Source organism: Pipistrellus kuhlii, unplaced genomic scaffold, assembly GCF_014108245.1.
Source record: "Pipistrellus kuhlii isolate mPipKuh1 unplaced genomic scaffold, mPipKuh1.p scaffold_m20_p_55, whole genome shotgun sequence".
Taxonomy (NCBI): Eukaryota; Metazoa; Chordata; class Mammalia; order Chiroptera; family Vespertilionidae; genus Pipistrellus; species Pipistrellus kuhlii.
In genome coordinates this window covers 1,011,306-1,081,485 of record NW_023425557.1, presented here as the reverse complement: position 1 = coordinate 1,081,485, position 70,180 = coordinate 1,011,306, and the positions used below count along the sequence as shown (strand labels likewise).

At 51.3% G+C, this 70,180-nt stretch overlaps 3 protein-coding genes across 4 annotated transcripts in view; all 3 read left to right on the top strand.

Moving 5' to 3' along the window:
* LOC118706760 (insulin growth factor-like family member 1) overlaps positions 1–252 on the top strand; it is a 1,538-nt gene extending 1,286 nt beyond the window's left edge. The window contains exon 4 of the mRNA XM_036416334.2: positions 25–252. Within this exon, the coding sequence (XP_036272227.1) occupies positions 25–34 (10 nt within the window). The 3' untranslated portion in view covers positions 35–252. The remainder of the gene's footprint in view (positions 1–24) is intronic.
* A 26,222-nt stretch (positions 253–26,474) lies between these two features.
* HIF3A (hypoxia inducible factor 3 subunit alpha) lies at positions 26,475–61,326 on the top strand. Of its 2 annotated transcripts, XM_036416381.2 has the most exons (15): positions 26,475–26,552; positions 33,599–33,789; positions 34,943–35,088; positions 38,170–38,254; positions 38,542–38,654; positions 39,557–39,765; positions 41,814–41,920; positions 42,089–42,236; positions 45,788–45,906; positions 46,852–47,042; positions 48,177–48,281; positions 51,391–51,659; positions 52,839–52,956; positions 54,958–55,036; positions 60,952–61,326. In XM_036416381.2, the coding sequence occupies exons 1-15, from the start codon at positions 26,527–26,529 to the stop codon at positions 61,047–61,049; spliced, it is 2,004 nt and encodes a 667-aa protein (XP_036272274.1). In that variant the 5' UTR covers positions 26,475–26,526; the 3' UTR covers positions 61,050–61,326. The 2 variants fall into 2 exon arrangements, with proteins under 2 accessions (XP_036272274.1, XP_036272273.1); XM_036416380.2 differs by lacking the exon at positions 26,475–26,552 and having other exon boundaries at positions 33,383–33,789.
* A 6,918-nt stretch (positions 61,327–68,244) lies between these two features.
* Positions 68,245–70,180, top strand: part of PPP5C (protein phosphatase 5 catalytic subunit) — a 22,981-nt gene continuing 21,045 nt past the window's right edge. The window contains exon 1 of the mRNA XM_036416382.2: positions 68,245–68,448. Within this exon, the coding sequence (XP_036272275.1) occupies positions 68,328–68,448 (121 nt within the window). The 5' untranslated portion in view covers positions 68,245–68,327. The remainder of the gene's footprint in view (positions 68,449–70,180) is intronic.

Sequence of the window (70,180 nt, the reverse complement as noted above, 5' to 3'; positions counted from 1 at the left end):
ATTTCTGGCCTTCTCTCTCCACAGTGTCAGCTGACCGAGGACAGGTGACCAGATGGCTGTGGTTTCTGCTTCCTCATTGAGTCTGGAGATGGGCCCTGGTGCTGACTGAGCTCCGGGACTGCAGGGATATTTGGGGACAGGAGCCTCTCCCAGTCCATGTGCCCGTCTGATGCTTGCTCCTCTGGCACTCTACTCTGTTCTAAGTGGTGATGGCCCCTTTCTGTGATTCTGGATAATCGAGAGAGATGGTTTCTCTGAGCTCCCCAATACCTACAGCTAACACCATGAGACAGAACCCCATTACCTTCAGTTCTTTTCTCACCTGGCACCAAACACACAGCTCAGAGGAACCCGCCCCTCCATCTATGAGGTTGTAAATAAATAAACTTTAAAAGCACTTAATAAACTTTGCAGTTTGACCTGTTCTGTCCCGGCTCATGAATGGTTGGGAAGGGTCCTAAGTGGTAGACATGGGGTCCTCTCTCTGGCTTCCCCAGTCACCAGGAATGTGCCCGTTTCCCCTATAAGAACAACTGTCAGGTGTTCCCCAGGATCTGCGGGTTTCACGGAATATCAATTGCATCCCAGTCACCGGGATCCAGCTCTTGATTCCACTCTACCAGGGCTTAGGACAGGGAGGGAACTGGGTCCCAGGGAAGGAGGGGCTTTGGCCTGCATCTGTCCCCCACCACCTGCCTAGCTCAATAGAGGAAGGTGAGGCCAGCACGCCCCCTGGCGGGAGGAGGGCGCAGGGAGGGCAGGCGCTAGGACTGAGAAACAGGGAGGAGCCCCCAGTGCTGGGGAAGAACTAGGTGCTTCTCCTGCACCTCAACCCCAGGGCGGGGCTCTCCACGTGTCCCCACCAGCCAGCGGGCTGTGGTTGGAGCTGGCACTCTCATAGGAAGAACTGGCTTTCCTCCAAAAGACGGTCTGGGAGTCATCCCAAGAGGTGTCAGCATTTCCCATTGGGTTTTCCCCAAACCGCGGGTGGAACTCCTCCCGGATCTCCTGGGCTCACCCAGCCACACACATGGGCAGGAACCAAGGTCACAGGGGTTGGGCTCTGTCATGTCTGAGGTCGATCTTCCCTAGAGAGACAGGGGTTCGGGGAGGAGGGGCATCCACTACACGTGGTGAGGATCACAGGGGACCAGGCCACGCCCCTCAGCCTGCAGGGTGGTGACTGGGCCTGGACCAGGCATGTCCAGGACCCTGGACAGAGGGGTCAAATGCCTTGTCCTTTCCAGATTCTTACTTCTGAAAGAAATGAAGACTATTTTCCGTGTACTAATTTTATTTGTAAACAATCACATGCAAATTGGACAGAAAGGGCAGGGACTTCTGATTCATTGAGTGGGGTCTCCCCAAACCGGGCTCAGAGGAACCTGCCCCTCCCTCCATGAGGTTGTAAATATGAGCACCTGGGGAATGGACAGCATGCGAAGCAAAGCTCGTCCCCATCCTCAGCTTTGTCTCCCTCTCCTCTGAAGACTCACTCGCAACAGTGTCAGTGTGACCTTCCAGAAGGTTCTGTGCCTGGAAGATCATGTCTGCAGGGACCTGATGGGACAGCAGGTGCTGGGGGAGGAGGAACTCTGCAGCTGGAGTGCCCAGGGCAGACCCTGCCCCTGTCTCACGTGTGTGATTCTGGGAATGATAAGTGCCTCTGTGCCTCGGTTTCCCCATTTGTAAAAAGACCACAAAAATGGAGATTAAAGGAATACATATTTGTAAAGGATTTCAAAACATGCCTGGAGTATATGAAATGTGTCCATGATTGGTGAAAAGTAAACATTTATTCTCTGTTTTGGCTTACATGTATGTATACATAACTTTATTTTGCCTTTTTAACTTAAAAAAAGTTTAGAAATATTCTTGTGTGAGGACCCATAGATTCTTCTCAAAATTTCTAATGGCAGAAAATTAGTGCAGTGCCTGAATGTCTCAAGTTTATAATCCAATGTCTTTTTAAATAATAATATTTCAAATACTCTACTGACATGGAAAATGTTCACATTATAATGTTAAAGGGGGAAAAATTAGGATACATAATTGCATACACCATTATCTCACTATGGGGCTTTCCCCATTGATTTTAGAGAGAGGATAAGGGAGGGGGAAAATGGGGGAAGGAGACAGAAGATGGAGATTTATTATCCCACCTATTTATGCATTCATTGGCTGATTCTTGTATGTGTGCTGATCCAGGATCAAACAGGAAACCTTGGCTAATCGGGAGCACACTGTAGCCAAGTGAGCACTCAGCCAGCGCAGCCCAGCTCTGAAAAATTCCTGCACAGGAGCTCCTGGTAACTCCAGGTTTTTTTTAGGGCCAGCAAATCAAAGAGGCTCCCTGACTCCTCAATACTTCAATGATAGCCATGTACTTAATAAATCTATGGCTGTTCTCTTTTCCAGTGCATACTTTTAACCTTTTATTCTTAATATTTTAAAGTAAAATTCACATAACAGAATTTCTGATTGAATTACTTTAATCAGTGGATTTTAAATGTCTATTCTGTGTAGTAAAAGCCTAATATGCAAATAGTCCAAAAGGCAGAACAACTCGTCTCTATTACATGCATTGACCATCAGGGGCAGATGCTCAATGCAGGAGCTGCCCCATGGTGGTGAGTGCACTCCCACATGGGGAGCATAGCTCAGCCAGAAGCCAGGCTCATGGCTGATGAGTTCGGTGCCTGTGGCAGGAGCCTCTCCTGACTCTACAGCTGGGGTAAGGAGCAGTCAACAGGTGGGAGGTAAAGAGTGAGGGGTCTGAGACTGCATGAGAGGGACCGCACCCCCAACCCAGTGCAAGAATTCCATGCATCAGTCCTCTAGTGTGTTTATAAAGTTGTGTAACCACCACCACTAATTCCAGAACATTCCCATCAGCCCAAAAAGAAAGCCCAAACCCATTAGAAGTCATCCCCATGACCCTTTCCCCTGCCCCTTCACATCCACTGATCTGCTTCCTGTCTCTATGCATTGGCCTATTCTGGGCATTTCCTTTAAATGGGATCATATGTTGGGTGACCATTGGTGTCTGTCATGCAGTGTAAGGTTCTCAAGGTTCATCCATGTTGTCACATGTATCAGTGTTCCGCTCCTTTTAGGGACAATAATATTCCATTGTGTGGACACACCACATCTTGTTCATTCATTGTGGTGCAAGTGCCTGGCATTAGCATTCTGTTATGTTAATGTTTGTCATTATAAATGTCACCCAAATCACAGACAGTCATCTACAAAGAACAGTTGCCACATGTAGGGTGTAGCTACCAAGCAAAACCAGCAGATAAGCAACCAGGCGGCTCACACCATGAGGATTCCCTTTAGAATGTTCTGGGCAACCAGATAACCGACAGGTTAGTGACCCATGTGCCTCCCTTCCTGCACTCTAACTCCTGCTCTTATTGCTTTAAATTCACCCATAAACAGTGAACCCTCCAAACACCAGCCCTGGACCCTGATAAAGGCAGACCAGCAGGTCCACCCTCCTCCCCTCTCTCCACTTGCTGTGTGACCCTCTGGCCTGCCGTGTGCCCTCCAGCATCTGTGAGTCATAAATCCTGTTCTTAACATTCTCAGTGGCTCATGGGGAGGTGCGTCCTGCAATCACAATAACCCCGAGGGCTGGTCCAGCCTCCACAGGACTGCAGCCCAGGAAATGCCTGTGGGTCTGGCCACAAGGACAAGAGGCCCAGGCAGGGCCCCAGCATTCCTACCCTGTAGCATCGACAGTGGAGACCCACCCTTCACCGTTCACCAGCTCATGGACATCTGGGTCCTTTCCAACTTGAGGCTTTTAAGGATAATTGTGCAATGAACACACACTTGTACCCGTGGGTGTGAAGAGGTTTGTGGTTTTGATTCACTTTCCCTAATGACTCAGCATGTGGATCATCTCTCCATGGGTTCAGTGTCTGTTTCTATGTCATCTTTGGGGAAATGTCTGCAAATCTTTTGCCCACTTTTTCATTCATTGTTTGCCTTTTTATTCTTGACTGGTAAATTTTTACTATATTCTAGATACGATTCCCTTATCAGGCATATGGTTTGCAAATATGTTCTTTCATACTGGGAGTTGTCTTTTCACTTTCTATTTTTATCTATAATCTAGAGGCCTTGTGCACAAAATTTGTGCATGGGGGGAGGGGGATTGTCCCTCAGCATGGCCTGCACCATGTTCAATCTGGGAGCCAAGTGGAGCAGCTGCCTGACCCCTCCTCTTGTGCCTGTGGCCATTTTGTGGTGGACATGTTGAGGGCCACCTAGGATTTTATTAGTTTAGATATTTTTTTATTGATTTCTGACTGGAAAGGAGAAGGACATGGAGATAGAAATATCGATGAGACACACACATCAGTCAGCTGCCTCCTACATGTCCCCTGCTGTGGGTCAAGCCTACAACCCGGCCATGTGGTCTGAATGAGAATCAAACCTGGAACCTCTTGGTCCAGGGGAAGCCGCTCAGTGCACTAAGGTACACCACTGCGCTGGTGCTTCTAGAAGTGAAAGCTTTAACTCTGACGGGCTCCAGTGTATCTGTGTGTCTGTGGCTCCTCCTCCCTGTCCAGGCAGCACCATTCCACTCTCCACACTCACCGACAGGCCTGAGAGGGTGCAGGGACACACTCAAGGCCATCGCCTACCTGTCTTCTCCTGTACCACCGTCACCTCCTCCTTGTATTTCCTTATGTCCCTCTGGGAGGGGGGAGGAGCAATCTCTTTGGACAGAGCTGGTCTTAGTTCAGCTTATGGTGAGGGTGGACTCCATCTGAACTTAATGTGCCACCTCAAAGACCTGTGTCCATGGATGGGATACCAGGACAACTCAGGGCGTCCCCCACACCTTATATCTAATTGTGGGGCCCCATCCACAGGGAAGGGATGGCTCATGCCCTTGGGAACTTCTCTGTGCTTATGCTGCATAGACTCTGGTTTTTGAAGTGAGCCTGCACATCCCCCTGCCAGGGAACCTGTCACCTCCTTCTAGAAGTAAGGAAAGGTCTGGCGGCCCATCCAGTTCGGGGTTCCCCATCACCTGTAGCAGGGAGCAGGGATCAGGCCATGAACCCTGAAGGTAGACTGGGGGCTCCCTGTTGGCTGTGACAGGAGCAGTTTGCCAGTGCAGGCTGGCATGTGGCCCTGGAGTCCCAGCCCCTCCTGCTCAGTGATGTCCTGCTCTTAGGCCTCTTCCCCCTCAGCTGGTACTTCCCCCAACTCCTCTTCCCCTGGGAGAGCCTCCTGGGGACCATGGAGATGACTGCCTCCTGCCGCCAGGAGGGAGGCTCAGCCTATTTGGTCCTGGACAAACGGGGAGCCAGTGAGGAGCTGATGGCAGGAAGAAGGCCCATTTCCTGGTCCTGGGCTACTGGCTCCATTGCCTCCCAGGTGGGTGGGAGTGCAGGAACCAACCAATGGCAGGGTCTCTCTCACATCCATGTCTCTCTTTCTCCCTCTCAACCCCTCCTTGGGGTGAGGATTAAGAAAGAAAAATAAAATGTCCATTGTCTCTTAAATAGGTGTTAGGACATTCAGGCTATGTTTAAATACGTCCCACCAAGAGAATTCCAGATCCCTGGTGTCTTTGGTGAGCTCTTACAGAGGCTTAAGAATAACACTGAGACAGGCAGGCTGCTCACCAAGGCCCTCCCTCCCTCAGGACAATCAGCCAATCAGGGGCTGCACTGAGGGAGCTGCCCTCTCCAAGGTTCCCTTCAGGGGCTTAGCTCCTCATGCCACAAGCCTGTCCTTTTGGTGACCGTCCCTCATTTAACCACTGACACCCCCCCCCCCGTCAGGGATCTAACACGCTAATGGCACATGCTGGGCATGAAGAAGCATGTAGTCACACTGCCAGCACCCACAGCGCCTGCTCTGCATATAGAGCTGGCACTGTTCCCCCTGAGCCTCTTCTCAGATCTCCCCAGGCTCTGGCGGGAAGCGGCTGGCTCTTCTCCCTTTGGAGGCTGGCCTCCTGATGCAGGAGCTTCAATCAATCTTTGTGGGTATCGGTTTCGGGTGACCCCTCCCCCTTGATTTCTGTCCTAGAAGATTGCCAGAACTCAGGGCACCCATAAAAAACAGCCATCTTATACACACTGAAGCAGATCATGGAACATGTTTCCTAAGGCCAGCATAAACCTCATGCCCTCCAACACCCACCTGCCTCCCTGCCAACCCCCACATTCCTCACCCCCATCCGGCAGCCCCGCAGACACCCACTTCCATTGGTGGGCCCACAGACACTCACCGTCACCCTCCACGGCTCTCACGTCCTGCTGCCCCAAGGGTCTCTCTTTCCCGAGACACCAGCCCTTCACTGGGACCCCAGACACTCTCCTGCCCACTCCGTGGCCACCATGTCAGCTGACAATGCTTTCAGAATCCAAAGGGAATGGGGATGCGGGGAACCTTGGTCTTTCAAAAAGCAAGCCAGCTCCTCTGGGGAGGCTGGCAGCAGGTTTGGCACCAGTCTGGGTGTGGGCCAGGAAGAGGGTGAGGTGGAGCAGGGAGCCCGGTGAGAGACAGCCAGTTCCCTGGGGGAGGATTGGAGCTGCAGCTGCTGAGCATGGAGCCTGGTCTCCCAGAACAGCTGAGTCAGACTCGGGTCCGGGCAAGAGGCCAGGGGAGCTCTGAGCCTGGAAGGCAGTGGCCAGTCCTGAGAGGTGTGGGCACTAAGATCCTCTAACTCCACAGCCTGCAGCTGTGCGGTCAGAGGGCCCAGGTTTGAACTCTTCCTCTGTCTCTTCCCAAGCTGTCAAGAAATAATGTGCCTGGTATTTTTCATAGACAACTTGGTGCAAGCACTTTTGCTGCCAATATTTTTGCCCTATAACTAATTGGCCTTAAGGCAATTTTTCTATAAAGAAAAATCACCCACAAAAAGAGGGACATTCAAAAAGGGCATACATGTAAAAGATTATTAGGAAATAAAAAGTATTTAGGCCCTGGCCGATTTGGCTCAATGGATAGAGCGTTGGCCTGAGAACCGAAAGGTGTAAGGTTCGATTTTGGTCATGAGCAGGCACTCCAGTCCCAGATTCTTCCCCGAAGAGGGCTCTGGTCAGTGTACATGCAGGAGGCAATCTATTCATGTCTGTATCTCACATCAATGTTTCTCTCAGTTGTTTCCTCTCCCTTCCATTCTCTCTAAAAATCAATGGAAAAATATCCTGCAGTGAATATTAAACAAAAAATTGTTTGGCCGAAGCCAGTTTGACTCAGTGGTAGAGCATCGGCCTACGGACTGAAAGGTCCCAGGTTCGATTCCGGTCAAGGGCATGTACCTTGGTTGTGGGCACATCCCCGGTAGGGGGTGTGCAAGAGGTAGCTGGTCGATGTTTCTCTCTCATCAACCTTTCTAGCTCTCTATCTCTCTCCCTTCCTCTCTGTAAAAAATCAATAAGATATATTTAAATAATTTATTGAATTCACTTAAAATGAGGGTAGACTCCCATCACCACTGCTCAAATACCTGACTTCATTTTGTGGATTGTACCTAAGCAGTTGTCTTGGTTCCATGGGAACAACTCGGCGCCATCAAATAAAATGTGGGCCCTAGCTGGTTTGGCTCAGTGGATAGAGCCTCGGTTTGATTCCTGTCAGGGGCATGCACCAGGGTTGCAGGCTCGATCCCCTGTGTGGGAGGCAACCAATCCATGGGCCTCTCACACTGATGTTTCCCTCTCGTCTCTTCCCCTCCCTTCCACTCTCTCTAAAAATCAGTGGGAAAATATCGGTGAGAATTAACAAAAACAACAGTGAAAAGAGGACATGGGCTTCTATTTCTCCTCCCAGGGTTGTGTGTTTCAAAATAAGAAATCCGGAACATTTGAGAGGTTTGTTCCCTGGCATAGGTTATCAGTTTGTCTCAGATAAAATCTTATAAAAAGCAAGAAACAGCCTTGACTCATTTCTCTTGGTGGTTATAGAGTCAACCCCCAGATAAAGGGTCTAGGGTTCCATTCCAGGTCTGAGAACCTATCTCGGTTGCAGGCTTAATACACAATCTGGTCAGGGCACATGGAGGAGGCAACCAATCCATGTGTCCTCTCTCACATCCATGTTTATCTCTCTCTCCTCACTCACACACACACACACACACACACACACACACACTCCACCTCCATCGCTCCACTGTCTAAAAATATTCTTAGCTGTGGATTTTAAAAAGAAGAAGAAATCACCTCGTAGGAGACAAATCAGTAGCACCTGGAAGAAATACTGACCATCTAACACCTCCACCCCCAGGCCTACTGGTCACTGTATAAACCATTATGAGGTGAGCTCAGATTGATACAGGGGTATAAACACGGGAGTGAGAGCAGGACCTTCATCCATGGAGACATGAAACCAAGGAAACAAACACCCCTCACAGAGCTCCTTTCACCCCTGGAATCAAGAGGAAGACTCCCTGTTGGATGTTTGATTGACAGCTTTCAGGGCCCATGCCCCCTCCTTCAGCCCCACATCTGGGTCAGCCCTTAGGAAGTCCTCTGGGCTGCCTCCCCTCACCCCAAGGGAAGTTCAAACCACAAAAAGCAGCCAACATGAAGCCCTGGCTCACCACCTGCTCCCCCTACTTCCCTCCAGAGGAAACCTGAGCCCTTCTCCTGGGGAGTAGCTGTTGTTACCTCCTGTGAGCATGACACACCTCACTGCGAATAAATCAGTGCTGTCCTTCCTCCTGCTGTTCACATGAATCCCTGCCTGAGGGGCCCTCCTGCCTCCAGCCAGGGTCACTAGGCACCCAAACCACCACCACCACCACCAACAGAAGTGCCATAGCAGCTTCCTCCCCACTGCCCAGGCTCAGTGGTCCCTGTCGGGGGCCAGTGGGCCACCTCTACTAGACTTAAGCTCTGTGATGTCAGGGACTGGCATTGCCATGGCCACAGCCAAGGGCCCGGTTGCTGGGGACACTGTATCTTCCAAAGACCAGAGGACACTCGGGGTCTCATGGGAAATAAGTGTTAACAGGGGAGAGAAAAAAACATTTAAACCTGTAAAGCATTTTTGTGAGTTTATTTGAGCCAAACTGTCGACATATGCCAGGAAGCAGAACCTCAACGGATTGAGATAATGCTCTGAAGAATGGCGGGTTACATTTCTGTTTACACACTGAAATCAAAGGAGGGACATAGGTGGGTGACATGAAATTCATTGGTGATGGAGTAAGGAGGCGGGAGAAAGCAACAAAGTGGGAAAATGATGGATAAAAGTAAAATGATGGACGTGTACTCAGGTGAGTGCTGGAACAATTAACATGATAACGAAGGAATCTGAGGCATCAGTCCTGGCGCCCACAACATCTGGTTGTGCCCCAGGGGCTCCAGAAAAAGGGAAGTTACAAATTACCCAGACATCTCACAGATATGTTATCTTAGAGGCAGGAAGGCAGATGGACTCAGTGAAGAAGATCTAAGTTGATCTTTGTCAGGTGAAATATCAGCCTAGGACATGACTATCCACTATAACCTGTTTGTAGTTAGATATTTAATTTTCACACCATCTTTTGTGGTTAGTTTAGGTCTCTGAGTTTGCAAAACTGCCACGCAGGCCTCCCCTGAGCTGGTCAGGTTAGCGTGTGGCTCTTTTCCTTCACATAATAGATACTGAGACCCCTCTGCCCGGCTCCCTCTGTGGAAGGAAGACTCAGGCCGAGGCCCCTGAGCAGGCACAGGCTCGGTCTGGGCTGGACTCACACACCCAGCTCAGCCCAGCTCTCCCTCAGCGCCAGGCCCAGCCCCTCGGGAACGGGGAGCCGCCCGCTGTGAGGCTCTGCTGGACACACCCCGGGGGAGCCGGCCCCCCAGCTCCCAGTGCTGCTGGCAGGCTGTGCTTCTGGAAGGGGAGTCAGAGAAGGAAACCGGGGTTCCCGCCTGTCACAGGCTTCCCTGCTGGTTTCCCAGGGCCCAGCAGCTCAGCAGGCAGAGCCTCCTCCTGGCAGCATTGGGGTGTGCTTTCCACCTGGCTTCAGGGCCCCTCCCTGTGGGCAGACAGGAATGTGAGGAATCCATCTCTGCTCCAAGCAGGTCAGGCATGCAGGGGGAAGCCCAGGGCCAGGCTGCCCTGAGCTGCTGGCTGCAGGGCGGTGCCCTGGGCCCCGCCTGTGCTCCTCAGGCTTCAGGCTGCCTGCATCCCTGCAGCGGGGCTTCCTGATCCCTGCCTGCAGGGCTCCCACCTCCTTTCCTGCTCAGAGGCTCCTCAGCAACCAGGAGCCGCTCCGCAGTGTGAGCATGAGGGGCTGTGGGACAGGGGGTGGCGACGGGTCAGCTCTCTGGCGGGAGGAACGTGCTCCGGGGGAGACCCCAGACCTGCCCTGGAACAGCACTGTCCAAAGGAGAAGACTGACATTTTTTATTTAAAAAACTCAGACTGGCCGAAACTGGTTTGGCTCAGTGGATAGAGCGTCGGTCTGCGGACTGAAAGGTCCCGGGTTCGATTCTGGTGAAGGGCATGTACATTGGTTGCGGGCACATCCCTGGTGGGGGGGGGGGGGGGGGTGCAGGAGGCGGCTGGTCAATGTTTCTCTCTCATTGACGTTTCTAGCTCTCTATCTCTCTCCCTTCCTCCCTGTAAAAAATCAATAAAATATATTTTTTTTAAAAATAAAATTCAGCCGAAACCGGTTTGGCTCAATGGATAGAGCGTCGGCTTGGGGACTGAAAGGTCCTGGGTTCGATTCCGGTCGGGGGCATGTGCCTTGGTTGCGGGCATATCCCCAGTAGGGGGTATGCAAGAGGCAGCTGATCGATGACTCTCTCTCATTGATGTTTCTGACTCTCTATCTCTCTCCCTTCCTCTCTGTACAAAATCAATAAAATATATATTTAAAATAAAATAAAATAAAATAAATAAAATAAAATAAAATAAAATCCAGACTGGCCCAGCCCATGGTGTCATTCCCAGTCAGGGCACATCACCGGTTGTGACTCCGTCCAGCATGCAGGGGGCAGCTCATCAATGATTCTCTGTCATCATTGATGTTTCTATCTCTCCCTCTCCCTTCCTCTTTGAACTCAATATGAAAATGTACATTAGAAAAAAAAACCAAAACTGAACCATATCCAGCAAAACCGTAGGGAAGTTCACAAGGAAGTGAGTCATTCCTCCTGCCACGTGGGGCCCAGCAGCTCAGCAGGCGGAGCCTCCTCCTGGCAGCATTGGGGTGTGCTTTCCTCCTGGCTTCAGGGGCCCCTCCCTGTGGAAGACAGGAATGCGAGGAATCCATCTCTGATCCAAGCAGGTCAGGCATGCAGGGTGGGGAGCCTGTGACAGGTGGAAACTCCGGTTTCCTTCTCTGATTCACCTGCCTCATTACCAACCAGGGGAGGTGGGGAGGCCCCAGATGGGGACACTGGGGTGAATGGGTGTACCGACCTTGGGCAAGTGCCTTGGCAGTGGCCACGTTATGATAGGCTCAGCTGATGCCCACTCTCACCACAACCTGAACTCAGCCCCAGGTCTGTTTAAAGAGAGACCCCTCCCTCCTCCTAGAGGGACCCAGGGACATGCACCTGGGAGGTGACAGGGATACACAAGGTCACAGGCTGCCAGTGACCTTGAATGTTTCCCCCGAGACGCGCTCAGGCCTGTAGATGAACTGGGGAAGTGGAGTGATGCAACCTGAACAAGGGGGCGGAGCCAAAGAATAGCCGGGTGGATCATGGGAGAAGAGGGGGCGGGACTTCACACCTCCCTACCCCCAGGTTATTCCACTTAGTCAGGCTGACTTTGCCCAATTGGAAATTTATTCTCTTGCCAAAACCGGTTTGGCTCAGTGGATGGAGAACTGAAAGGTTCCAGGTTCGATTCCAGTCAAGGGCATGTACATTGGTTGCGGGCACATCCCCGGTGGGGGGTGTGCAGGAGGCAGCTGGTCGATGTTTGTCTCTCATCCATGTTTCTAGCTCTCTATCCCTCTCCCTTCTTCTCTGTGAAAAATCAATAAAATATATTTTTTAATTAAAATTAAATTAATAACTAAGATTTGTAAAGTTATTCCATTTATTCTCATTGATTTGAAATTGTATCTTCACCACACAATAAATGCACAAATATAAATGGACCAGCTTTTTATTTTGCTTCAGCTCACCTGATTGGTATCCATGCATCTGTCACATGACCACCCTGCTTTTATTTTAATTTTTAATCTTTGTTGTTGAGAGTATGACAGATGTCCCTCCTTTTGTCCACTCTGCTTTTCATGAACATAGATGTACACAGAGCTTTGATTTAATATTATTAGCATCACAATTTTCCCAACCCTACCTTTTCTGCCTGTCTTTGAAAATATTTTTTCCAGAAAACTCACATTCTGATTTTCAAATTGTATGAACAACTGATTGGAATGACAGTATATATATTTTTATATATTGCAGTATTTTGAAAAATAAGTTCTCCCCATCTCTCTCTCTCTCTCTCTCTCTCTCTTTAAGATAACATCACTGATGCACAACCCTGAGCTATCCTGGAAAATCTTGGTTCTTCAACCCAGTTAGGTCACCTGACCACCTGACCACTGTGACAAAGACACCAGACCAGACGCATCAGGACCTGAGTTAATCAAAGAAAAACCACTGAAGCTGGCACAGAACTAACCCATCAGGTTCTCCCGCGACCCCCAACCCCTAGAATGTGATCGCTGCCTTTCAAAGCCCTTGATGAAAAGCCATGGGGAGGCCTGGGTGGTAGCTCAGTTGCTAGAGCATCATCCAGATAATCCACGGTAGCCTTTATCGGGTCACAGCTCATACAAGAATCAACCAGTGAATATGTTTTTCTCTCTCTCTCTCTGTCACCTTTCCATTATTCCTCTAAAAATCAATTTTTAAAATGTAGATATAAAGAAAAACCATGTGGGAGTTGGATTTTGAGCTCCCAGATCTCTTGGCCTGACACTCTGCACATAAAAGGCTTTCATTCTCCACTGCAAAACTTGGTGTTCAGCCCTCGCTGGTTTGGCTCAGTGGATAGAGTGTCGGCCTGTGGACTGAGGGATCCCTGGTTCAATTCCAGTCCAGGGCACATGCCTGAGTTTCAGGCTCAGATTCCAGTGTGGGGCGTGCAGGAGGCGGCCAGTTGATTCTTTCTCATCATTGATGTTTCTATCTTCCTCTCTGAAATCAATTTTTAAAAATATTTAAAAGAAAACTTGGTGTTCAGTGTTTGTTTGCTGCAGGGCTCCTTGTGGGTAAGCCCTTTGTTTTTGGAACGATTAGGAAACAAACAAGCCAGAGGCTGATAGTGGGGGAGGTTGTACAAGTGTGGGAGCAAGAGACATGTATGAACTCTGCACTTTCTGCTCAGTTCAACTGTGGACATAAAACTGCTCTACAAACTAAAGTCTATTAAAAAATATATTTTATTGATATTTTACAGAGAGGAAGGGAGAGGGATACTGAGTTAGAAACACTGAGAGAGAAACATCAATCAGCTGCCTCCTGCACACCCTCTACTGGGGATGTGCCTGCAACTAAGGTACATGCCCTTGACTGGAATCAAACCTGGGGCCTTTCAGTCCACAGACCGATGCTCTATCCACTGAGCCAAACCGGTTTCGGCTAAAGTCTATTTTTTAAAAACATCACAGGAGCCAGCTAGTAGGGGCTCCCACTCACCAAGTGCTAGACAATTAGAAAATCAAAATAATGATATTAATTATAACCTAATGAATGAAAGAGAATTCTGGAAGCTCATAATGACATAAATAATGAATTAAAACAAATGAGAAGATGAATACCAGTATTATTCTTACAGTGAAATGACAACTAACAAATTTATTAATAGAAGAAAGAACTGGAACTCTGGCCAGTGTAACTAAGTGGTTAGAGTAGGGTGTCGAACTCAATCAGAGAAGGGGCCAAAATCTAAAATCCAGCCTAAATCGTGGGCCGAATGGTTTACTGAACAGTCATAAACTGTCATTGTGATGGAAACGCAGCGGAGTGCAGTGATGACAGCGCGGTGCGGGCCACATTGCAAGGCCTGGCGGGACGGATTTGGCCCGCGGGCCTTGTGTTTGACACATGTGGGTTAGAGCATCAGCCCTCTCACCAAAGGGTGGAGAGTTCGATTCCCAGTCAAGGACTGGTACCAGGGTTGCCAATCTCTGGTCCAGGCGACTGATCCTTCCCCTGTCTCTTCTCTCTCTCTTTTTCCCTTTCCCTACCTTTCTCCCTTCCACTCTCTCTAAAAATCAATGAAAAAATATCCTTTGGAGAGGATTAACAACAGAAAGACAGAATTAGAGAATTATCATGTGACAAGTTTCATACTAATAATTAATTCAGCCAAGTAACATCAATGGAAACTGTATAGGGGTCGAAGTTTAATGAGGAAGAGATATAGAGATATTTGCATACTGTCAAATTTTCTCTCCACCAAATATTTATGAATTGCAAAGAGCCACTTTACAGAGGAGAAACTGGGCAGGCATCACCTTAACCAAGTGATCCACGTAAATTCATGGTGAATGGACAAACCAGAATCCCGTTCACCCAAGAGGATGCAGCGAGGAGAACACGGAGTCACTGCTGTGCTTTCCTACAAGGGATGCAAACCTCCAAGCTCATCCTGAGAAAACATCAGACAAACCTACACTGAGTGACTTCCTGGAAATAACTGACCTGTCATCTCCTTAAGTGTGGGGACCATGCAGGTGAAAGTGATACATGACCATGAAATGCAACGTGTGCTTCTGAGTGTGGGGGCGTTTCTGTTCTAAAGGCAGCTGTGGGAGCATTGGGTGGACCGGGGTGAGCTGTGAGGATGAGGTGGCGGTGACGTGTTATGAGAATTTCCCGATCTTGGGTCTGGCTATGCAGGGAGGTGCCCTTGTTTGCACCAACCAGCAGGTGCAGAGGTGAAGTGATAAGGCAATCTGTTGGCCACTTACTTTCCAAAGGTTTAGGAAACAAGTTAGGCCATAATATTCATCTCAAAGGATAGGTGTGAGGATTAAATGACAGGATGTGAAATCTTATAACAATTCTTGGCACATAATCCTTCAATAAATTGAATGTGTTATGATACAATATCAACACACTAAAAACATGTGGCCAAGGTGATCTTTGTATGTAGCTTTTTCTTCAGGAGAAACACATTTTCAGTTGTGAAAGTTTGTGTGTATAACATCGCACCCATTCTAATTTGTACCAGCAGAGGGCGCATCAGCTTTAGGATAGGGTTTAACTGGTTGTAATTTAAATAGAGCAGTAGTTCTCAAATGTTTTAGTATCAAACTCCTTATGCTCTTAAAAATGATTGAGGACCCCCAACGTGTTTTGGGCTATGTGTGTGATTACAGTAAGCGTCCTGGTAACCAACTCTCTGAGGAGAAGGTTGTATGCTATTGTATTTCTGTGCGGTAAATACTCTCACCATGGCCCCTCTCAAGCTACCAAAGATTTAACAACTGGCTCACATGCCTAAGAATTGAACATGTGGCTCTGCGTCCAGTAGGGGCTGGCACCGGTGCATCATGGGATAGCTATTCATCTTCACCTTAAACAAATTCAAACCGAGACATCTTTTAGAGATTTATGTATTTGTTTAAAAATAGCAACAATAGCCGAAACCGGTTTGGCTCAGCGGATAGAGCATCGGCCTGCAGACTGAAAGGTCCCAGGTTCGATTCTGGTCAAGGGCATGTACGCTGGCTGTGGGCACATCCCCGGTAGGGGGTGTGCAAGAGGCAGCTGGTCGATGATTCTCTCTCATCGATGTTTCTAGCTCTCTATCCCTCTCTCTTCCTCTCTGTAAAAAATCAATAATACACACACACACACACACACACACACACACACATATATTTTTTTAAAAAAATAGCAACAATACATCCATTCCATGTTAGTATCAGAGCAATGACTTCATCTCATATCACGTGGCCTCTGGAACACTCCACCTCACACGGGGGGGAAGAGTGAGGAACAGAACCTCTCACTATTATTATGAGACTGGTTTTGACCTTGGAACCTCATGAAAGGACGTCAGTGACCCCCAGGGGTCAGGGACCAATCTTTGAGAACCTCTGGCCTAGCCTTTCTGTTCTGAAGTCTCTTCAATCCTTTATCCTCCTTTAAAAAATTAACGTTTTACAAAATTTCCTTTATTATTATGGAATGAGATTCATACACAGCATAACTTCCCCATCCCGGTATATAATCACTAGTCTCAAAGTCATAGCGGTATTCTCTGTAAGAGAAAATGCAGCCTACAGCCATTGACCAGACGTGTGTGTGAGCACTGGGGAGGGGTGGGACTGTGGGGAGGTGACCCGTGGGTGGCACAGATGGTATCAGGCCCCGCTGGGCGGCTCCTGGAGTCAAGCACATTCATGTTTCCACGGTGAAACCTGAGCCCTTCACACAGAAGCAGGATGCATGCAGACACCTCACAAGCCTGTGTTAGGCTTGGCCATCAGGCAAGTTAGACGGAGTCTCTCCTGTGCAGCTGCTTGGACCGTGGGTTGTGGCGTTGTGGATGGTGAGCCTGTGGTTTGTAAGACACGAGAGGTGCTCCAGGAGGTCAGAGCTCACGGACACACAGAGCCAGGTGTTCCTGCTTCCGATGGATGGTGAGCTTAGGTTTAAGGTGAATGAGGCAATATTCAGCCAAATGTCCATTCTTCTTTATTTCTGACATTGTGAAGTAAGGGCTAACTGAGAGTACTCATGTGACTGTGTAGATTATGAGAGACGCAAAAGCAGAGGGCCCAGCCAGACAGTGAGGGCTGTGCATACACCCCTGAGACCTGCCATGGCCACAGAGGCTTGCTCACTGAGCTCTGACAGAGGTGTGTGCAGGAGAGTTGGGGTTCAGGGCTCTGGGAAGGAACCCTGGCCTCCCTGCTGTGAGTGAGAGATTCTCCTGTAGGGGGCGCCAGAGCACTGAGGGCCTGAGCAGGGGACCTGGGACACAGTTCCTATCAAACCGCTGTCCAGGGCAGTTATCTGCACCAACACCAACATGTACATCAGCAACCACACAGGTGACCATGACACGTATGAGAATATGACGTGTGTGACTGCATAGATGACTGTGTGCTTTCTCATGTTTTATTGATGTCGGGTGCCCTTATGTACAGAACCCAGATATGCACCTGTGTCACCATTCTTAGTGCGGGCTCCAACATGCAACATCAACAGCATGCTAATTCAGCACAGCATGCCTAAGGCTAAGACATACATCCTGACACTATGTGTGTTGTCAGAGTCCACATGGGTTGATACTGACTTGTGTGTTAACGGCAGCCTGTTGTCTGACACCTATGTGTGTGACAGTGACAATCACATGAACAGGTATGCATTTGGACATGTGGGCAGTGAAAGTGCCTGTCTGAGCCTTGTCTGCCCACCCTCTAGGCTGGAGCCCCTGGTGAGCAGGGACAGTTCTGATGAAGTTCTATTGATATTTGCCCTGCGTTGGGCAGAGAAGAGATGCATCATAAATGCCTGAATGAATGAGCAAGTGAATAGATGCATGAATGAATGAGTGACAAAGGCTAAAATAAGAGGCAAATTTTATATCCAATTTTATATCCAATAGCCAAGATACAGAAGCAATTAAATGTTCATTCATAGACAACTGGATCAAAAAGATGTGGTACATACATACAATGGAATATTGCTCAACCATGAAAAGAATGGAATCTTTCCATTTGCAACAGCATGAATGGACCTAGAGAGTACTATGCTAAGTAAAACAAGGCAGTTAGAAAATGCAAACACCATATTATTTTACATATATATGGAATCTAAAAAACAACAACAGCCCTAACCGGTTTGGCTCAGTGGATAGAGCGTTGGCCTGCAGACTCAAGGATCCCAGGTTCCATTCTGGTCAAGGGCATGTACCTTGGTTGTGGGCACATCCCCAGTGGTGATGAGCATTCCCTCCCCCATCATCATGGATCCACAGCCCTCATATTAGGGAGGATGTGGAGATAGTGCATCCTCATTCACAGCCGTTGCAGCTGCTGTGGAAATAGTTTAGCATTTTCTCAAAGAGTTAGTAATTACTGAACAATCTCGCAATTCCACTCCCAGGCATCTACCCAAAAGAACTGAAAACAAGTGTTACAACAAGTACTTCACCACCATTCACAATAACCCAAAGATGGAAACAACCCAAATGTCTAACAACTGATGAATGGGTTACAAAATGTAGTATAGCCTGGACCGGTTTGGCTCAGTGGATAGAGCGTCGGCCTGCGGATTGAAAGGTCCCAGGTTCGATTCTGGTCAAGGGCATGTACTTTGGTTGCGGGCACATCCCCAGTAGGGGGTGTGCAGGAGGCAGCTGATTGATGATTCTCTCTCATCGATGTTTCTAACTCTCTATCCCTCTCTCTTCCTCTCTGTGAAAAATCAATAAACTATTTTTTTTTAATGTAGTATAATATCCAATGGGATAATGTTCAGCCATAGAAAAAAATGCAGCACCAGCCAAAACCAGTTTGGCTCAATGGTAGAGCTTCGGTCTGCGGACTGAAAGGTCCCAGGATTGATTCCGGTCAGGGGCATGTACATTAGTTGCGGGCACATCCCCAGTAGGGCGTGTGCAAGAGGCAGCTGGTTGATGTTTCTCTCTCATTGACTTTTCTAGCTCTCTAACTCTCTCCCTTCCTCTCTGTAAAAAATCAATAAAATATATACTTTTTAAAATGCAGCACCAATCACTGCTACAAGGTGGGCTACTGCAGGAACCTTGCAAACATGATGCTGACAAACACGAAAGGCCACACATTGCATGATCTCATTTATATAAAACTAGTGGCCCAGTGCACGAAATTTGTGCACATTAAAAGGAAATTAAGTAAAGGAAATATTTTAACATTGCTATTTGCCATTTCTCTATAATAGAAGAATCAGAGATGAAAGAATTAATAAAATGTATGTGAAAATCGCTCTCCTGTCAGAATCTGGAGTGTACCACGGGACCCAGAGTCAAGTCCCTGCCCACCTGCAAGCACCTCAAAATCGCGAGAGACCCAGCTGAAATCAGTTTGGTTCAGAGGAGAGAGCATCGGCCTGCGGACTGAAAGATCCCAGGTTCAATTCCGGTCAAGGGCATGTAGCTTGGTTGTGGGCACATCCCCAGTGGGAGGTGTGCAGGAGGCAGCTGATTGATGTTTCTCTTTCATCAATGTTTCTAACTCTCTATCCCTCTCTCTTCCTCTCTGTAAAAAATTAATAAATTATATCTTAAAAAGAAAAAGAAAAAGAATAAAAATAGTGAGCTACCCCCAAAATTCAGGTCCTCAGTCACACTCAGCACTTGTCAAGTGTTCAGGAGCCACACCTGGCCAGAGGCTACTATTATACATTGGACAGAGCAGAGCACATTTTAATCACCATAGAGCCCTCTAGTGGACAGCACGGGTTAGACTTTCCTGCAGGCTACATCCGGCTGACTGTGTTTTCATGGTGTTGTTTAACCTGTTCCTGTGTTCGTGGTCTTTTCTGTAAACTAGCAGTTACATCTGGAAGCCTAATCAGATTCAGGTGCAATTATTGTGGTAAAAGTATTTCAGAGGTGTTGTGTCCTTCTCCCAGGGGGCACATCCTGCTTGGAGGTGTCTTTGTGTGTGTGTGTGTGTGCGTGTAAGAGAGAGAGAGAGAGAGAGAGAGAGAGAGAGAGAGAGAGAGAGAGAGAGAGAGAGAGAGAGAGACAGAGAGAGAGACAGAGAGAGAGAGAGACAGAGAGAGAGACAGAGAGAGAGAGAGAGAGAGAGAGAGAGAGAGAGAGAGAGAGATGACAACAGCACCTTTCTCATCTCATTGGTCAAAAGAAGTCACATGGCCAAGCCCAACACCAATGGGCCAGAGAATGTGTTTGATAAAGTCATGGATGTACAGTTCTATAACGTGGAGGGGGTGGAGATTTGGAAACAATAACTCAGCATACTACAGAGACCAGCATCTTCCATCCAACGCATTTTCCAGGAGTGACTCTCTGAGTCACGGGGAAGGTAAGGAACTTGCCCAAAGTCACACCACTGACAAGCGATGGAGCCACGATGTGAGCGCCAGCAGGCTGCCTCCAGAGCCCTGGACTGCTACACTCCAGGGAGATGATGGAGCTCAGCCAATGGGGCTGTCCTGCTGTCCCGGTGAGATCAGGCCCGCAAAGGGCTTAGGCTGGCACTTGGCACGGGACCCTTGCGTGCCGCTCGGGACTGGAGCTGTTTATTTCCATCACCTAATTCCAGGTTGGCCTTGGCTTGAGCTTGGAGGGATTTTCTGCCCCTGGCTGTGCTCCAGGAACACCAGCTGGCAGTTACAAACCCACATGATGAGCAGTCAGAGGTCGGGGAAGGGAGAGTAGAGATAAAATTAGATCAGAAAAGGTAGTTGTAGCCTGGCCATCGTGGCTCAGGGGTTGAGCATCAACCTATGAACCAGGAGGTCATGGTTCATTTCCCAGTCACACAGCCGGGTTGCAGGTTCAATCCCCAGTGTGTGGTGTGCAGGAGGCAGTCAGTGGATCAATGTTTCTCTCTCATCATGAATGTTCTATCTCTCTCTCCCGCCCCCTTCCTCTCTGAAATTAATAAAAATGGTTTGTTTGTTTGTTTGTTTTATTTTTTTTTAAAGGTAGTTGTAGAGAGGTTTGGAGCAATTACCCCCAGCCTTGGACAGGAGGGCAGGTGAGTCAGACAGAAGTGAATATCAGCAAGGAAAACGTCTGAGTAGATGCCTAGGCCAGAGGTCGGCAAACTCATTAGTCAACAGAGCCAAATATCCACTGTACAAGGATTGAAATTTCTTCTGAGAGCCAAATTTTTTAAAGTTAAACTATATAGGTAGGTACATTGCTATTAACTTAATTAGGGTACTCCTAAGCTGGCCTTTGCTAAAAACTTAAGGGGCCAAAGAGCTGCATGTGGCTCCAGAGCCGAAGTTTGCCAACCCCTGGCATAGGGGCCGGTAACCAGAGACATTGGCCTGCCAGAACTAGAGTGTGTGCGGGATTGGGTTTCTGTTGCTGAACTCTCTTTCCCTGTTGATAAGTCAGCTGTTTCTTCTCAGTATCCTGAGGCCGAAGATCCCCCTCCACGGTGCTGCTTGTAGGCAGAGCGCCAAGACATTCCTGTTACGAGTGTGGCAGCGCCCTGGCTGGTGTGGCTCAATGGGCTGAGCATCACCCCAGGCAGTGAGAGATCGCCCATACGATTCCCCGTCAGGTCACCTGCATGGGTTTTAGCCTCGATCCCCAGTGGGAGGATTGGGGGAGAGAGGGCAGCTCATGGACGATTCTCTCTCATAGATGGTTCTCTCTCTCTGTGTGTGTCTCTCTCTCCCTCTCTCTTCCTCTCTCTCTCTAAAACCAATTAAAAAAAATAGTACGGCAGATATTTATCCAAAATGGCCACATTAATATATCTGGTCTCACCTATTCTTCCTATGGAAGCTTGCCTCTCCCCATCAAGAAGGTGAGTTTGCCGAAACTGGTTTGGCTCAGTAGATAGAGCGTCGGCCTGCAGACTGAAAGGTCTCAGGTTTGATCCTGGTCAAGGGCATGTACCTTGGTTGCAGGCACATCCCCAGTAAGGGGTGTGCAAGAGGTGGCTGATTGATGATTCTCTCTCATCAATGTTTCTAACTCTCTATCCCTCTCTCTTCCTCGCTGTAAAAAAAAATCAATAAAATATATTTTTAAAAGAAGAAGAAGAAGAAGAAGAAGAAGAAGAAGAAGAAGAAGAAGAAGAAGGAGGAGGTTTTCCTCCCCCTAGAAGCTGGGCAGGACATCATGATTGTCTTTAATGACAAGAAAGAAGTGAGCCTTAGCCAGGGTTGCTCGGTGGTTAGAGCATAGGCCTGCACAGCAAGGGTCAGGAGCATGTACCTGGGTTGTGGGTTTGCTCCCTGCCCCTGGTGGGCTGTGTGTGAGAGGCAACCAGTTGTATAGTTGATCTCTCTCTCTCTCTCTCTCTCTCTCTCTCTCTCTCTCTCTCTCTCTCTTCCCCCTCCCTCCCTCCCTCCCACTCTCTCTGAAAAAGCAATGGAAAAAATATCCTCAGGAGAGGATTAACAACAACAAAAAATAGAAGAAAAAAAGAATGAGTCTGACTAGTGTGTCTCAGTGGTTGAGCATTGATCTTTGAACCAGGAGGTCACGGTTCAATTCCCAGTCAGGGCACATGCCTGGCTGTGGGCTCAATTCCTGGTAGTGGGCATGCAGGAGGGAGCTGATCAATGATTCTCACTCACCATTAATGTTTCTATCTCTCCTGCTCTCTTCCTCTCTCTGAAATCAATCCTATCTAATAAAAGGGTAATATGCAAATTAACTGTCACTCGATCACAAAATATGGCAGCGCCCACAGTGGCCAGGGTGCTGGACGTTGGCAGCATCACCCCAGGGACCAGCCCCAGCAACCCGCGCACCCCAGCCCTCAGAGGGCAGGAAGGTGGGTGACGGGCCTCTGGCCAGAGGCCAGCTGGAGAGCGGGATGCTGAGGTCATTGCAGGCCAGGCTGAGGGAAGCCCCCCACCCCACCCCAGTGCATAAATTTTGTGCACCAGGTCTCTAGTGATATCCATGAAAGAGTGGAAGTAACGCTGCATGATTTCCAAGGCTAAGTCACAAAGGAGACATGGCTTCTGCCTGCCCCCTGCTCCAGTTCCTTGCTCCTTGGGACCCAGCCGCCATGATGTGAGGAAGCCCAAGCAGCCACACAGAAAGGTCCCTTGCAGCTGGGACCGGTTTGGCTCAGTGGATAGAGCGTCAGCCTGCGGACTGAAAGGTCCCGAGTTCGATTCCGGTCAAGGGCATGTACCTTGGTTGCGGGCACATCCCCAGTAGAGGGTGTGCAAGAGGCAGCTGATCGATGATTCTCTCTCATCGATGTTTCTAACTCTCTATCCCTCTCTCTTCCTCTCTGTGAAAAATCAATAAAATATATATTTTTTAAAAAAGAAAAGAAAAAGAAAGGTCACTTGCAGACGTTCCAGCCACAGCCCCTAGGGGAGGTCCCAGCTGGCAGGCAGCATCACACACACACACACACACACACACACACACACACACACACATACACACACACATACACACACATACACACACACACACACACACACACACACTCGGCAGGGGAGTGAGGAACTCCCGATGACCCCAGCTCACAGCCTTTCAGCTGCTCCAGACGATGCCATGCAGAGTGGAGGTGAGCGGTCACCCGGAGCCCTGTCTGGCTTTCGGGGTCACAAGCAAGATGAAGCTTCTCACTGGGCCGGCTTGTTGTGTGAACGAGAGAGCTTCCTGTCCTTTCCCACCCGAGCGGGCAGAGGAGTTCGCACAAATCAAACTCAGATGTCACTTTCTCGCTGGAGCCTCCCACGCCCCCATCTCCCTCAGGGGGCAGTGTCATGCTAACCCAGATCACAGCTGTCAGGTGCATCCACACAAGGGTAATATGCAAATCGACCCAACGGCGGAATGACCGGTCGCTATGATGCACACTGACCACCAGAGGGCAGACACTCAACACAGCTGATGGCTAGCATGCACAGTGGCCTGCCTCCACACTCCCCAGGGGAGCAGGCCTAAGCCATCAGCTGAACATCCCCGAGGGCTCCCAGACTGCTAATGGGCACAGACCGGGCTGAGGGGACCCCCCCCCCACCAGTGCACCAATGTCATGCACCGGGCCTCTAGCATACTAGTATGTATGTTTTACTTCGGCTTTAATGTTTGTAGAGCGGGTGCCAGCTCTCCGTGGGCACTGTAAATCCCTCGGGTTGGCTACCTGCCATGACTGGAGAGCCCCCGCGTCCCAGAATAGCACACGCTTACCCCGCGGCCCTTTCTAATTTGGGCCTCGCGTTTTCTCACACTCCGCATGCCTCCACGCTGAGGCTGGGGAGATGTCTTCTCTGATTATCTCCTGGTTCTTTGCGGTGCCAGCAGATGAAATCAACTCAAACCAACCTAAGCACACAGTGAATAGATAAAGCAATGCTTAAAACAACAGCCACAAACAAACAAAAACGATAAAGGGTCAGCCCTGGCTGGGAAGGCTCCGTGGAAAAGGCGTCGGCCTGCAGACTGAATCATCCCAGGTTCGATTCCGGTCAAGGGCAATGCCTGGGTTGCAGGCTCAAGCCCCAGTAAGGGGGCTTGCAGGAAACAGCCAATCAATGATTCTCTCCATCCTTTTTTTTTTTTTTTTAATACATTTTATTGATTTTTTACAGAGAGGAAGGGAGAGGGATAGAGAGTTAGAAATATTGATTAAAAGAGAAACATCAATCGGATGCCTCCTGCACACCCCCTACTGGGGATGTGCCCACAACCAAGGTACATGCCCTTGACCGGGATCGAACCCGGGACCCTTCAGTCTGCAGGCAGACGCTCTATCCACTGAGCCAAAACAGCTAGGGCAATTCTCTCCATTATTGATGCTTCCAACTCTCCCTCTCTCTCTCTTCCTCTCTGAAATCAATGAAAAACAAACCATAAATGTTGTAAGGATTCATCTGGAGTCCAGGTATGGATGAACCCAGGCACCCGTGTGCTGGTGTCGAGAATGTCCTTCCCCTGCTTTCATTTCTGCCTCCCTCTGTATTGACTTTCATCTCACAAATCCTCTCCTTTCTTGGTGGCAGGCTGAGCCCTCCAGCTCTGGCTCGCTTCCTGCCCGCCGGCTTGGCACCTCCCGCAGAAATGGAAAACCGCTTTCCTGGTGGTTGCATCGAATGTCTCCGCGTTGGTTCTGCCAAAGCGAGGTTAGAGGTCACGCCTTCCCGAACCGGTCACTGTGCCCAGGGAAGCAGAATGAACTGGATGGCTGGGTCTGGGCCCTGTGTCCCTGGGGCTGGTGGGGGTATGGGCCGCCCTGTTCAAATGAATTAGACTGAGAGAGGAGAGCCGTGATTCCCGGAAGAAAGCTGAGTGGGATGCGGGGTGGGCAAAATCCACAGGCTCCTGCTGGAGTGTGCCTTTCCCGGCCCCAATCTGCACCCACAGTGTTGGTCAGCTGCAGATACCCTGTCCCACCCCACCCCACCCCCTCACATCCCCTGATCCCATCCAACTGTAACGCTTTCCCCACTCCTTGGTGACCTTGTACTTCTTCCTCTTTTTTTTTTTTTTAATATATTTTATTGATTTTGTACTGAGAGGAAGGGAGAGAGATAGAGAGTTAGAAACATCGATGAGAGTCATCGATCAGCTGCCTCCTGCACACCCCCCACTGGGGATGTGCCCGCAACCAAGGTACATGCCCTTGACCGGAATCGAACCCGGGACCTTTCAGTCCCCAAGCCGACACTCTATCCATTGAGCCAAACCGGTGTCGGCGTGTACTTCTCCCTCTTTAATTCGAGGGCAGAAATGACCCTTTCTCTGCTCTTTAAAAAAAGTGAGAGTCAGCCCAAAGCGGTTTGGTTCAGTGGATAGAGTGTCGGCCTGGGGACTGAAGGGTCCCAGGTTCGATTCCAGTCAAGGGCATGTACCTTGGTTGCAGGCACATCCCCAGTAGGAGGTGTGCAGGAGGCAGCTGATGGATGTTTCTAACTATCCCTCTCCCTTCCTCTCTGTAAAAAAAATCAATAAAATATATCACTTTAAAAAAAGTGAGAGTGATTGAATTTTACACATTCAGCCGTTCAACCGTGGGAACCTGCAAGGGGGGTGAGAGAGGCACACAGGTGGGGGCTGGGGCCACGGAGGATGCCCAGGTGGAGGAGTGAGGGCGGAATGCAGGGATGAGGGCAGCTCCTGGGGACAGAGGTGATGGTGAGGTCCAGGGGAAGTTTGTAGAACTGAGGCGAGTTGGGGTGGGGTGGGGTGGGGTGGAGTGGGGTGGGGTGGGGTTATCGGGGAGAAGTGGGGACTCCATGGATAAGGAAGAGGCGAGAGATGCTGAAACTGGTTTGGCTCAGCGGATAGAGCGTCGGCCTGCGGACTGAAAGGTCCCAGGTTCGATTCCGGTCAAGGGCATGTACCTTGGTTGTGGGCATTCGATGATTCTCTCTCATCAATGTTTCTGACTCTCTCCCTCTCTCTTCCTCTCTGTGAAAAATCAATAAAAGAAAAAAAAGAAAAAGGAAGAGGCGAGAGGAGGCAGAGCGGGCGACTGGAGGGCCTGGGACTGGAGGGCCTGGGACTGGAGGGGCCCAACAGGGGGAGGGGGGAGGAGGAGGAGGAAATGGAGGGGTGAGCGGGGTGGGGTTAGAGGGTGGGACTCGGGGGTAAGGAACAGAATTAACTGGGTGCATCCTAAGAGCATTGGTGTCGAACGCCAGGGCAGAGGCTGGGCCAGGAGGCCACTCCGCTGAGAAGGGGGCGTGGTCAGGAGGGGGTGTGTTCCCCCCTCCCCCGGTCTTCCAAGACTTCGCCTCTGGTCCCGCCCCTCCCTCGGAAGTGACAGACGGTCCGACCAATCAGAGCAGCGGGCCAAGAGTGGAGCAGCCAATCCCGAGGCGGGGGCGGGTCTGGGGAGGGGGCTCGCCGGGCAGGGGAGGGGGCTGCGGCCTCCGAGGGCGCCCGAGCCGCGACGCGCGAGCCATGGCGCTGGGGCTGCAGCGCGCAAGGTACTGGGATTTCAGGGGCCGGCATGATGAAACTGGGGGGCTCTCCTTGGAGGGACCCCTGGCCCGGGTGGGGGGGGGGGGTGCTTGGGTGTACTCAAGGACACCCCGAAAAGAGCGGTGGGAGGCACGGCTCTGCCTCACCCTCCACCCTAGGGGGTTGCAGGGGTGCAGGAGGCGGGGGGGAGGGGGGGGAGCCGGGGGGGTTTACCCCAAACCCTGGCAGCCCCGCCTCTTGCCACCAGGAGTGACTTCAGAGTCGCGATCCCTGACTTCTTGCTGCTGCGGATTCGTTACCCGTCCTGGTTGGGGATGACACTCGGGGTCTCCATGGAAAGGGGGGTGTTTTGTGTGAGCGGTTCCCGGACTTCCCCAGAAGGCATTCTCGCTCCCCATACTGACTCCTCTGGCCTCTGAACCCACACTGAGGCTGTCCTAAGGGTATAGTATAGGGCACACCCAACTGGAGCCTTCCCAGACCTAGGGAATCCCTGGGAATGGGGGCTCAGCTCCTGGATTCAAGAGAAGAGAGAGGTCCCCTTTAATTGGATCCTTCCTGGCACAGTCTCCCAAACGTGAGCTCCCTAGAAATACTCAGAAGGGGTCACCTTTCAAAAGCTACCTGGAACCCCACCCCCTCCCCCAGGGCCTTTCTGTAGCCTTTTGAAGGGTGGGGTCACTCCCTTTGGTAACCGAGGAACAGCCTGGCCCACTTGCCAAACACCTGCACGTCCCTCCTCCACCCCACTGGCTCCTGCGACCACGGGAAGGGGCGCACCCCGCTTTTTTGGGGGGGAAGACCCAAAGGAGGGCGCTGTGCCTGGTTACGGAGCAGCCTCCTGCATTGCTCAGTGGATCAGAGGGAGGTGTCTGTGTTCAGCTCCAGCAGGTGCAGGGGGGGGGGGGAACCTGTGCTCTGGAGCCTCTGCCAAGAGGCCGACCTGGCTAGGTTTGCACGGAGAGTGCCCCATAGAGTGCCCCAGGCCCTTGGTTTCCCCTCTCCAATCTGAGGCATCGGGAAACCTCACTCCCTCCCTCCTCCTGGATTCCCAGGTTTGATTGGATCCATCCACACCCCCATGTTTTTCACCCTCCCCCTTAAGCAATCTCCCTCCTCCCCCACCCGCCTCCCCCCCAAAAAAAAATCCTTTCCAGTCTCTGGCTCTGGGCCCGTTAGGGAACTCCATCCCATTCCTAAGGAGCCAGCCTGGCCCTCCCCCTCCCAGCGCCCCCTCCTGGCTGGGCAGGGCCCCTCTGGGCTGAGCAGGAGGCTCTCCCCTCCCCACTGAAGGCCAATCCTCTCCCGGGGTGTCATCCCATCGCCGCACACCCCCCACTCATAATTCCCACCCATGTCCCAGCCACACTCCGGCCCCTCCGCACCCCTAGCATGGCTCTTGGGCCAAAAGGGGGCCTGGGCGATGGTGCGTGCCCCCCCCCCAGCCACTCACCCCCCTCCCTTCTTCCAGCTTGGGCGATGCCATCCACCTTGGTCAGGGTTGTTCTTGGGAAGGTTTTTGTTTGTTTTTTTTTAATATATTTTATTGATTTTTCCAGAGAGGAAGGTAGAGGGACAGAGAGTTAGAAACATCGATGAGAGAGAAACATCGATCAGCTGCCTCCTACACGCCCCCCACTGGGGATGTGCCCGCAACCAAGGTACATGCCCTTGACCGGAATCGAACCCGGGACCTTTCAGTCCGCAGACCGACGCTCTATCCACTGAGCCAAACCGGTGTCTGCTGGGAAGTTCCTGATGGGCTCCCTGCCCACAAGCCCTATGTTCTGGTATGGGCACCCCACCGGATTACCGTGTTCCCGGGAATGAACAAGTCGGGGTGCCGGGAGACGCCTCCTGGCCCACACCCCAAATCCCTCCTCAAATCCATCCCCTGACGCTGGCCTCTCGGGCCACCGCTGGGCAGTGCCAAGAGGGCTCTCACCCACAGACAGCCTGAACCTCCCAGATCCTCTACGCTTTTATGCAAGAACCCCACCCCCCACCCCAACCCCATACCCAGCTTGGTGTCAGAGGAGAGGCCCAGGAGCAGCCCTGACTATGGGACACGGTCTCCCCGCTTTCTCTGGGCCTCCGCTCACAGGTGGCCGGTTCCAGCTTCTCCCTCTCCCGGTTGGGGGAGGAGGGGCGGAGGACTGGGCTTCAGTCCCCATTTTGGGGCCTCACCCTGGGGCCTCCCGGCCCGGGCCCCGCCCCCTGTTCTCTGCTGGAACAGAGGAAGGGTGGCAGGGTGCCAGCTGCACGTCCCGAGCTGGGCAGGCTGCCAGGGGGCTGGAGCAGGGCGGGCGCCGGGCCAGCAGGGGAGACTGTCCAGCTGGGGAAATCCGGAGGCAGTGGGACAGGACAGCGGGGGAAGGGACGGAGGCCCCTGGGCAAAGGAGGGACAGGGCAGGGACCCCTCGGGTGGGCACACCTGCCAAAGCATTTAAAGAGCTCAGGCCCCTAAAGCCAGGGTTCAAATCCCAGTCCCCCCGCGTCCTGGCTGGGTGGCCCGTGCCAGCGACGGTCTCTCTGAGCCCCAGTTTTGTGTCCTGGAAAAATATCAGCCATGCGTCCCCTCCCCCAGCCCTCGTCAAGTTGAAGAGCGCAGTGAGGGAACAGATCCTGGGACCGGGACACCCCCCTGGTAGGCGGTAAACCGTGTTCAATTCAGACAGAGCTCTGGGTGGAAACAGGCAGCCTGGATGTTAAGGCGGCGGCTGCTGCTGCGTGGCCTCAGGCACCTGCCATCACCTCCTGCTTTCTTCTCAGGGAAAATACCAGGAGCTTCAGGGTCCCACTAACTGAGCCGCCTAGAGCAGGGCTGGCCGCTGGTGGGGGACCTGGGATTGGCCGCTGGGTCCCCCGGGCCTGTGATGTCCCTGCTGCAGGAAGGTCACTCGCCTGTTGAAGGGGACTTACTGAGGTCTCCGGCTCCATGAGTGCTCCGTACACCAACACTATCGATAGTGTTACCATCGCTATGTTTTAGTCTTTCCCCGAAGTGCTCGTGTGCAAGTCCTGTAGGTGACTGTGCACACACCTCGCCTGGAAATGAGCACCGAGGCTCCCAGTGCCTCCTGCGCCCCAGCCTTCCATCTCTGGTGTGGACAAAGGGGAGGGGGGTGATAATAATAATAATAATAATTATATATATAACCTTTCTGGAACACCCACCAGTTGCCAGGCCCTCTTTTAAGCCCTTGAAATATATTAACTCGTTTCATGTTTAAAAGAACTGAGTGGCCGAAACCGGTTTGGCTCAGTGGATAGAGCGTCGGACTGCGGACTGAAAGGTCCCAGGTTCGATTCCGGTCAAGGGCATGTATCGATACCTTGGTTGTGGGCACATCCCCAGTAGGGGGTGTGCAGGAGGCAGCTGGTCGATGTTTCTCTCTCATCGATGTTTCTAACTCTCTATCTCTCTCCCTTCCTCTCTGTGAAAAATCAATAAAATATATTAAAAAAAAAAAAAAAAAGAACCATGTGAGGCCCTGGCCAATGTGGCTCAGTGGGTTGAGCATCATCCCACGCACCCAAAGGTTGTTGGTTTGATTCCCAGTCAGGGCATATGCCTGGGTTGATCCCCAGTCGGAGGCAGGCAGTAGGCAGCATCCATGTCCTCTCTCTCTCTCTCTCTCTCTCTCTCTCTCTCTCTCTCTCTCTCTCTTTCTCTCTCCCCTCCCTCCCTCTCTCTCTTAAATCAATAAAAACATTTAAAAATAAATAAAGACAAGAACCCTGTGAGGTAGGTGTCATTAGGCTCGGGGAGGCTGTGCCGTTTGTCCGAGGCCACACAGCTCATTAATGATGTGTCCGAGCGGGAACCCTGAGCCGGAGGAGCGAGCCCGCTCTGCTCTGCGCAGTGGGAGAGGCCGGGGACGCAGGCGTCTGCGAAGCCGCAGAGGGGCCCACACTTCCTGTTGGAGAGCCGGCTGGGAGCTGGGAGGAGGGTCTGCGGCAGCACCAGCTGGTTCCCTCTGCGGAGGGAGAAGCCGGCCGTAGAGAAGGACACAGAGCCCAGCTGCCTGGGCGGTGGGGGCCGGCCTCACCCCGGTCCCCCCCTCCTCCCCACTCCCAGTTCCTCCAACTCCGGGAGGCCCGCCCACCCCCACCCCCGGGCAGGATGACAAACAGGGCTGGAACCGAACCAGCACGGGACAGGACGGAATGTCCTCCGGGCAGAGCAGGACTGGAGGCCCTGCTCCCCCCACCAGCTGGGAGGGGAGGGATGGGGGCCGTCGCTGGCTCCCTCCACCCGCCTCCCGGCCAGCGAAGTCTTTGCCCTCCGCAGTCCGCAGGACAGATCCTCCCCGCTCCTCCGCTGGTGTCTGTGGGTGCGGCTGCAGGTCTCCCCCTGGGGAGTGAGGTTGATGCCACCCCCAGAAGCGGCCTCTGGTTCCTAGGGAGGGTCAGCCGCCCCTCTCAGAGGCCCGCTCCCCTGGGGTGGGTCCCACGGCAGGAATTACTGGTAGAAGCACGAAGGCTTTGGAACCTACCTCCCTGCCAGAGTTCGAATCCCAGCTCTGCCAGTTTCTGGCTCTGTGACTTCTGGAGCACAGGAGCTCACCTTTCAGAGCCTCAGTTTCCCCATTGCGAAGTGGAGGCTTAAGCTGCCTCCTGCCTAGAGCTCTTCTAGGCGTGAATATGTACAGACAGGCAGAGTACTTAGTACAGTGCCGGACACAGAAACGCTTAGCAAATCATAGCTGCTTATATCATTCACCAGAGGCCTGATGCTCGAAATTTGTGCAAGAGAAGGCCTTTCTTCCCTGGGCTGCCTACAGGGGCTCCCGATGGCACCCAGGACCTGGCTTCCCTTGCAGAAGGAGGCCCCGCCCACCCGCTGCAGCCCACCGCCCCAACCAATCACATCACACCTACCTTGGCTCGCCTGGCGCCAGTGGGCGTCATAGTGTGGTCCCGGATGGTCGCCTGACGGTGGCCCACTGTTCAGCCTTCTCGTCTAATTAGTATATTATGCTTTTATTATTATAAAATATTTATAATAATATTTATAATTTATTATTGTCGCTATTATATTGATTTTTTTACAGAGAGGAAGGGAGATGGAGAGAGAGTCAGAAACATCGATGGGAGAGAAACATCCATCAGAGCTGCCCTTGCACGCCCCCTACTGGGGATGTGCCTGCAACCAAGGTACATGCCCTTGACCGGAATTGAACCTGGGACCTTTCAGTCCGCAGGCGGACGCTCTATCCACTGAGCCAAACCGGATAGGGCTATTATCGCTATTATAAATATAGGTACGATTATAGATGCTATGTGTAATGTACTCTACAACCTAAAAAAATAACAACTATAGCCGAAACCGGTTTGACTCAGTGGTAGAGCGTTGGTCTGCAGACTGAAAGGTCCCAGGTTCGATTCCAGTCAGGGGCATGTACATTGGTTGCGGGCACATCCCCAGTAGGGGGCGTGCAAGAGGCAGCTGGTCGGTGTTTCTCTCTCATCCACGTTTCTAGCTCTCTATCTCTCTCCCTTCCTCTCTGTATAAAAAAAAATCAATAAAAATATATTTTTAAAAATTTTTTTAAATAACAACTATAGAGTTTGGCCTGGCCAGTGTGGCTCAGTGGTTGAGCATCGACCTATGAACCAGAAGGTCATGTTTGACTCCCGAAGCACATGCCCAGGTTCCATGTAGGGGGCGTGCTGGAGGGCACTGATCCATGATTATCTCTCATCATTGATGTTTCTACCTCTCTTCCTCTTCCTTCCTTTCTGAAATCAATATATATACATATATATGTATATGTATATGTATATATATATATATATATATGTGTGTGTGTGTGTGTGTGTGTGTGTGTGTGTGTGTGTGTATATATATATATATAAAACTATAGAGTTTGGATTCAGATAGACCTGGAGTTTGACTTTTAAGACAGCGGTAGACACCAAGAGAAGCACTAAAACCTGGAGATAAACCCGGAGCCAGAGAGACAGAGAAAATGAAGTGTTAATGCCCCTGCTTCACTCCTTATGGGCAAACGCGGCCCTCCTCTGTGCCTCGGTTTCCTCGCTTGTTCGATGGGGATGTGACTTTCCTTCTAGGGTTGTCTGAGCTCTAAATGGGTTACTATAAGTCACCCACGTGGCGTGTGGACTGACATAATAGTAGAAGCGGAATAAGGGACATATATTTCTTTTTTAAAATATATTTTATTGATTTTTTACAGAGAGGAAGAGAGAGGAATAGAGAGTTAGAAACATCAATGAGAGAGAATCATTGATCAGCTGCCTCCTGCACACCACCCACTGGGGATGTGCCCACAACCAAGGTACATGCCCTTGACTGGAATCGAACCTGGGACCTTTCAGTCCTCAGGCCGATGCTCTATCCACTGACCCAAACCGGTTTCGGCAAGTGACATATATTTCTAGCAGAAACATGCTCATCCTTCTACCCCGCACGCGACTCCCGGAATCCAGGCATTAGAAGCGGGGGCAAGGGCAGGGGGAGCGGTTAGCTGCCGGCTGCTGGGAGGTTGGTTTGCAGCATCGCCCGCCCTGCAGGGCCCCTGCTGGTGGTGGGTTCTTGGACTTTGAGCTCTGTCCTCCCAGTTTCTGAGGACTCAGCTCAGCTGAGGAGGGGAAGGTCAGGAGAGGTGGTTCTGGGAGGCTGGAGGGCAGGGGGTCTGGCTAGCTGCGGGCAGCTTCTCCCCGCTCCTTCCCTTCCCTGGCTCCGGGCCAGCTCGGCCACCTCCCTCCCCGCAGGAGGCCTTCCTGTCCCCCAGGCGGCCTCCCTGTCCCCCAGGCGTCCCCAGCCCCAAGCAGGGTGGGGGGTGGGGTGGGGGGAATAAACAGCAGATAAGTCTGGGAGGGGACCAAACGGGCCTGTGGGGCACCGGAGGGCAGATAAAGCGCGACGCCAGGAGCAGCCCCTCTGCAGAGCCCTTCCAGGCCCCGAGCGCTTCGCTTCGGGAGCTGCGAGCCCGCGCCCCATGTGGCAGCGCCCCGCGAGCCCGTCCCGTCCGCCCCCTTCCCTCCCCGCGGGGCCGCCCCTGAACGCCGCCCCTGCCCGCAGGTCCAGCGCGGAGCTGCGCAGGGAGAAGTCGCGGGACGCAGCCCGCAGCCGGCGCAGCCAGGAGACCGAGGTGCTGTACCAGCTGGCGCGCACGCTGCCCTTCGCGCGCGGGGTCAGCGCGCACCTGGACAAGGCGTCCATCATGCGCCTCACCGTCAGCTACCTGCGCATGCGCCGCCTCTGCGCCGCAGGTGAGCCCATCCCCGGGAGTCCCACTGCGTGAGGCCCCGCCCCCAGGAGGCCCACCGCGGGAGGCCCCGCCCCCGGGAGGCCAGGACCCGCCCCCACGAGGCCCCGTCCGCGGGAATTCCCCCGCGTCTAGGCCCCGCCCCCCGGGAGGCCAGGTTTCCCCGCTCCCCCCCTCCGCATCGAAGCCCCGCTCCCTGACGTCTTCCCTGCGGATCCCCAGCCGCCCTGGAATCCACTTCCCTGGCTCCCTTAGGGTGTTCATCACTAGTGAGGCCCCACCCCCTGGAATGCACCCTTGGGAAGCTTTGCCCCCTTAGAAATCTGCGGGATAGGAGGCGGGCTAACTCCCTAACGCTCCTCAGCCCTTAGGATTTGGGCTGCAGGTAGACTTCCTAGGCAGGGCCTCGTCCCCCTATAATAAATATCCCTGGGAGCTTCTCTGCACAGTTTTTAAATACTTGGGAAAGTCCCCCTTCCCCTCCCAGATCCCTGGTTCTATTGCTTGTCCCCAGAATTCCACTCTGCAGGAGTCTCTCTCTCTCTCTCTCTCTCTCTCTCTCTCTCTCTCTCTCTCTCTCTCTCTCTCTCTCACACACACACACACACACACACACACACACACACACACCCCTAGGGACTCCAGGGCCCTTGAAAAGATCCCTTATATGGAAAGCAGAGTCATCCTCTCAGGCTCCGCCCACTACATTTCTGTGCCCCCCCAGAGCTTTAAGTGTCTGGGAGGCTCCGCCCCCTTAGAATGCTGTCACTGGGCCTCTCGGCTCCTTTAGAACTCTGCCCACCGGAAAGGCCCTGCCCCAAGAATCCGGGGCCCCTTAAAATTCTGACTCCCCCTAAGCCCTGGCCCCTCAGCGTTTTGACCACTTGGAATATCATGCCCTTGGAATCCTGTCCCCCTGAGAGTTCCAGTCCCTTGGGACACCCCACCGCCTTAGAATCTGTCCCCCTGAGAGGCCCCACTCCCTGAGGATTCCAGTCTTCGGTGGCCCTGCCCTCGGGGTTCCAAGCTGCTGGGGGGTGTCCCCCTCCCCTGGGGTGCCTGTAATGTCCTCTGAGTGAGGGAAGGCCAAAGGCAGCTGGCCCGTGGGCCCCATGGCTGACGGGAGATGCCCCCACCCATGCTGGCCTGGACGCCAGGGGAGTGGAACCAGGTGGGAGCAGGGCTGGAGCCCCTGGACGCCTGCTACCTGAAGGCCCTGGAGGGCTTCGTCATGGTGCTCACCGCCGAGGGCGACATGGCCTACCTGTCGGAGAATGTCAGCAAACACCTGGGCCTCAGTCAGGTGAGAGGCGCTGCCCGCTCTGTGCCTGGTCCGAGCAGGGGCTGCTGGGATACAGAGGTGACCTGGACCGCCTCAGCCCTGCCTTGGTGGGGTCCACAGTACAAAAGGAGCCTCAGAATGCTCAGGGCTGGGACTGCGCAGCCAAGGGGTCTGGGCAGGCCCGGGGAGGGTGTGTACCTGACCCCACCTGGAGGGATGGGGAATCAGATTTCTATTTTATTTATTTTTTAATATATTTTATTGATTTTTTTACAGAGAGGAAGAGAGAGGGATAGAGAGTTAGAAACATCGATGAGAGAGTCACCGATCAGCTGCCTCTTGCACACCCCCTACTGGGGATGTGCCCGCAACCAAGGTACATGCCCTTGACTGGAATCGAACCTGGGACCTTTCAGTCTGCAGGCCAACGCTCTATCCACTGAGCCAAACCGGTCTCGGCTCTATTTTGTTTTTTAAAATATATCCTGGAGGGAAGCTAGGGTTTCCAGGAGAAAACATCTGAGCTGAAACCTGTAGGACTTAAGCCAGTCAAAAGGTCTGGAGAATGGATGGGGCCAACAAAGTCTAGAAATATAGATAACCAAGGGAACAGAATATCCAATGACTTAGAGGTGAGGTAAAACTGAGCATTTTGGCCCTGGCCGGTGTGGCTCAGTGGGTAGAGTGTCGGCCTGTGGACTCAAGGGTCCCGGGTTGGATTCCAGTCCAGGGCACATGCCCAGGTTGTGGGCTTGATCCCCAGTGGGAGGCGTGCAGGAGGCAGCTGATCCATGATCCTCTCTCATCATGGATGTTTCAATCTCTCTCTCCCGCTCCCTTCCTCTCTAAAATCAGTAAAAATATTTTTTTTTAAAAAAGAGCATTTTGGGAAATAAAGACATTTAACCTGGTTAGGTGCAGAGTACAATGGGAGAAGATGAGAGAAAATAGGCTAGAGGGGCCAGGAGGGGCAGTGAATTAGGGTCGTGAGGTTTAGTTTCAGGCCACTGGTGAGCCCTGGGAGGATTTTAAGCAAGAGAGGTTGTGTTAAAGAGGGAGAACCATATTTCTATTTTATTTTTTGAAATATATCTTTATTGATTTCAGAGCAGAAGGGAGCAGGGGGAGAGAGGGATAGAAACACCAATAATGAGAGAGAATCATTGATCGCTGCCTCCTGAGGATCGAGCCGGAAAACCAAGGCATGTGCCCTTAATTGGAATTGAACCTGGGACCCTTCAGTCCACAGGCCGATGCTCTAGCCACTGAGCCAAACCGGCTAGGGCCAGATTTCTATTTTAGAGAGGCCCCTCTAAGTGCTGCACAGAGATAGAATGGGAGCAAGTGGAACTAGAGGCTGGGAGAGCCTCAGGGAGGTGGGTGGGAGAAGAAGAGTCAGAGCCTGAGGATGGGAAGACAGACAAAAGACACTTAGGGAGTAGAAGGGATTTCAGCGAATCCCTAGAGCCCGCTGCATGAGAGGGCTGCCATTATGTCTCCTAGGTCACAGAACAGGGCTTCATGCTGCTCCTTTTCCCTGCCTGTTACCCACTCTGGGTGCCAGTTTGTCCTTCAGCCTAACCTCTTGGGCTCAGAGAGATGGAAGTCCCCAGGTCTCAAAGCTAGAAAGTGGCAGAGTCAAGACTCAAATCCAGCAACAAGAGGTGCTGTCAGCCCTAGCCGGTTTGGCTCCATGGATAGAGGGTCGGCCTGTGGACTGAAGGGTCCCTGGTTCGATTCTGGTCAAGGGCATGTGTCTTGGTTGCAGTCTCGATCCCCAGCAGGGGGTGTGCAAGGCAGCTGATCCATGTTTCTAGCTATCCCTCTCCCTCTCTGTAAAATCAATAAAATATATATTAAATCAATAAATAAAAGTAAGTTATTTTTTAAAAAATGAGGTGCTGGCCAAAACCGGTTTGGCTCAGTGGATAGAGCGTCGGCCTGCAGACTGAAAGGCCCAGGTTCGATTCCGGTCAAGGGCATGTACCTTGGTTGCGGGCACATCCCCAGTAGGGGGTGTGCAAGAGGCGGCTGATTGATGATTCTCTCTCATTGATGTTTCTAACACTCTAACCCTCTCTCTTCCTCTCTGTAAAAAATCAATAAAATGTATTTTTTTTGAGGTGCTGTCAGAGGAGGGAGGTCTCACCCACCCCTGTTCCCCATCGCCGCTGGGCTATGAGCTATGTGGTTCCCTTTCCATCTGTGCCCACCGCCCCCCCAAACTCCCATCCCCTTACCTCCTCATCCCTGACCTCCCCCAACCCCACCCCCGGCACTAGGCTCATTGCCTGAACTGGGAAAAGGAGCTGGGTCTTTGGCTGGCCGAACAGGTGGGATGTGGGTGGGGTCTCACCTCAGGGCCTTTGCACTTGCCGTTCTGCTTCCCAGAGCACTCTGCTCCCCGGAGCCACGAGACCACCTCGCTGGCTTTGTTCGGCCACATGACCTCCTCAGAGAAACCGTCCCTGACTCACTGTGTCTGAAACAGCATCGCCCCAAAATAAATAAATACAATAGCATCCCTTCGGTCCATCGCCTTACCCTGCTTTATTTTTCCTTCGTGTTTCTTAGTATATTATTTTGTAAATATGTGTTTTGTTTTGTCTACTGGGCCATCTTCCCTCACTAGCAGCAAGCTCTGAGAGGCAGGGACTTGCTTTGTGGTCACTGCAATGAGGCCACACCTAGACCAGGGCCTGGGAAGTACAATAATATGCTGGAGGGAGGGGAGAGGAGGGGAGGGAGTGAGGGAGGGAAGAAGGGAGGAAGGGAGGGAAGAGGGAGGGAGGGAGGAAGGAGGTGAGGGAAGAGGGGTAGTAAGGGAGTAAGAAAGGAAGGAAGGGGATGAAGTGTAGGAGTAGTGTGTATTTCATTTATGGAGGTAGGTATGTCTGTCGTTCTTTAGTTACTCACGTACTTCATTCGTCACTCCTCCAAGAAAGAAAGAAAGAAGAAAGAAGAAAGAAAGAAAGAAAGAAAAAAGAAAGAAAGAAAGAAGAAAAAAAAGAAAGAAAGAAAGAAAAAGAAAACGAGAATACACATATCCACAGTGGCCTTGGAGAAATGCTTCCTCCATGACGCCCTGCTTCCCGCCCTCAGCTGGAGCTCATCGGACACAGCGTCTTTGACTTCATCCACCCCTGCGACCAGGAGGAGCTCCAGGACGCCCTGACGCCGCGGCTCAGTGAGTGCCCGGAGGCCTCCTCCCCCTCAGACTGCAGGAGCGAGGCTTCCCCCGCCCCCCGCCCGGCCCCTCTGCCACTGGGATGCTGGGTTGAAAAACATGGGAAGCAGCCACAGCCCTGCCCTGGGGTGGGCTGGAGCAGGCCCCACCTCGCAGGGTGCAGCTCTGAGTGTGGGGAAGAGGCTGGGAGACGTTGGCGCCCAGGACGCCGGAGGGAGCTGGGTGGGCCCTGTCCGGAGCTGCCCTGACCTGCCTCTCCCCCCACCCGCCCCCACGGCCCCCCCCAGGCCTGTCCAAAAGGAAGCCGGAGCCCCCCACGGAGCGGAGCTTCTCGCTGCGCATGAAGAGCACCCTCACCAGCCGCGGGCGCACCCTCAACCTCAAGGCGGCCACCTGGAAGGTGCTCAGGGCCTGGCTGGCGGGGGGCCTGCTGGGGGGTGAGGCTGACCCCAGAGTCTTGCGGGGGTTGGAGTCCAGGGGTCTCCCAGGCCGAGGGAGGTTGGGTGTCCATGGCATTGGGGCGGTGGGGATCTCTGGATCCCTTCTTAGCACAAATCTCTGTGGGCCGGGGGTGTCCCAGGCGGATGGGTCTAGAGCAGTGGTTCCCAGCCTTTTTTTGGCCACGCCCCACCTAAGCACCCCTAAAATCTAGATTCCCCCTGTGACATGTACTTCTTACTCTTCAAAAGGTGAGCTTCTGTTCACGCGGAGGAAGCCTAAAAGGCCATGAACTTGGTCTCCACAAGCCTCCAAAGAACGAGGCATCCAAGAAAAGAGAAAAATAAAGAACGAAAGGGCAGTTGAAGGACTGAGGAAGAAATCACTAAGAAATTGTTAAAAAATAATAATAATAATAAAATAATATGAAGTGATATGAAAAAATAATAAATGAAGTTTCAAAACATATCATAGAGAACCGGAATGCATAAACATGTCATAATAATACATATTTATATACTTACTGTACACGAGGCCCCTCGAGCCATAAGAAATGCAAAAAATTTCACTGTGAATAACTCGTTCTCGAATTGCCCCCCTTAAACATCAAATTGCCCCCCTGTGGGGCGTGGGGCCCACGCTGGGAACCACTGGCCTAGAGTCTCCCTGGGATTGGTATCTGGGCCCTCGGACCTCCCTGTGTCTTAAAACCTGGAGTTCTTCAGAAGCCCCTGTGGGGTTGGGGCTGGGGTCTCCCAGTCCTCAGGGGCTTCTTCTCTGCTCCCCGTGGGGCCCACAGAGGCATGCCCCCCGCCCCGCGGCTTCCCCGGCCCCGCGCCTCACGCCTCGCCCCTCCGCCTCCAGGTGCTGCACTGCTCTGGACACCTGAGGGTCTACAAGCCCCCTGCACAGACCTCCTCGGCCGGGAGCCCCAACCTGGAGGCCCCCCTGCAATGCCTGGTGCTCATCTGTGAAGCCATCCCCCACCCGGACAGCCTGGAGCCCCCTCTGGGCTGGGGGGCCTTCCTCAGCCGCCACAGCCTGGACATGAAGTTCACCTACTGCGATGAGAGGTGGGCGGAGCCCTCCGCCCCCACCCCCACCCCCTCACCCCCCACCCTCACCCTTTCACACCCCCCACCCCGCCGCCCAGCTCCCCCTCTTCCTGTCTGCCCAAGTCACCGAGGTTTCTGTGGGTCTTTTTATCTTTGATTCTCTCTCTACCTCTCTCTCTTGGTTTCTCCTTCCCTGTCTGTTGCTCTCCTGAAATGCTTCAATTCATGTGAAAAAGTTAGGACTGGCCCTAACTGGTTTGGCTCAGTGGATAGAGCATCGGCCTGCAGACTCAAGGGTCCCCCCAGGTTCGATTCCAGTCAAGGGCATGTACCTTGGTTGCGGGCACATCCCCAATGGGGGGTGTGCAGGATGCAGCTGATGGATGTCTCTCTCTCATCGATGTTTCTAACTCTCTATCCCTCTCCCTTCCTCTCTGTAAAAACTCAGTAAAATATATTTTAAGAAAAAGTTAGGACCGTGCCCAACAGGCAGTAAGCACTCAACAAACTGTCCTGTTCATTCTCACTCTCTCTCTCTCTCTCTGTTTTCCTCTCTTCCTTCGGCTCTTCATTCCCTCCCTTCACTTTGCTGCGTCTTCCCTCTTTCCCTCACCCTGGCGTTGTACTCAGGAATGGTGACTCGGGGTTTGCACTGCTTGGGTTTGAATCCTGGCTGTGTGTCCCTGGCCCAGTGGTTTCACCGTCTGCGCCACACTTGTGTCACTGCCCCACAGAATGCTAACAAAACCTACTGTGCGCAGCTGTTCTGAGCGCTCAATGAGTTGCCTGGTACAAAGCATGACAAAAGTGTCTATTTTTTTTAAGCCATGAACATCATTATTACTTTCTATTTCTATTCATTCTCTCAGATCTTTCTCTTTTTTTATTATTGATTTTTTTACACAGGGGAAGGGAGAGGGAGAGAGAATTAGAAACACTGATGAGAGAGAAACATCAGACAGCTGCCTCCTGCACACCCTCCACTGGGGATGTGCCCACAACCAAGATACATGCCTTTGACCTGAATCGAACCTGGGACCCTTCAGCCCAAAGGCCAACGCTCTATCCACTGAGCCAAACCGGTTAGGGTTGATCTTCATGTTTGTGACTTTCTTCCATCCTCTCTCGGTCCCCTCTCCTATTTCTTTCACACTCTTTTTTCCCCCCTTTTCTTTGCTCTGCTGTCCCATTCCCACCCTGCCTCCCCCCCCCCCCAATCCCCCATCCTAGTTTCCTGTTGCTGCTGTAACAGTACCACAAACACAGCTTCTCCAAACAACTCAAAGGCCTTATCGTGAGTTCTGGAGGCGAGGAGTCTCCAGTGAGCCTCGTGGGGCTAAAATCCAGGGCCCTGTTCCCACTGGACCTCCAGAGAGGAGTCGGCCTCCTCGCCGTTTCCAGCCTCTGAGGAGGCCCTGCGTTCCTTGGCTTGTGGCCCCGTTCTCCGTCCTCAATGCGCATCACGCCAACCTCTCCCTCCACCATCACGTCCGTGCTCACTCTGGTCTCCCGCATCCCTCTTACAGGAGCCCCTGGGACCACATCGGGTCCCCCCAGATAACCCCTGGCAACCTCTGCACCCACACCCCTGAACTTCATCGCCCCTGCCAGTCCCCTGTGCCAGGGGAGCTCACCTAGTCCCGGGTTCAGGAGTGAGGACGGGCAGCCTCCTGCACTCCTCTTTTTCTTTTCTTTCTTTTTTTTTTTTAATATATATTTTATTGATTTCTTACAGAGAGGAAGAGAGAGGGATAGAGTTAGAAACATGGATGAGAGAGAGTCATCGATCAGCTGCCTCCAGCACACCCCCTACTGGGAATGTGCCCACAACCAAGGTACATGCCCTTGACCGGAATCAAACACGGGACCCTTCAGTCCGCAGGCTGAGGCTCTATCCACTGAGCCAAACCGGTTTCTGCCACACTCTCCTCTTTTCCTATTCCTCTCTCTCTCCCTTTCTCTACATGACAAGCCTGGCTCTGTCTGTCTCGCTGGCTTGGTCCCTGGATCCCCTGCCCCTTCCCTCAGCGAGTTGAACTGACCAGGCTCCGCTGTACCCGCCCCAGGATTGCCGACGTCGCTGGCTACCGCCCCGATGACCTGATCGGCTGCTCCGCCTACGAGTACATCCACGCGCTGGACTCCGACGCCGTGGGCCAGAGCATCCACACTTGTATGTGTGCGGGTTCTGTTTCCCCGGGCCTGAGCCTGCCAATACCAGCTAGCTCCCCGCTCCCCGGTCCCCCCTGGCCCCTCACAACAAACCCCCTCCCCCCAGAGCCTTCTCTCCCCAGTGGCCCCTTCGATGGCCTGAGTCCTCCCCGTCCCCTCCCCTCCCCAGTGCTGAGCAAGGGCCAGGCAGTAACCGGGCGGTACCGCTTCCTGGCACGGAGTGGTGGCTACCTGTGGACCCAGACCCAGGCCACGGTGGTGTTGGGGGGCCGGGGCCCCCAGTCTGAGAGTATCGTCTGCGTCCACTTCCTCATCAGGTAAGCACTCCTGGGTCTGGGCTGTGTGTGTGAACAGGTGTGTGTGTGTGTGTGCGTGTGTGTGTGTGCACGCGCGCACAAGTGTGGCTGCATAGTGTGCACACATGTGTGAGAGTATACACACATACCTGTGTATGGAACATGTGTGACAACACACAGGTGTCTGTGTGTGCATATGAATGTCATAATAAGTACATATGCTATTCTTTTAAATTAAAAGGACTATATTCATTTTAAAATAAGAAATCTAGTAGGTTCATGGGGACTTGTTTTGTTTTTTTTAAAAAAAAATTGAGGTGTTGCCCTAGCTGGTTTGGCTTCTGAGTTCGATTCCAGTCAAGGGCATGTCCGTTGGTTGCAGTGGGGGGTGTGCAGGAGGCAGCTGGTGGATGTTCTCTCTCATCCATGTTTGGGCTGTTTCCTATTTTGAGTGATTATTTAAAAAGCTACTGTAAGCATTCTCACACAAGACTTTGTGAAACCATATGTTTTCAGTTCTCTTCGGCTAACTCTGAGGAGTGGAATGAACGGGTCATGTGGTCAGTGTATATTTAACTTTGTAAGAAACTACCCAACTGTTTTTCCAGAGCGGCTTACCATTTTGCATCCCATCAGCCATGTAAGAGGCTTCCGGTTGTATCCTTGCAGCTGCACAGCATTTTGTATCTGCTCTTTTTGTCTTGGTTGGTTTTATCAATTTTCTTTTAAAGCATGAAAATATGGTTGTTGTTTTTTTGTTGGTTTTTTTTAATATATTTTATTGTCTTTTTACAGAGGAAGGGAGAGGGACAGAGAGTTAGAAACATCGATGAGAGAGAACATGATCAGCTGCCTCCTGCACAGCCCCCACTGGAGATGTGCCCACAACCAAGGTACATGCCCTTGACCAGAATCAAACCTGGGACCTCTCAGTCTGCAGGCCGACGCTCTTTCCACTGAGCCAAACCATTTTCAGCTGAAAATATGTTTTTATTCATTTGAGAGAAAGAGGGAGGGAGAGGGAGAGAGAGAGATAGAAACATTAATGATGACAATGAATCATTGATCGGCTGCCTCTTACATGTCCCCTATTGGGGATCGAGCCAGAAACCTAGGCATGTACCCTGACCGGAATCGAACCTGGGACCCTTCAGTCCATAGGCTGATGCTCTATCCACTGAACCAAACCAGCCAGGGCTTTCCCAGGTCTTTTTGATGAAGGAGAGATTCTATTAGAAAATAGTAGTTGGTAACAGGAGTATTCGTATATGTCTTTATATTGCACACGAAAACAAGCCGATCCTCTTTCAAATGTTCTCGCTTCAACACCTCTTCGAATCAGGATCTTTGAATAACTTATGGACAATGAAAGAGGAGAGACCTACCTCCATCTTTCCCAGAAACTCCTTTGATTCTTTATGGCCGGGCCCTGGGCTTTCAGTTTTGCACTCTAAGCAAAGAGCAGGCCTGGAGATTTCGGTTTTACTGGCAGAAAATGGGTGAGGAAGGATAGGCATTTCAGTAGTAACAGTGAATTGAGGAGCCTGAGGTGTAAATCATCCTCAGAACTGTGTACCTATTGTACAGCGCGCGGCTGTGTGAGTATTGTTGCTTATACATTGTAAAGTCTACGGCCCTCCCCTTGTACATATATTAGCTCATTTAAGCCCCATAGCAACCTGGGGAGAAGGTACTGTTATTATTCCTTCTTTTTTTTTTAATATTTTATTGATTTCTTACAGAGAGGAAGGAAGAGGAGAGAGATAGAGAGCTAGAAACATCGATGAGAGAGAGACATCGATCAGCTGCCTCCCGCACATCCCACACCAGGGATGTGCCCGCAACCAATGTACATGCCCCCAACCAGAATCGAACCCGGGACCCCTCAGTCCGCAGACCGACGCTCCATCCACCGAGCCAAACCGGCCTCGGCATTATTCCTTCTTTCTGGAGGAGGAAACAGAGGCCCAGAAAGGTTCAGCCACATGCTCAAGGTCACACAGCTCCTAAGTGGCAGAGCTGGGATTTGAACCCAGGCCATACTGGCTGCAGAGCCCTCGCTCTTAACTCCTAAGTGGTACTGATTGTCTAGGAAATGTTTGTGGAAAGAATGAACGAGTGAACTCCATGTGCCAGCCTGAGTGTATGGAACATGTGCATCTATCTGTCCTTGTACACGCATGGGCATATGTGAGTGTTGTTGTTTGTGCCTGTATGTTCACAGTGTGTGTGCGTGTGTACTGTGTGTGCCTGTGCTTTTCAAATGGGGTGGGTGGCTTTGGTGCAGCCTACAGGGGGATGTTTTCAGCCCGGAAAGGGTTGGGGGGGCGGGGGGAGAAGGATCATAGCTTCTCTAAGAGCTGGCAAGAGGACCACCCACATTGTGTCCTGGAGAATATCATGCAGATGAGATGCAAATGAGGGCCTGGTCCTCAGCCAGTTTGCTCAGGGACATTTGGATTGTCTCTGCAGCTTGAGACTTTGGGGAGGGGAGGCACAGGGGACGTAAGAAACATGTATTAGCTGAAACAGGTTTGGCTCAGTGGATAGAGCATCTGCCTGCCAACTGAAGGGTCCCAGGTTCAACTCCGGTCAAGGGCATGTACCTTGGTTGCAGGCACATCCCTGGCAGCGGGTGTGCAAGAGGCAGCTGATCGATGATTCTTTCTCATTGATGTTTCTAACTCTCTATCCCTCTCTCTTCCTCTCTGTAAAAAAATCAATAAAATATACTTTTTTAAAAAGAAAAAAAAAGGAATGTATTAATAAGGCCATTCCCTTGAATATCTATGAATAGAATCTTCATAAATAAAATCTTATTCATTAAAATATATCCCTATCAAAAAGTAATATTCAGAAAAAAAAAGAAAAATTAGAAAAAAAAAAAATATATATATATCCCTATCAAGTCTTCATATTTGGTAACATAGGGATGTTACATATATAGTCTTCATTAATACATTTTAATAAATGTTTATGAATAAATATCTATAAAGAGGATATTTCATTTTTATGCCTTTTACTTTCCCCGTCTCTGCCCCTCAGTTCCCCACCCTCCTCAGCCTCCTCTCTCTACCCAAGTGGTACTAAGTGCCAACTCTTTCTGTCTTTCCTTCCACAGAGGGAGCTTGGAAAGACATACATAACTTTTTTTAAAATGCTATTATAATATAAAGCATTAGAGCCGAAACCTGTTTGGCTCAGTGGATAGAGTGTTGGCCTGCGGACTGAAAAGTCCCAGGTTCGATTCTGCATGTACCTTGGTTGCGGGCACCTCCACAGTAGGGAGTGTGCAAGAGGCAGCTGATCAATGTTTCTAAGTCTCTACCCCTCCTTTCCTCTCTGTAAAAAATCAATAAAATATATATTTTTTTAAATGTTAAAAAAAAAGCATTAACAGACAAATCAAAAATCCTTACATTCAGAAACAAGTAAATGTGGCAAATTATTTTCTGCGCGATGCCCTCCTGCCTCTGATGGGATTGTCTCCTGAGACAGGACATCATCTGAGGGGGCTGCCTGGGCCGGGCACGGACCCCCCTGACGCCCCTCCCCTTTCTGCCCTGACCCAGCCGGGTGGAAGAGACCGGAGTGGTGCTGTCCCTGGAGCAAACGGAGCGACGCCCTCGCAGACCCATGCAGCGGGCCACCCCCTCTCAGAAGGATACCCCTAATCCTCGGGGCAGCCTTGGTATGGGGCCGGGCTGGGGCTGGGAGGGCGGGCGTTCCCAGGATGCTTAGAAGAAAGCCTATATGCCTTAACATGGTTCACCCTGCATGGCCTGCCTCCTGCCTCCTTCCTTTTCTTACCTCAAGACACACCAGCTCCCATGGTGCTCTAGGGCCATGCCAGCCCCTTTCATGCCTCAGGACCTTTGCACATGCCGGTTCCTCTGCCCAGAAAGCTCTGCTCCCTCCTCCCCTCCCTCCTTTCCTGTGACCCTGGGGTGGTTGCTTCAGTCTTGTGCTCTCTGCTCTGAAACCCGCTGGCTCCCCACTGCGCCCGCCCTTCCCTCCCCGCCTTCCGTTTCACTGCTCTTTGGCTTCCAGGCATCTTGGCCCTCCCTGATCTGGTTCCCTCCTCCCTCTTCCTTCTCCCGGCCCACGTCCCCCAGCCCGGGATGAGCTTCCCCTCTCTGCTTATTCTTAAAGGCCTCACCTGCTCCGAGCTGCTGCTGGCAGACCAGGCTCCTGGGTGTGGTGTGCGGTCGGCAGCATCCTTTCCATTTCCGGCTCAGAACTGGCTCGGGTGGTGCCTTGGCCTGCAGGGACGTTAGGACCGCTCTGAGGGCCTCTGGCCAGTCTTTTCCCTCCAGAGCCAAGTGGCCGAAGGCTGTTCTGTGCCACTGGGGAACGGGATCCAGCCACGTCGAGTTTAAATAGTGGAGTATTGCCCCACCAATGGGCAGTCGTTACTCTGTCAGGCCTACTTACTGTGTGCCCTCCCCACCCCACGTTGCCCCCTGACAGCCGAAGGGAAGGCACCCAGGACCCAGCTCCCCAGCGCTGGGAATGGTGTCCGCCCTGATTGGGTGCTGAAGATGTCAACTAAGCTCCCTGGGGATGAGGAGGGAGGACTCTGCCCCTCAGCCCTGGGTACCATCCTGTGTCCTCCCCATCTCCATGTGCCCTGCAGACACGTCTGGTCCCCGGATCCTGGCCTTCCTACACCCCCCTGCCCTGAGCGAGGCCGCCCTGGCCGCCGACCCCCGCCGCTTCTGCAGCCCCGACCTCCGTCGCCTCCTGGCACCGATCCTCGACGGGACTTCAGTAGCTGCCACCCCCAGCGCCCCCCCAGCCACACGGCGCCCCCCGAGCCCCCTTCCGGTAAGCGATCCCTCACACCAGAGCCCTGAGGGTCCAGGCTGCTTTGTTCTTTGACGTGAACCTTGCTGTTCTCTGGGCCTCAGTTTCTCCGTCTCTGTAGTGGGAAGGTTGGGGATGACATGGATCCCGGGGTCTCCTTAAGACCTAGATTCCAGATTGTTCAACTGCAATCTGGAACCAAACCTGGGACGCGCTTGGATTGGTGAGGGGGTGACCCCCTCCTAGGTCAGTGGTTGTAACAAAGCACCAAGCTCTCTGAACTTGGACTTCAAAGACGCAAGAACATCTAATGTCTTAAATTACACAACTCTGCATTCAGACCCTGAATCTGCCACTCACCAGCTGTGTTACCCCGGACAAGGGCCTCGGTTTCTTCACCTGTAAAGTTTGGACAAAGGCAAACAGCCACCTCATTGGCTATTGTGAGGGTTCACGGGAAGACCTTAGTAGGAACCTGACACCTCGTAGGTGCTCAATAGACCACAGCATAAGAGTCCAGACAGGCTGACCTTTGGCTCAGGGGTCCATATTGACTTTCCTCATCCCGACCCTATGCCCCCAAATATCTTCTCTCCACCACAAAACTAGGTTGTGACCTTGGACTTCCCTCTTCGCCCTTGAGATAGCAGTACTCTGCATCGTGTTCCCCCGGAATCCAAGACCTTTAACCCCAGAGGGCCTGCCGATCTTGGCCTCGGGCTCTGGTCTCTCAAACCTTTGATGTTTTTCCTGTTGACCTATTCCCAACACTTTGAACACCCAGGTTCCGACATCATTTGCATTTGCTGTTTGACCCTCTAGGAGTCCACTCTTTGCGATTTGGCCCTCCCTTCTACTCCTAAGCTCAAATGTCTAGACCAGTGGTCGGCAAACTGCGGCTCGTGAGCCACACATCTGTTGACTAATGAGCTTGCTGACCAATGGGATAGGGGCTTAATCACAAGGAACAACAACAGCCTGTAATTATTGGAATGGAGAGTCTAGGTCAGTGGTTGGCAAACTCATTCATCAACAGAGCATGGCTCGCGAGCTGCATGTGGCTCGAGAGCCGCAGTTTGCCGACCACTGGTCTAGATTGTCTTACTATGGACATCTCCCAGGCTCAAAAGCTGTCTCTCCTCTGTCTCCTCACAGGCCGATCTCCCGGACGAGCCTCTTGTGGACGTGGAGAAGGCACACAAGGTCTTGGCCTCTGGGAAAGACCTTGAAGCAGTGGAGACAGACCTAGCTGTAGCTCAGGTAAGGGCAGGCGTGGGGGCCGGCATTTCTGGGCTTTAAGGAAAGGTAGTGGGATGGTGGAAGGGATGAGTGGGTGGAGAGATGGACAGACCATTGTATCCATTAGGTGGGTGCTGGTGGATAGATGGATGGGTGGTGCTTAGACCGATATTTGGATGGATGGACGGAATGTTTGGATGGGTAGTTGGATAGTAAGACCTTTGGTTCATTGGATGAATGATGGGTGGATAAATGATAGTGGCAGGATGTATTAATTCTCGATTTCTGTATAACAAATTGCCCCCAAAGTCAGCACCTTAAAACAGCTCACGTTTATTATGTCACACAGTCTGAGAATCAGGAATCTGGCAGCTGCTTAGATGGGTGGTTTTGCTCCTGAGGCTGGAGTCAAGCTCTCGGTCAAGGCTGCAGTCACATGGATCCACTTCCAAACTCATGCCCGTGGTTGTTGGCATGGTTTGCTGGTGGTTGTTTTTTTTTGGTGGGGGGGGAGTTGTGTGCTTTTTTTAATATATATATTTTATTGATTTTTTACAGAGAGGAAAGGAGAGAGATAGAAAGCTAGAAACATCGATGAGAGAGAAACTGCCTCCTGCACAACCCCTACTGGGGATGTGCCCACAACCAAGGTACATGCCCTTGACCAGAATCAAACCTGGGACCCTTCAGTCCGCAGGCCAATGCTCTATCCACTGAGCCAAACCGGTTTTGGCATGGTTTGTTGGTTGACCTTCCTGGCATAGCCAGCCCTCCTCACCCTGAATCACTTTGTTAGCATAAACCATCAGGCGTAGTCCTGGTCCAAGGGTCCCACCATGAACAGCAAAGAAACACCTATCACTCAGGGAATTCCACTGTTTTCTGTGTTACCTGCCAGCTGTCAGGTCAAAGGCCAAACCTTTTTTGGGGTAAAGTTAATTCTGTAGTATGCAGAGAGATTGAGAATTCTCAAGATTTTCAAGTCCCAGCTTCTTCATGTCTAACATTTCTTTCTTTTTTAAATCTGTTCTTATTGATTTCAGAGAGGAAAGGAGAGGGAGAGAGAGATAGAAACATCAATGATGTGAGAGAATCGTTGATCGGCTGCCTCCTGCATGCCCCCTACTGGAGATCAAGCCCAAAACCGGGAAATGTGCCCTTGACCAGAATCAAACCCAGGTCCTTTCAGACCGCAGGTCAACGTTCTATCCAGTGAGCCAGACTGGCTAGGGCAGTGGTCGGCAAACCACGGCTCTCGAGCCACATGCGGCTCTTTGGCCCCTTGAGTGTTCTAACGCCACTTCTTCAAAATAGACTCGTCCAGGCCGAAAACCGACTTCTGCGCATGGGCCACAAAGTTTCAATCGCACGTGCTATTTTGTGGAAGAGCCACACTCAAGGGGCCAAAGAGCCGCATGTGGCTTGAGAGCCACAGTTTGCCGATCACTGGGGTAGGGCAACATTTCTTTCTTTAACTTCTCTCTCCTCTTGCCTTATACACCAACTAGCAAGAAGAAATTGGACAGATCCTTCGACAGTCTGGCTAGAAATCACTCAGGTCACTTGCTGCATTTCTTTTGCTTTCCACACAACTGCAGGTGGCAGTGTTGCTAAACTTTCAGCCACTGCACATCAAAAATCCCCTCTCGTCTGTTTTCAAAGAACACGTTCCTCACTTCCCTTGAAGCCATTCCTGGCAAGTTCCTCCTGGCTTAGCTTTTTACTAACATTTTTTCAAGGTAACCTAGGTCTGTTCTACCGGGCTTCGGGGCAGTGGGCAGTACTTCACTCTTGGTACCAAAATCTTACCTGTAATCTACTTCTGGATCACAAGTTGCCTTACACGTTAGAATTTTTTTTTTTTTAAAGAAGATTCCTAGTACTTTTTTTTTTTATATTTTATTGATTTTGTACAGAGAGGAAGGGAGAGAGATAGAGAGTTAGAAACATCGATGAGAGAGAGTCATCGATCAGTTGCCTCTTGCACACCCCCTACTGGGGATGTGCCCGCAACCAAGGTACATGCCCTTGACTGGAATCGAACCCGGGTTCCGTCAGTCCCCAAGCCGACGCTCTATCCATTGAGCTAAACCGGTCTCGGCGAAATTTTAAAACAGCAATTATGTGCCTGGCCAGTGTGAATCAGGGTTTGAACCAGGAGGTCACGGTTCAATTCCTGGTCAGGGCACATGCCCAGGTTATGGGCTCAATCCTCAGTGCGGGGCACGCAGGAGGCAGCTGATTGATGATTCTCTCTTGTCATTCATGTTTTTCTCTCTCTCTTTCCTTCTCCGTCCCTCTCTGAAACCAATAAAAATATATTTAAAAAACACAGCAATCATGCATTACCTCACATAATGTCTGAGGGTCAGGAGTCTGGAAGGCACTTAGCTGGGTGGCTTTGGCTCAGGGTTTCTCACGAGATTGCAGTCAGGAGGTCAGCCAGGGTTGCAGTCATTTGAAGGCTTGACTAGACTAGACGATTCACTTCCACGGTCACTTGCTGGCTGTTGGCAAAGTATCCTTTTTGCCATGTGGGCCTCTCCAGTGGGCTGCTCACGACATGACATGGTTTTCCCCAGAGCAGTGGTCGGCAACTGCGGCTCCCGAGCCACATGCGGCTCTTTGGCCCCTTGAGTGTGGCTCTTCCACAAAATACCAGGGCCTGGGCGAGTCTATTTTGAAGAAGTGGCGTTGGAAGAAGTTTAAGTTAAAAAAAAAAAAAATTTTGGCTCTCCAAAGAAATGTCAACCGTTGTACTGTTGACACTTGGCTCTGTTGGCTAATGAGTTTGCCGACCACTGCTCCAGGGCAAGTGATCCGAGAAAGAGAGGGCAACAAAAGCCATGGCGTCTTTATAACGAATGTTGGAAGTCACACACCATCATCTCGCCAATAACCTTTTGTTCCCAGGGCAACCCCAGTCACTGTGCTCGGGACTCCCCTAGGGCGTGAGCACCGAGAGCAGAGGATCCTCGGGGGCCGTGTTGGTTACCACAGCGCCCTCATACCCATTTTACAGACGAGAACCCTGACGCTCAGAATTCAGGCACACAGCTCCGAGCTGGGACACTGGCCCAGGCCCGTCCGAGGCCACGGCTCATGCTCTAACCCCCTCCTGCCCCCGCAGGACGTCGACGCCCTGGATTTGGAGATGCTGGCCCCCTACATCTCCATGGACGACGACTTCCAGCTCAGCTCCAGCGACCACCTGCCCAGGCTCTCCCACAGGCCCCTGGGGGTGGCCCCCCGGCCTCGCGCTCGGAGCTTCCACGGCCTGTCTCCCCCGACCCCTGAGCCCTCCCTGCTGCCCCGCTGGGGGAGTGACCCCCGGCTGAGCTGCTCCAGCCCTTCCAGAAGGAACACCACCGCCCCACCCAGGGCTGGGGCTCGGAAGAGGTGAGCCACAGGGGAGGAGGGATCTCAAGGGGTCCCTGACCCCCCCCCCCCCCCCCCGTCTTTGCTCCTGCCTCCTACTCCAGCCTCATTCTCAGCAGCCCTCCGTCACTGGCCTGCCCAGGCCGTACCCACAGTGAGCCCCGTGTGGCATGCTTGTCCCCACCTCTATGCCTTTGCCTAGGCCGTGCCCTCCTCCTGGAGTGCACCCCACTGTGCTCACTGTCTAATCCAAGCCCACCCGTCCACCAGGCCCCCTCCTTGGGGACATATTTGTCTCTGGCCTACAGACGGTTTTTGTCACAGTCAAGAGGACTCGCCACCATGTCAGAGACACTGTCTAGAACTAAGTTTCTAACTCCGTTGAGAATCTGTTGAAAGCTATGGACTCTTTCCCAAGAAAATGGACGTCCACATGGAGACACACACTTTGCATGTAATGTCAGAGGGTCCGTGTCCCTCTTCCAAAGATGTTAAGATTCCTAATACTCAAGCTTTGGATCTCCAAGTTTGGGGCACATGCCCAGTTAGCCTCCAGAGTGGCCTCTTCTGTCCATGTGAGGCTGTGATGCATACATCTCAGCATTCCCCAGGGCTCCCAGCTTGACACTGGCTATACAGCAGGTGCCTAATAAAGACTTGTTAAGCCCAGCTGGTGTGGCTCAGTGGTTGAGCATCAACCTGTGAATTGGGGGGGAGGGGGGATGTCACAGTTCGATTCCCAGTCGGGACATATGCCCATGAGTGTGAGGCGTGCAGGAGGCAGCTGATCAATGATTCTCTCTCATCATTGATGTTTCTCTCTCACACACATTCTCCCTTCCTCTCTGAAATCAATGAAAATATATATATATTTTAAAATTTGTTAAAATGAGGGGGGGAGGAAATTAATGGAGGGATAGATGATGGATAGATGGTTAACGGGTGAGTGGATGCATAGATATGTGAATGAATGGAAGAACAGACAGATGGAGGTTGTATGGGTGGGTGATAGATCATTGGCTAGATGAATGGAAATATAGATTGGTGGATGGATGGATGAATCAATGGATGGATGGGTGGATGGATGAGTAGATAAACAGATGCTTGGGGGAGTGAATGAATACTCATCATCTACTCACACCAGGGCCCACACCTGCCCATGTTTGCTGTGTTCTAAGATTCTTGCCTGCTTTCCTTCAGGACCCTGGCCCAGAGCTCGGAGGATGAGGCCGAGGGGGCAGAGCTGCTGGGGGTGAGACCCCCTAAACGGTGCCCTAGCCTAAGACCCGAAAACTTCCTACTGCCTCCTCTCAGCCTGGTATGTGTGGGGATTCGTGGGGTTCTCTGGCCCTCAGAACCCAGCAGGCTCAAGCTTGCTCTTCTAGGACGGGAGAGCCAGAGGGGACAGGACTGATAGTCAGAGAGAAGGTCGGTCACCCAGCTGAAGCTGGAGCTAGGACCTTGATATTTTAGCTCAGGGAAGGGGTCTGAAAGGGTTTGGGAAATTTATGTAAGTTGGTAGGAAGGGGGAAATGACAAGAGTTAGTATCTGCTCCTGTGGGGCCCCCTTTCAAACCTAGAACAGGTCTTGGCCTTGGATGGTTCGTGCAGTGTGAAAAGTACAGACACTAGAGCCTGACTGTCAGCCACCTAGTGACTGAGACCTTGGGCCGGTGATGTCCCCAATCTGAGCCTCCGTTTTCTCATCTGGAAAGTGGGAGAGTTACATCTCACAGGACTGCCAAGAGAAGCAAACGAAACCAGGCCCTTCACTGACCCTCGGCGGGCCATGGAAAACTGGGACATAAAAGCAAAGCAAACAAGACAGCACCCCTCCCCCTGCACTCTCCCTGCCTCGTCTGGCCCTGGTTAATTCTGCACAACAGCAACCCTTCCTATGCACCAGCCTAGACTGTGTGACTTCCACAAGCCCCGCCCCCCCAGGACCGTCCATGTTCTCTACTGCCCACAGTAGGGCTCTCTGGCTCCTCGCCCAGCAGGGCGGGGTGTGACGGGTACTATCAATAGCTTATATTTGTGAGTGCCTACCACAGGCCAGACACTGACTGCACTAACTCCTGGAATGATTAAATGATTCAATCCCCATTACCATTCTTGAAATATCACCACCGTCACCCACACTTACAATGGAGAATTCAGGTAACTGCATCCGTTACCGGCTGGGCAAGAACGGGCACGGCTCACCGGGGGTGTTGAGGAGAATCTAACAGGACTGTTGGCAATGGTGTGGGCAACAAGGGCTGGTGCAGTGCCCCGGGGCCTTCAGTGTGGGGAGCTGGCACCACCCTTCGCCTGAAGGCACAGAGCAGGGGATGGTCTTTGTGTAACAGACAATCAATGGATCCAACCTGCCTGTCACTGCTGGAGCCAATTCAGCAGGGACAGGGTTGAACAAAGATGAGTGTTTAATTCCAATCCTGCCGGCAGTATGGGGAGCGGCAGGTTGATGCATAGATATTCATTCACTCCCCCAAGCATCTGTTTATCTACTCATCCATCCACCCATCCATCCATTGATTCATCCATCCATCCACCAATCTATATTTCCATTCATCTAGCCAATGATCCATCACCCACCCATACAACCTCCATCTGTCTGTTCTTCCATTCATTCACATACCTATGCTTTGCAGCCCCCCATAAGCCAGCTGCTCCCATTGGGTAGGACAGGATTACGTGGGGAAGCTGGGATTGCAGGCATGGGGAAATAGGCAGAACAGGCTGGGGTGGGACTCCATTGTTTGGGCAACAAGGGTGTTAATCTTTCCACGAGAATGGACCACATTCCAAGGTTGACTCCCAAGTCCCGGGGCGGCTACGTACAACTCCCAACCAGGTCAGAACGTCCTTTCTTTAACCAACACAAGGCAGTCAAGGTTAACAGAGCATGATTAATACCCATGGCAAGTCCCCAGTATCCTATTCCTGCCCCCTAACAACGGGATCTTGGAGAAGGGGGCTCTGCCTCATAAGAGCGGAAACCTTCTGTGGAGGGACCTAGCCAGCCCACGACGACCCAGCAGCTAGAACCTCAAACACCCTCCTCTGCCTCCTCCCGCCTGCCGGCCTCTCCCAGTGCAGAAGCCAACAGGAGCATTCAGAGTGCGGTTGTGCATGGATGGAGTGCACACCCACAGCCCGCTGGGCACAGAGGGGCCACGAGGACGGAGGCACTTGCGGAGGGTGGTCTGGGACGGGGACTTCACAAAGTCACACAGCTGATGAACAGCCACTGAACCCTACAGTGCCCTTGACCTCGGCACTGCCCTATGTGATGATGCTGGTTTTGTCTCTGCAGAATTTCCTCCTGACAGGACCGGCCCCAGGGAGGCAGCAGGATCCCAGCACCCACCTCCAGGAGCTGAAGGAGCCCCGGGGTGAGTAGCAGCCTAGCTATGCATTCGCCCTGGGCCCCCGCTTGGAGGGGAGGTGCCTGGGGGCCCGAGAAAGGGGTGAGGCAAGCCTGAGGGTGGTGGGCAGCTGTCGGGGCCCAGAGGTGACTTTGCTGGAAATATGCAGCCCCTCCCTCTTCTCTCAGGGACTGGGGGGAGAGGGGGTGCTGTGGGAGGCATGTAATCTAGGCCCAGCCCCCCACGCCTAGACCTCCTGAGGCCTGTGTCTGATTACTCCGTGGGGCTGAGTCACGCCTCAGTCATTACCAGCCATCACCAGTCATTACCAGTGTGGTTAGGGGAAGTAATTTTTGCTTCTGGAGTCTCTGTTCCACCCTCCCCCCCCCCCCCCCCCCCCCGCACACCCCATCAATTATGATCTATCATAATCGTTCTTTCCTTATGGAGATGCTTGAGGACCGGTGACACAAGACAAGCTTAGCAAGAGACCTGTTTATAGTAAACATCTTAAGAAACACCTGTCCCACCCTAACTGGTTTGGCTGAAGGGTCCCAGGTTCAATTCCGGTCAAGAGCATGTACCTTGGTTGCGGGCACATCCCCGGTGGGGAGTGTGCAGGAGGCAGCTGATCGATGTTCCTCTCTCATCAATCTTTCTAACTTTATAACGCTCTCCTTTCCTCTCTGTAAAAATCAATAAAATATATTGAAAGGAAGGAAGGAAGGAAGGAAGGAAGGAAGGAAGGAAGGAAGGAAGGAAGGAAGACGTGCTTCAGGGCCACACTGCTTCCACCGCACCTCCGCAGAGTGCAGCGTGCGGGGCGAGCTGCTTTCTGGCCTGTGATGTTATCACACCATCTTCCCCCACAGCTGCCAGCTCCACTTGAAACCTCCCCGGGTCTGACTGTTGCCGGCATCTCAGACCACACGCTGCTTCACACACTCCGTTTCGGCCACAGTCACTGTCTTTTGAGTCATTCTGTCCTTTTAACACATGGACATATATAGGGAACACACAGGAAATGCCGGACGCTGTCCTAGGAGCTGGAGACACGCTGTGAACAAAACACCGAAAATTCTGCCCTTTGCAGAGCTGACATGCTAATGAGGGATACAGTTCGGAATTGTTCATCTAAAAACATTCTAACCTGTCAAAAGTTTTTTTTAAATATGTTTTTTATTGATTTCAGAGAGGAAGGGGGAGGGAGAGAGATAGAAACACCAATGATGAGAGAAAGTCATTGATCAGCTGCCTCCTGCAAGTCCCCCTCCAGAGATCAAGCACACAACCTGGGCATGTGCCCTTGACCGGAATCGAACCTGGGACCCTTCAGTCCACAGGCTGGAGCTCTATCCACCGAGCCAAACTGGCTAGAGCAAACCTGTCAAGAATTTTTGTGAGTTTGAGCCAAACTATTGACAATTGCCAGGAAGCAAAATCTTAAGGTATTGGGATAATGCTCCGGAGAATGGTGGTTTTTCCACCTTTTTTTATTGATATATATTATATTCAAAGGAAGAGTGTAAGTGGGTTACATGAAATCCATGGTGATAGATTAGAGAGGCAGGAGAAAGCAAAGGGGGGTGGGGGTGAGACACCTCTGGGATTGGATAAAAAGTAAAATGATAGGCATACTTCTTTTACTTAGGTGGGGTGCAGGATAGTTAACCGTCAATAATTAACATGATAACAATAATAGGAAGGAATCTGTGATCTCTGTTCTGGCACCCAAGGCATTTGATTGTGCCCTGAAGACTCTGGAGAAAAGGACAGTTACCAGCTACCCTGACATTTCTTTATATGTTATCACAGATGCAAAAACACAATAGTCTCTGCTAAGGTAAAGGTTGACCTTGTCAGGGAAGATACATGACCAGCCACCATCACCGCATTTAGTTTTCATTTCAGACCATCCTTTGTGGTTCCATCAGGTCTCTGAGTTTGCAAGGCTGCCAAGCAGGCCTCCCCTGAGCTTGTCAGGTCAGCATGTGGCCTTTTTCCATCCACAGAACGAAGAAACAAATACAGTAAAGAGGGCAGGAGAGCCGAAACCCATTTGGCTCAGTGGATAGAGTGTCAGCCTGTGGACTGAGGGGTCCCAGGTCCAATTCCAGTCAAGGGCATGTACCTGGGTTGCGGGCATATCCCCAGTGGGAAGTGTGCAGGAGGCAACTGGTCAATGTTTCTCTCTCATCGGTGTTTCTAGCTCTCTATCCCTCTCCCTTGCTCTCTGTAAAAAATCAATAAAATATATATTTTTTAAAAGAGTGCAAGAGACAGGAAGTGCCACTGGAGAAAACAATGCATGCAGAGGGAAAGGGAGCCAGGGGATTTTAATTTTATGATCAGACATAGTCTCCTTGAGAAGGTGATGTTTGAACAAAAACCTGACGGAGGGGAGGGGGGGAGCCGTGACAGTTTCCGGGGTAGTGCATTCCAGAGGGAGGGAACAGTGAATATAGAGGTCTGGAGTGGGGGTGTATCTGTCTTATTTGAGGGAAATAAGACCGGTGTGTGGGAGCAGAGAGGAGGGGAGGGAGGTGTAAGGCAGACGACGTAGAGCCTCTGTAAGGCATGGCAATGACTTTGAAATCATCTTGCTTTTGGAGGCTGCCTCAGGGCCTTTGCATGTGCTGATCTGGGTACCTGAAATGGTTTTCCAACTATTCTTTGCCTAATGAATTCATCCTTTATTTTTTAGTCTTTAAAAATTTATTTTTTTTTAAACCTCACTTAAGGATATTTTTCCTTTTCTCCCCCCATTTATTTTTTTTTAAATGGTAGATTTTTTTTTATTTTTTTTTGTATTAAATTACTATCTGTGTACATATCGTACCATTGCCCTCCCCTCCCATACATGCCCTCCCTCCCCAGAGTTTTATGTCCATTGGTTTTGCTTATATACATGTATACAAGCCCTTCGGTTGATCTAATATCTCCCCCAGATCTCCCTCCCCTCCCCGCTGTAATTTGACAGTCTGCTTGTTGCTTAACTGTCTCTATATCTATCTTTTGGTTCATCAGTTTATAATGTTCTTTATTATCCATAAATGAGTGAGGTCATATGGTGTTTCTCTTTCATTGACTGGCTTATTTCACTCAGCATGATGTTCTCCAATTCTATCCAGGTTGCTACAAATGATGAGAATTCCTTCTTTTTTATGGCAGCATAGTCTTCCATTGTGTAGATGTACCATAGTTTTTGGATCCAATCAGCTGCTGACGGGCACCTAGGCTGTTTCCAAATTCTAGCTATTGTAGATTGTGCTACTATGAACATAGGGGTGTATATATCCTTTCTGACTGGTGTTTCTAGCTTCTTGGGATATATTCCTAGGAGTGGGATTACTGGGTCAAATGGGAGTTCCATTTTCAGTTTTTTTGAGGAAACTCCATGCTGTTCTCCACAGTGCTTGCACCAGTCTGCATTCCCACCAGCAGTGCACGAGGGTTCCTTTTTCTCCACAACCTCGCCAACACTTGTCGTTTGTTGATTTGTTGGTGTTGGCTCCATTGATTTTTAGAGAGTGGAAGAGAGAAAGGGAAAGACAGAGAGAAATATCAATGTGAGAGAAACACATCGATGGGTTGCCTTCTGCGTGCACACCAACCAGGGAGGAGCCTGCAACCGAGGTACATGCCCTTGACTGGGATGGAACCTAGGACCCTGAGGTCTGAAGGCCAATGCTCTATCCACTGAGCCAAACAGGCTAGGACTGACTGCATCCTTCAAATCTCTAATTAAATACTACTCCTTCCATGAAACTCCGCCCTCTTCTCCCCCCAACTTCCTAAGCTCAGGGCTCATAGCACTCATCACAGACCATATTTACATAGGTGCTTGTGTAGCTGTTGGGTAATCGGCTGCCTTCTCCCAGTGAGTGTGAGTCCTGGGAAAGCAAGGGCCAGGCTGGCCAGCGGCTGGGCACAGAGCAGATCTTCAGTATATATTTGTAAAGGAAGAGCTAACGTTTATCTAACACTCACCCTGCCAACATTTGTGCTAAATTTACATACATGACCTAATCGACTCCCCGAACTGGAATGCCGGCCTCACAAGGTTAGAGAGTTTCATCCGTCCTGTTGGCTGCTGTGTCCCCGGTGCCTGGCACACAGGTGTTGCGAGAAAATGCTCACCTGTCCGAATTCAGACGACAGACTCGAGTGGGTGTCCCCCCTCGAGAGCTGTCCATTGTGGCAGGCACACTGGAATTCGCTAGCACAGGCAATATTTATCATATTGCGGGATAATGTCCCTCTTCCAGTTTCTCATTAGCTGAGTCCTGTGGAGTTTACAGCCTATTCCGAATGTCGCCGAGGTCTTATGGTGTCCTATTGGATTATTTAAAAAAAAAAAAAATGGGCTGAAGTCTTTTCTAGCCGCACCACCTCCCTTTGTCTAGGGCAGTGGTCGGCAAACTCATTAGTCAACAGAGCCTAATATCAACAGTACAAAGACTGAAATTTCTTTGGAGAGCCAATTTTTTTATTTTATTTTATTTTATATATTTTATTGATTTTTTTACAGAGAGAAAGAGAGGGATAGAGAGCTAGAAACATCAATGAGAGAGAATCATCAACCAGCTGCCTCTTGCACACCCCCTACCGGGGATGTGGCCGCAACCAAGGTACATGCCCTTGACCAGAATTGAACCCAGGACCTTTCAGTCCGCAGGTTGACACTATCCACTGAGCCAAACCGGTTTTGGCTGGAGAGCCAAATTTTTTAAACTTAAACTTCTTCTAGCGCCACTTCTTCAAAATAGACTCACCCAGGCCGTGGTATTTTGTGGAAGAGCCACACTCAAGGGGCCAAAGAGCCGCATGTGGCTCGAGAGCCGCAGTTTGCCGATCATGGGTCTCGGGGGATCTTCCTGGAACAGGTGCTACGGGCCACGTGCACAGCTCTCACACCCTCCCCCACTCCCCACATCCTGTTTGCTCTGGGGAAATTCAGTGACTGGCCGCATGCTGTTTCTCTTCTCTGAAGATGAATCAGAGAGTCATGACTCCTACAGTGTTCAATGCATGAGGCAGAGAGAAGTATCTCGGTTTTCCAGGTAGCAGCGGCACTAGTTACTGGTCCGAGCACTTCACGTGGATTCACTCATTCACTCCTCACGATAGTCTTGGGGGAGACGCACTGTGATTGGCCCATTTTACAGATGAGGTCATTGAGACACCGAGAGGTCAAGTCCCTTGGCCCAGGTCACACATCAAGTAAATAGCAGAGCCTGGATTCAAACTTGGGTAGAGTCTGGCTCCTTACCGACTGTCCTAAATGTTCTGGACACCTCACAAGCAGAACTGGCCCAAGACTTAATTGCCATTTGAATCCAGAAATGCCTGCCTCACCACCCACTTTTTTTTTTTTTTAATATTTTATTGATTTTTTGCAGAGAGGAAGGGAGAGAGATAGAGTTAGAAACATCGATGAGAGAGGATCATCGATCAGCTGCCTCTTGCACAACCCCTACTGGGGATGTGCCCACAACCAAGATACATGCCCTTGACCGGAATTGAACCTAGGACCTTTCAGTCCGCAGGCCGACGCTCTATCCACTGAGCCAAATCGGTTTCTGCATCCACCCACTTTTTAAAAGATATATATATATATATATATATATATATATATATATATATATATATATATATATATTTTATTGATTTTTTACAGAGAGGAAGGGAGAGGGATAGAGAGTTAGAAACATGGATGAGAAACATCCACCAGCTGCCTCCTGCACACTCCCCACCATGGATGTGCCCTCAACCAAGGTACATGCCCCTGACCGGAATCGAATCTGGAACCCTTCAGTACGCAGGCTGACGCTCTATCCACTGAGCCACACAGGTTAGGGCTCACCACCCACTTTTAACTGAAGGGCTGACGGGTGGGGGTGGTAATTCCCCACTGGTTTACCGTCTACCTTCCCCCACAGGCCTGGGCCCTTCACTGCTCTGTCTCTACCCAGATGAGGACGCCACCCAACCCAAAAGCCACTTCCAGCCGATGACGAACTTGACCCAGGCCCACTGAGCCGGCTCCTCTTCCCATCTCTCTTCTTCCCAGAAAGGACCTCAACCACTCTCCAAGCTGGCAGCCAATGAACAGGGCCCCTGCCCACCGCGGGCCTACCTCAGTTGTCACCTCTGTCCCCCTCCCCCGGCCGGGGGCTCTCCGGGGTGGTCTCAGCTCAGTGACCTCTGGGACGGGGGTCTCTGGCCCCGTCCTCCTCTGTCTCTCAGGACTTCCTTGGGGTTCTTCATACTGGTTACCTCATTTCTTCCTCCAACTCTCATTTTGGGTAATTAGGGGTGGGGTCTGTGTTTCTAGGCCCTGGGGTGCATAGATTACCATCATCCATCACATTTCTTCCCATCTATCTTTCTGTTACTGTTGTTCTTATTTTGGTTTTTCATGCTATGTTTTCAATTGCTATGAATTGCCTGGAGTCCATAAGAACGTGGGACTCTGATCTTCACACCCCCACTCAGGTGTTAATGGGGGGGGGGAGCCTCTGGGCCAACCTCCCCACCGCCCACCCCCCGCCCCCCTCCCCCCACCCCCTGTCACCCAGTGACTTCTCACTGAGCCCTCAGCCTCCCAAGCAGCCACTCAGCTCTGCCTACCTGGCTACCTCCTTCTCTCTGGACTTCTGTTGCCCACAGACTTGCCTGGACACTGACTTTATTATTTTATTCTTTTTAAAAATATATATATTTTATTGATTTTTTTTTTTTACAGAGAGGAATAGAGTTGAGAGAAACATCGATCAGCTGCCTCCTGTACACCCCCTACTGGGGATGTGCCGGCAACCAAGGTAAATGCCCTTGACCGGAATCGAACCTGGGACCCTTCAGTCGGCAGGCCAAAGTTCTATCCACTGAGCCAAACTGGCCAGGGCCTGACTTTATTCTTTTCTTATTTTATTTTATTTTATTGATTTTTTACAGAGAGGAAGGGAGAGGGATAGAGAGTTAGAAACATCGATGAAAGAGAATCATTGATCAGCTGCCTCTTGCACACCCCCCACTGGGGATGTGCCCGCAACCAAGGTACATGCCCTTGACTGGAGTCGAACCTGGGACCCTTCAGTCCGCAGGCCGACGCTCTATCTACTGAGCCAAACCGGTTTCGACCTGACTTTATTCTTGAATCTTCTATTCCAGGTGTAGCCTCCAACTTCCTCTGCTTCCAGACAATACAACCTCCAGCCTTCTCCAGTTCTAGACCACACTTTAGACTCTTTGGTTCCACACCGCACAAGCTCAGACCTTTCTGGTTCTGGAATGCACAACTCCCTACCTTCTCTTTTCAGACTGCACAACCTCCAACATGGTCTAGTGTAGGCCTAGCACCCTCCAAACCCCTCTGATTCTAGATCTCACTGCGTTCTGCTCTTTCTCACTCTGCACTTCATTACCTTCAATTCTATTTTCATACCCATGGTCTCCAAAGTTGTCCGATTCTAGACCTCACAGCCTCTAACTCCCTCTGGCTCTAGAGCCTCTGACCATCAGAATCCCCTGGTTCCAGAACTCTCTCTCTTTCTCTGGTTCTAGACCGCTCCCTGTGAACTCCTTTGTTCTAGATGTCACACTCTCGAATTCCTGCTGGTTCCAGATCTTACAACTGTGTTTTCTCTGATTCTGGACCTCATAACCTCATGCTTCCTATTAGCTCTACTCTTCCTAATCTGTAACACATTTGGTTCCAAATCCAGACTTTCTAATTTCTAAATCCCATGATTCCCAGCTCATTCCTTTAAACTTTCTACACTCAAGATTTGCTTTTTTCATCAAAAAGAAGAAAATTGAGTTGTATGTCTTTTTAAAAATATATATTTTTATTGATTTCAGAGAGGGAGAGATAGAAACATCAATAATGAGTCATTGCTTGATCAAACCCCCAACCCGGGCATATGCCTTGATTGGGAATCGAACCATGACCTCCCGGCTCATAGATGGATATTCAACCACTGAGCCATGCCTGCTGGGATCTATGTCTTGATCTTATAACCAATACTTCTAAAACCAGACACCATGCTCTAGTTCTTTTTTTTAAAAAAAAAATATTTTATTGATTTTTTTAAAGAGAGTAGGGGAGAAGGATAGTCAGAAATATTGGCACATCCCCAGTGGGGGGTGTGCAAGAGGCAGCTGATCGATGATTCTCTCTCATCGATGTTTCTAACTCTCTATCCCTCTCCTTCCTCTCTGTAAAAAAATCAATAAAATAAAAAAAGAATAAAGTCAGGCCCTGACCAGTTTGGCTGCCTCCTGCACACTTCCCACTGGGGATGTGCCCATAACCACGGTATATGCCCTTGACCAGAATCGAACCTGAGACCTCTCAGTCCGCAGGCCGACGCTCTATCCACTGAGCCAAACCGGTTAGGGCTCTAGTTCTTTTTTATTCTAGATCTTATGACCTCTACCATTCACTGGTTCTAGACTACACCACCTCTAGACCTTGCAAGTTCCAGGGCCCTCTGATTCTAGATCTGATTATCTCCCTTTTCTCTGGTTCTAGAACTTGGCCTCAAACATATCTGATTCCAGACCTCTACTATAAAATCCCTTGATCCTAGTCCAGTGGTTGGCAAACTCATTAGTCAAAAGAGCCAAATATCAACAGTACAACGATTAAGATTTCTTTTGAGAGCCAAATTTTTTAAACTTCTTCTAACGCCACTTCTTCAAAATAGACTTGTACAGGCCGTGGTATTTTGTGGAAGAGCCACACTCAAGGGGCCAAAGAGCTGCATGTGGCTCATGAGCCACGGTTTGCCAACCACTGTCCTAGACAGTCTCTAATTTCCTCTCACTCCATATCTTATTCCAAATTACCCTGAGTTTAGAACCCAGACTTCAAACATCTTCTGACTATAGAACTTGCCTTATAAATTTCTCTGATTCTAGACCTTACAACTCCCAACTCTTTATTCTAGATCATATGACTCCAAAACCCCTCTAGAACTTGGTCTTCAGGCTTTCTCTAATTCTAGTCCTTACACTATTAGCATACATTCTTCTGGTGCTAGGTCTCACAGCTGCCAGCTGCCTGATTTCAGACCCAAATTCTAATTATAGAACTCAGCCTCCAAATGCTTATGATTCTAGAATCTGAACCTATAGATTTCTCTAGTTCCAAATCTTACAATTCTTGCCTCCCTGATTCCAAACTCCAGCCACCTAACTTTATTTTGGTCTTCTCACTCCACTCAACTTGCCCCATTCCTACTCTCTTGTTTTTAATCCTCACCTGAGGATATTTTTTTCCCATGGCTTTTCAGAGAGAGTGGAAGGGCGGGAGGAGAGGGGAGAAAAAGGGAAAGAGAATCAATGTGAGAGAGACACATTGACTGGTTACCTCCTGCACGTGCCCTGACCAGGGAGCAGGGAGCAAACCTGCATCCCAGGTAACTTGCCTTTGACCAGGAATCAAACTGAACTCCAGTCTGGATGGTGTGGCTCACTGGTTGAGGGTCAATCTATAAACTAGATCACAGTTCAGTTCCCTATCAGGGCACATGCCCAGGTTTCAGGCTCGATCCCCAGTGTGGGGTGTGCAGGAGGCAACCCATCTTTCTCCCTCTCCCTTCCACTCTGAAATCAATTATAATAATAAAAGCACACTATCCTTATTAGGTTGGAGGTCCTTCCCAAGAAGGCCAGGGCTGCGAGGGAAACCCAGGTCCTGGGTGTCAGAGGGAAGCCAGTGCCAGCAGCCTGGGGGAGACCTACTCTTTCACAAATTTCATGCCCTAGTCCTCTAGGACAGTGTTTTTCAACCTTTTTTGGGCAAAGGCACACTTGTTTCATGAAAAAAATCACGAGGCACACCACCATTAGAAAATGTTAAAAAATTTAACTCTGTGCCTATATTGACTATATATAAAGTAATTCTCTTGACTAGGAATCAAATAAACACAAAGAAAGTATTTTATAATTACTTTATTATGAAATATTAAGTAAACAAAATAGTGAAAAATTATAAAATTCTTTTCTTGTCTGCACCTACGGCACACCAGGCAACATCTCTCGGCACACTAGTGTGCCGCGGAACAGCGGTTGAAAAACGCTGCTCTAGGATATAATTTGCTTTAAAAAACAAAAACAAAAAAAACAGAACCCCTTAGATGCCCGGCTGATGCCCTTACCACTGAGCCACCAGTTAGAACCCTACTCTCAAGTCTTCTCACTTCAAGATCCCTATCCTCCAGGTTTCTCTTCTTGCGGACTTCATGCTCAGACCTTTCCATTCTCAATCTCAAAATCCTTAACTTTTCTCGACTCCCCACCTCAGCCCTCCAGATAATGCATTTACTTTTATTTTACCCCAGGAATGTGGGGAACGAAGGACACCCTCACCCTCTTTGGGGGGTTCACAATCCAGACCTCCCCAGCTGCCCAGGCACACGCATAGCCCTATCCACGTATCTAGAGGTGGGGAGAGAGGCGAAGACTCCTCAGTTCTCTGCCGCCACTCGTGTATCCCTAGACCCCCTCTACAATGGTGCTACTCTTGGTCTTTCACAGGAAAAGGCCTTCCTCCCTCCGCCCAATTCACCCCCTGTCTGAAGGGCACTTTTCACTTTGTTTTTCAGGGAATTGCCTGTCCAGATTGGTGCCCTAGGGGGAGAAGGGTCTCCCTCGCCCCTCCCTCCCACAGGGCCCTCCGTAAATAAAACTGTGCTAGACTGGGGGACGGGAAGGGACTGGGCCAGCCACCCTGGCTCTGAACCCCACTGATCTCTGTACCACCACCATAAAGACCTCGCCTTGGTAGGCACCAGAACTCTGTGTGTGGGCTCATCTGTGGAGTTTATTTTAGGGTGTGTGGTTGCCCTGGGTGACAGGTGTCCACATCACTTTGTGATTTTTATATACACGAATGTGCCTCTGTTCCTATGTGGGTCTATGTAACGTGTCTGGTGATGTTGTCGTACCATATGTGTCTTTGTGACATAGTTCTATGAACCTGTGTGAGGAGGGCATTGTCATTCCTTCTACATGTATGTATTAGTATGAGTGAAATACTTTTGTATGAAATACTTTGCCTAATGTATTTCTAGTTACTTCGGGCTTCTGTGTTTCTGAGTGTGTCTTGTGATTAGTTTGGTTTTTTGTTGTTGTTTTTTTGGTTTGTGTGGTAATAGTCTGTGTACATGCATAGAACTGTTTGACACTATAATTCTATGTACTGATGTCTGACATGATTTTCTGTACGTGTGTGTGATTGCATGTCTGTAGATTCACGTGCAGATGGCTGTGCCTCTTCTGACATGTCTCTGTGTATCACCCTCATAATCCCTTTCCGGCGTTCCACATGGGAATATTTTAAAGGGATAAAAACCACATTCAAGACTTGGCATTTGCTGCTCCCTCTGCCCTAAATAGCTTTCACCCTGCCCCTCTCTTCCCTTGTTCATCTCCTCATACTTCAGATGCAGGCTCAGACATCCCCTCCTGCAGAAAGCCTTCCTGCTTGTCCCAGCTGGGCAAGATCCCTCCACAGCCTCCAGTGCCCCAGTCCCCATCACAGCTCCAAGCACTCTGTCCACTCAGAATGTTTACGATGGAGTGAATGTAAAAAGCTCTGACTCTGTGACAGGCCCTCTGCCACACATGACTCACACGATGACTCCTCTAAACCTACACAATAGGCATGATGATTATCTCCACTTTACAGAGGATAAAACAGGTTTAGAGAAGGTGATTTTGCCCAAGGTCATAGAGCTGGGAAGGGCTGAGCTGAACTTGAATCCAGAATTTATATCCATAATGGCAGCCTACCCACACAGACACCAAAAGATTCTCAAAAACTGCTCTGGCTGGTGGTATAAGCGGTTAGAGTAGGGGTGTCGAACTCAATCAGAGAAGGGGCCAAAATCTAAAATCCAGCCTAAATCGCGGGCCGAATGGTTTACTGAACAGTCATAAACTGTCATTGTGATGGAAACGCAGCGGAGTGTAGTGATGACAGCGCGGTGCGGGCCACATTGCAAGGCCTGGCGGGACGGATTTGGCCCGCGGGCCTTGACACATGTGGGTTAGAGCATCAGTCCACACACCGAAGGGTTGTGGGTTCGATTCCCTGTCAAGTGTAGGTACATGGGTTGCTAGTTTGCTCCCCACCCCGGGTCAGGGCCCATGCAGCCATTCCATGTGTCTCACATGGATGTTTCTCTCTCCCTCTACCTTCCTTCCACTCTCTTCTCTGAAAAGCAATAGAAAAAAATATCCTCCTGTGAAGACTGATAAAACACAACAAAATGTATCCCACAAGGTGGGCTCTTGAGCAGCACAGCAGGAATTCAGAGCCTAGGAATCAGGTGGGACAGGTTCAAGTCCTGGCTCTGCCACTTTTTGTTGTTGTATGATCTTGGGTAAGTGCACTGACCTCTGCAAATCTGTGTCCTCACTTGTAAAATGGAGAGGAGACTAGTATCTTCTGGGGTGATCTTTAACTGTCGGCCACAATTAGATGTGGGGGTGGGATACCGTGTGCTTCTGGGAGGGAGCCAGGGCCGCGCCCTAAAGGATTCAAGTACAGTTTGGCACGGGGAGCGGTCGAGGGCGGGAAGGATGGTCTGGAAGTGTGTACCATGTATGCGGATGGCATCTGGACATGTTGCATGCGGTTAGACTATACAAGGCCTCTTAGGCCATCAGAAAGTCCTCAAATTTCCTCCTAGTGGTATAAGGGCCTATGGGAGGGAGTGCGAGGAGAAAGAAGGGAGACAGAGCCTTGCTCAGGATTAGGGGGCCTCCGGTTAATAACTTAGAGGTTTTAGGAACATTGACCCTCGGGGTTGGAACTTTAGTCTGAGAAACCACCCATTTTTCAGGGAGGGGGAACAAGCCCCAGAGAGGAGAGGAGCCGGTGTTCAAGGTCACGAAGGTAACTGACCGCGGGGCTGGATTCCCGGCTCGGGTTCCGCGTGGGGCTCGGCACAGCCCGGCCTGAGCCGCACGCACCAGCGGCCTGACCCTCCGACCCCGGACAAATCCGCTTCCCGCCCCCGGGTCTTCCGTCTCGGAACGTGGGGGGGGCCTCTTCCCCCCGCGCGCCCCCTTTCCCCTTCCCCTTGGCTCATTCTAGGAAGGGCGACGCCGGAGGACCCCGTAGTCACCGTGCCCTCCGCGCGCTCCGCGGCGAGAGAGATCTGCGCAGGCGCGCCAAGGGGGCCTTCGGGCCCGCGCTTTACGACACTTGTGCGGCAGCGGCGGCTGGAACCCGGCACTCCTTCGCGACGCTCACGCCGGGCGCCGCTAGCGGCTGTTGCCAGGGCGGGGGTCGCTTTGCGGCATGGCGATGGCGGAGGGCGAGCGGGCTGAGTGTCCTGAGCCCCCCCAAGACGAACCCCCGGCTGATGGCGCCCTGAAGCGGGCAGAGGAGCTCAAGACGCAGGCCAACGACTACTTCAAAGGTTCGCCCGCCCCGGGGGTGGCGGAGGGGGGAGAGGGTGGGGAGCTGCCCAGGTCGAGGGGCGCCGGGGCCCGCGCGCGGAACCATGGCAACGCGGCGCGGCAGCCGGCGCCCGCCCGGGCCCGGCACTGCCCGGGGACCCGGCGCGGGGAGGCCCGGGATGGCGCTGCCCGGGGGCGACCGAGGGAGCTGCTGAGGGAAAAGGTGATGATACGCCTGAAAGTGGCGGGCGGAGCGGATGCTGCTCACTATGGAGACTGAGGGGGGCGCCACCCACTGTGGGGCGGGAGGCGGGGGGAGGGGAACGAGGGTTCCACCACATGGGAGACCCCCGAGCGCTGCTAGGCTGTGGCGACACCTGCAGAGGACGCTGTCAAGTTGTGACGTGGGGCGGCGGGGTAGGGATGGCGCTACCCAGTGGGGAGACCTGGGGTGGGTGGCGCCGTGCGGGGGCTCGAGGGAGGGGTACAGTCTCAGTAGAGAACCGTGGGGGTGAGGAATAGAGATCATTAGCATGGAGGGGGCAAGGAAGTAGGAGGTGTGGGGAGGCCCTGGGAGTAGAGGTGGGGGAATCCCAAGGAGAGTATGGGTGACAGGATCTGGAGAAAGAGAAAGATGTGGGTGCACTCATTCATTCACTCATTCACTCGTTCAGCATGTTTGTGGAACACCTGCTGTGTGCTAAGCACCGTGCTAGATTCTGGGGAGGTAGCAACCCGTGAGACAGAGGCAGCCCTACCCCCCTACAGCTTGGATTTAGCAGGAGCATCAAGCAATGAGTTACTGCACAAATTAACAAAATACTTAGAAGTTGTGATGGTGGGGGGTCGGGGGACCAGTGTGAAGAAGATGATGAGGGTTGAGGAGCTGGAGGCTGCATGTTAAGGTGGTCTGGGGAGGACTCACTGAGAAGGCATTGAAGTTGCGCGGAACCCGGGAGGGAGTGCTCCTGGTGGGTGGAGCCTCGGGTGCAAAGACCTGAGGTAGGAAATGCGAGGCGACTGGTGCGCCTGGACCTTGAGCACGTTGGTGGGGAGACTGATACAGGTGCGGTTAGGAGGGGGGCCAGGTCATGTAGGTTTCGTAAGTCATTGCAAAGACTGATTTGGATTTTTTTTTTTAATAGTTTTCCACTGATTTTTAAAAAATATATTTTATTGATTTTTTACAGAGAGGAAGAGAGAGGGATAGAAAGCTAGAAACATCGATGAGAGAGAGACATCGATCAGCTGCCTCTTGCACACTCCCTACTGGGAATATGCCCGCAACCAAGGTACATGCCCTTGATCGGAATCGAACCCGGGACCATTCAGTCCCCAAGCCGACGCTCTATCCATTGAGCCAAACCGGTCTTGGCTGATTTGGATTTTTTTTTAAATATATATATTTTATTGATTTTTTTTTTTCCCAGAGAGGAAGAGAGAGGGAGAGAGAGTTAGAAACATAGATGAGAGAGAAACATGGATCAGCTGCCTCCTGCACACCCCCTACTGGGGATGTGCCCACACCCAAGGTACATGGCCTTGACCGGAATTGAATCTGGGGCCCTTCAGTCCTCAGGCTGACGCTCTATCCCCTAAGCCAGACCAGCTAGGGGTGGTTTGGATTGTGCTCAGCTATCCAAGAGGAGACTTTGAGTCGATGCATAGGCCAGCGTGGAGCTCCTAGGAGAGGATCCGCCTATGGATAGAACAGCACCGGTTGGGAATGGAGGTTAGCCGGGAAGAGAAGGG

Bases quoted from the DNA above. Each gene is read 5' to 3' on its own strand.
- HIF3A (XM_036416380.2), top strand. From the start codon at position 33,516: ATGTGGCAGCGCCCCGCGAGCCCGTCCCGTCCGCCCCCTTCCCTCCCC. The intron at 39,766-41,813 runs GTGGGCGGAGCC...TACCCGCCCCAG, and splicing joins TTCACCTACTGCGATGAGAG to GATTGCCGACGTCGCTGGCT. The intron at 48,282-51,390 runs GTAAGGGCAGGC...CTGCCCCCGCAG, and splicing joins CAGACCTAGCTGTAGCTCAG to GACGTCGACGCCCTGGATTT.